The sequence below is a fragment of the Sesamum indicum genome, linkage group LG2 (assembly GCF_026168435.1).
Source record: "Sesamum indicum cultivar Baizhima isolate 11 linkage group LG2, ASM2616843v1, whole genome shotgun sequence".
Taxonomy (NCBI): domain Eukaryota; kingdom Viridiplantae; phylum Streptophyta; class Magnoliopsida; order Lamiales; family Pedaliaceae; genus Sesamum; species Sesamum indicum.
In genome coordinates this window covers 2,471,269-2,543,357 of record NC_142658.1, presented here as the reverse complement: position 1 = coordinate 2,543,357, position 72,089 = coordinate 2,471,269, and the positions used below count along the sequence as shown (strand labels likewise).

The following is a 72,089-nucleotide window of genomic DNA, read 5'->3' as shown; positions in this document are numbered from 1 at the left end:
CGCTAATGGAATGATCTTTAAAAGTAAGAACTATTTGAAAGAAAGTGCACAAGATTATGCAGTCCAATCTGCAAGACGAGAATACCGAGTGGTCGAGAGCAAACAAAAATTGTGGAAAGTTGCTTGCAAATATGATGAAGAGACAAGGTGCAATTGGATGCTGAGAGGGATATTTAAATCAAACATGGGATTATTTAAAATTACCAGGTATGTTGGACCACATACATGCCTAAATGAATGAGATTTCTCTTGACAGAAAGAGTATGATTGCATACATTTGCTTGGTCTGGTTCGTCAAGACCCATCGTGTGATATAAAATATGTCCAGCAGATTGTGAAAGATCGATTTGGTTTTAGAATCCCATATCATAAGGCATGGCAGGCTTTGAAAGCAGCTAGAGAACAAGTATATGGTACCTGGGAGAGTTCTGTTCAGAAGTTACCCCAAATATATGGCAACATTGCAGAAATGGAATCCGGGGACCGTTGTGGAGTGGTTGCATCTGGACACAGACAGACTGGGGCATTACATGTTGAATTTTGTTTTTTGGGCATTCAAACCATGCATTGAGGAATTTCACAATTGTCGAGACGTTATAAGTGTAGACGAAATCCATTTGTATATGAAGCACAAGCATAAACTGCTGGCAACAATAACTTTAGATGCAAATCAACATGTATTACCATTAGCGTTCACACCGGTGGATGAAGAATCACTTGCATCATGGCGTTGGTTCCTAAAAATGCTTTCCAAATATCTACTGCCAGGTGAGGATGATAGAGTTTGTCTAATTTCAGACCGTCACAGTGGTTTGATCGATGCTATCAATCATGTACCGGTTTTCAAATTTCCACGTGGGGTTCATATGGTTCTGTTTATGTCATGTGTGTTCGAATTTTAATAATAAATTCAAGAACATTCAGCTGAAGGATCTGTGTTGGAGAGTTGGGGTAGAAGTCAATTCTCGTAAATTTGATAGAATAATGAAAAAAATCAAAGCATTGAACGAGGAAACATATAATTGGCTGGGGAGAATTAACAAGACCTAATGGACGTTGTCGCATGATGGTGGTTGGAGAACTGGTATCCTAACTACAAACTTGTCAAAGTGTATAAATGGAGTGTTAAAAGGTGTCAAACGCTTACCAATAATGGCTATTGTGCAGATAACGTTATCCCACTCAGTGCAGTATTTCATGCAGCGCTCAACACGATGTAACCGTATGATAAATGCAAATCAACATTGGGCTGATTTTGCTTTTAGGTTATTTGAGGCTCGCCAGCCTGAGGCAGCACATCACATTGTTCAGAAGTTTGACTACAACCAACAATTTGCCTCGTTGCTAACACTGAGCTTGACGGGCAGGGCTCCCATACTTATGTAGTAAAATTGAAGCAACACATGTGTTCTTGTGGCAAGTGGGGGTACACATGGAATTTCATGTTCACATCCATTTAGACATGTCGGCATTTTGGGGTTAATGCGTCAAATTTTATTCCTCAATATTACAATATTCGTGCATACAAGAAGATATATTAAAAGAGGTTTGAGCCTGTATATGGTGAAGAATATTGGGATCCCGTTGATTTTGAACTTGAGCACAATCCGACACTGCGTGCTCGTCGAGGTCCGAGTAGATAAATTTCTACTCGAATACCGAACGAAATGGATAGACCACAAGTACGTGCTTGCCAACAATACCAGGCTCGTCAAGCTCGGGAATAATACAAAAAAATTATTTATGTTAATAGTGTTTATTAATAAAATAATATTATGTATTACAGACCATGTGCATGAAACAGTTTTACAATCATATGCAATATTTTTATGCTTTCCGTAAGTATTACATAACTCTAGTAATGCCCCCAGTACCACAACGTGGACGTTTTCTATTTCGTCGAGGCGGATATCCTCTCTGTGGTCATTGGGCGTGTTCAACTTGGTGCCTTCGTGACAATAGCATTCAATATTTGAAGCATCTTGAGATGTTTGTGACAACTTTTGGCCTATTTCTCTCAAGATAAAGTGATGAAAAAAGATAAAAATATTGTGTACTGTTTGTAGGTTATTTATATATATAAATAGCAAAAACATATTTTTTGGCGCCTTTTTTTTTCCCTCCAAAAATTTGAACACAAGCCTGATCTTCTATTTTTTTCGCTAGCTACCAATTGGCTAACGCACGTGACTTGTCACGTGTCATTTTTGTTAATTGTTAACGGAACAAGACCACTTCTGTTAAAAAAAATAAGATTTTGGGACCAAAAGTGTTGGATACGAAAAGGTCCAAAAGTGAGATTTTGCCTTTAGTAAAATAGCATGAAATCTCTCCGTGTTAATTTTATGGACAAAAATTTTTCTAAATTTTTGTATATTATTTAGCAAGTGTTTGTAAGAACTTGTACTTTTAGAGTGATTTTATAGAAAAAGTGAAAAGTTGTAATAGAAATCAGAAGTGGGTAACATTTGTAAAAAAAAGTAAAAAGCAGATAAAAGTTAAAGTGGATAGTGTTTGAAAAAAATCATTTCTACGACAAAATTAATTCTTTAAAGATCATTTTATTCTCATGTCATAAAAAAATACCATTTTTCATATATTTGCACGTGTTGTTTGTCAATAGAAATTATTTTTTCAAGAAAAAATAATAAATTTTATTTTGATTAGTATGTTTCATATTTAATTTTTTAAAAAATATTAATAAAAAAGGGATGTTTAACTTAATAATGCCCATGCTAAGTAGTATAACTATTATTTCATACACAATAATTAAACTTGTAGAATTAAAAAAGAAATATCTTTTTATTAATTTATATTTTTTAATGTTAATAGGAATAATATAATTAGATATATAGAAAAATAAAATATAAAAAATCTATAATATCAAATGTGAAAGTGAAAATTTGATTATTGTTAAATTATGCAAATTATTTGAAAATTTCAATACCAGCTTTAATATGCGATTTTAAAAATAAATTTAAAACTATGAAGTTAAAATTAAAATTATTATACTGAGGGTAAAGTAGTAAAATATAAAGTTGAATTTATTTATAAAAAATAGAAGCAACTAGAAGCACCATGAGTAATCTAAAATCGCTTTTCTTAATCTTTAGAAGCAAAAGCTGACATTTCAAATACCTTAAAAGTGTTTGTTGGGAGTCAAAAGTTGAAGAGTCTTTCGCAAAACTTTCGCAAATACTCCCTTAAAATACAACAAAAAATCCCCAATCCATTAGAAACTAACAAAAAGTGCTTCAAACCCGTTGTTATGCGAGTCTGTTTCATTTTGCCATTTTTCTTTTACTTAATTTGAATCTACAAATGTCTTTCTTACCCCTTTTGTTTGACATATAAGAGAAAATAATTTTTTAATTCAAATATGTTTTTAATAAAAGATTATAACTAAATTATTATTTAGTTTAAACATATTTAATAAATTATATTTATTTATAAAATATATTAATTTAATACAAAATATCAAAGTTATATTTAAAAATAAAAAATTCAAATTGGGAATTTACTTTCTAAATTTAAATATCCATATTAATAAAAAAGTAAGTTATATAAATTAAATTAAATTATTTTTTAATTTAAATACGTGTTAATAAATTATATTAATTAAATATAAAAATACCAAAATTCTGTATAAAAAAATATTAAATCATATTACCTACTAGAACTAATATTTATATTAAAATTATTATTAAAATAGAAATTTAATATATTACTTTTTTTTTTAAAATTTCAAAAATTAAATTATTCTGCTTAATTCTAAAGAATTATTAAAAAAGAAATAAACATAATCCAATTTTTTTTCTTCCCTACCCATCTGGCGATCAAATTGGCATGACGACAGTTGCCAAGACAAAAATGGACGATAATGAGTCCGGCCAAGCCTACAACGAGGTGGGCCGTTTCTTGTTTAGGCAATCACAGTCACCCATTGGGGGAGACAGAGAGGTCCCCCACTTCTATGGGGGCGACGCCCTGACATTGGCCACCGTCGACCCAGACAAGGCAAAGCCCAGCCACTGCAAATGGCAGCCGGTTTTATCTATATACTATAGATATATATATATAAATAAAAATATATTTTAAAAATAATTTAAAATCTAGATCATTTATTTGTAACTCTTGAAAAACAATGATTGATAAAATAAGGGTATAACAAGCAAATCATGCAAAAATGTAACGCCGTTAAGGGCAATTAATAAAAGGAAAAGTGTGCAACATTTTATAAAATATAAGGGGTTTTAGATAAATTTTTGAAATATGGGGTGTTTTATCCAATTTATCCTTGACTCAAAAACATATTTGAAGTTAAAAATTTTACATTAATTTCAAAGTAGATATCAAAATATTTGTCTATACCATGTATCAAGCGGCTTAAGACACAAGGCTTTAGAAAGACTACTCTTGGTAGACAAGATTTAAATTAAGTACTTATATTTAGTCTTTAATAAATAACCATTTTTAAATTAATTGGTAATATCAATATTATTATTCATGTAAAATTTAAATTTAGTCTATTTTCAGTAATTCATTGTATTTTTTTCTATCATGTTTAATTAAATAAATATAATCGAGTTCGACTGCTAATATTTAAAATAGATCATTATGATTGAAAAATGAAATTCAAACACAATGCTAAAAGAATAAAAAATTCACTATAATTTGAAATTACACAAGCTTTGTGAATCGATTACAAATTCCAAATATTCATTTCCAAATCCTTCAGTTCAGGCAATAGGAAGAAAATACTGTTCTATGGCTGCCATTTATCCTCTTGCAAGCCCTTCTACCATCTGGCATTTTTTCCCAAACCATTATTAACCATAACTTCAACTGTAGAGTCTGCAGACTGTAATCAAATTAATCAAAGCTGTACAACTAAAGAAACTGCAATAAATCTGGAAATGTAGGAGAACAATTACAGTATCTTTCTTCAACCGACGAAAATATGATCAAACTATAAAGAAAATGGTAAGAAAATACGAACAGATAGTTGAGGAGCTGAGGTTCACTCTGAGAATATGATGGCGATTGAGAAATCTAGATACCAAACTTAAAAGGAAAGTACAGTAAAATTAAAACTTTGAATTTAAATCGGAGCACAATTCAGTAGCAATAAAGTGAACTAGAAGAAAACCAAAGTCACCAGGTAAAGGAAACTTAGGAAATATAAAAGTAAGAAAAAGAACATAGAGGGAGAAGTGAGAACTCGGGTGAGTACCCTCACTGTTGTGCCTCTTCAGGTTTGGGAGCTTCTTTGATATCATCAGCTCCATCATCCTGCAGAACAAACCCCAAATATAAGTGAAAATTTGTGGTGGTGAAGAAATTGCAGTTTCAAAGTGAATTGAGAGAAATGAGAGAACTACTTCTAGTGTTTGTAAAACAAATTGAAGTTCAGAGAAAAGCATATAAGTAGATTCGATGTTTGGAGTTGTTTCTGCGGAGGTCTGGGGTGATTTGGGAAGATGGGTTTGGGTTTTTGTGGTTTTGAAAATTATTAGAAATTGTGATGATTGTTTGATATTATACTTGGACGAAATGTGTATGATATTTGTCTTTAGAGGAGAAAAAAGTAACTACAACTATCAAATCATGCCTCCATAGCAAGTACTTTTAATTAATTTTATGTGTTATAATGTGTATCGGTGTAGAGTTTTATTCAGACTTGAATAGGCCAAAAGTCTGACGGAGTTAGATATCATCCAAAACTTTGAGAAACCAAACATCTAGATCGGTCTTGTACTGTCCTAAAAACGGCCCATAAAAGGAAACAAACAATGCATTGAAAGGTTTTACGAGTTTGACAAGTAACACCCTATGTGGAAATGTTTTCGTGAGGAGAAGAAAAGAAAATGTTAAGGTAAATGATTCTGGTTGTTATCGAAAATTTTAGAGAAAAGAAAACTTCAGGAAAATTTGTTATAATTGGGTAGAACACATTTCTTCAGAAGTGAGAAAAGCCTAAAGAAATGATCATTCCTAACTCATCTCTAACGTTGCTTTTTTATTTTTATAAATAATTTTTTGTTTCCTTTGACCTACCATTTTGATTTCCTAGTCAGAATGCTCGAGCTAAATGAAGTGTAACAAAACTTTGATGACAAGCTTAGACGAGGCAATACCTGCATGTCAGAGGTCCATAAAGTAAGATTGTCCCGAAGAAGTTGCATTATCAAGGTGCTATCTTTGTAGGACTCCTCGCCTAGTGTATCCAACTCAGCAATTGCCTCATCAAAAGCCTGGTCAAGGTAATGAATAGAGGAGCATCTTACCATCAGTGATTGTTAAGTTCATAAGAGCAAATGTTATCATATAGTAACAAGTTTTTTACTTCCGAATTAGGGAAGAGTTATTAAGGTAATACAAATCTGGGAATGCTGTGCTCAGAAGTACAACAAGAATTGAGATCAAATATGTTAAAGGATACCTGTTTTGCAAGATTACAAGCACGGTCAGGAGAGTTCAAAATCTCATAGTAGAAAACAGAGAAGTTGAGAGCCAGTCCGAGTCTAATTGGGTGTGTTGGGGCAAGTTCAGCATTAGCTATGTCCTGCACAAGCATGTCATGACAAGAGGCATGAATTCTTTTGTAAGACAGAATATATAATGTAAGTTCTGATATCTCTACAAATGAACTCCAGAAAAACACAAATGCATCTCTTAAAAAGATTTTAAAATAAAATGCTAGAATAGATGACTCTAGGTAACCATCCCAATCTAATGTGACTGATGGCAATAGTCAGTACAAAAGAATGTAATAATCTTCAATATCCTGTCTGGCCCAAATTACCATCAATATCTATGTTTTTTCCCAAGTCATTTATTTATATTAGTAAAAGAGTAACAAAATCAATGCCAAAAAGGTTACAGGCCAGAAGTTTTTATTTAAGTTGATATTCCAAGCACAAGCTGGGGATGTGGGATGGAAAAATATGCCATAAGCTTGCATACAATGACTTTTCACGGTCTCTTCTAAAACATATACTTTCTTCTAAAACATATACTTTACGATTTTGGGATGTTGAGAAACAAACTGGGCCTCTTAAAAGTACTGCCTTTACTTTTTCTATTATGTAGTTCTGCTATGAATTGGAGGGCTTAAAAAGTATGAACACAATATTATGCCATAAACACAAATATCCAATTTGGGATCTTAAAGGGATACTAAGTTTGTGATTTTAAGCAATTATCTTCACAGTTCTTCACTAAGTTCGTGTGGAACTTTTGTATCTTTATAAAGTGACGACCAAAAATCTGCCACCACATGTTGTAAATACCTTAGTGCCTATCAATAAATGCAATGCACCTTAAGGGCAGTAGCCCCAACAATTCCTTAAAACCCAATTGTAACCACCTAATCCAGAAAACCCAATATATGGAATTAGTTTATTGAAGTCATAACTACAGTATCACCTTATTGAAGTCATAACTACTGTAAATGGGAAAGAGTAATCATTTTAGTTACCTTTTATCAGCTTTGAAGTCCCTCCAAATTAAAAATTTGGATTCTAATCTTCAAGCCCCTACAGTAACTTTTACTCTTTCCCATTTATTGGCTTGGAGATTAAAGGTAACTAAAATGTGAATGGTATACATGCTTCTCGGAGTGATTTTCGTACAAATTCATGAATCTGTACGTACACGCATTACCATAATGACAGTAGAATACATGCTTTGGACGAATAGCGTTCAGATGTAAACATATTTATTAAGATAATAAAACCAAGCACAAGGTATGCAATTGAATCTGATCAGGGCAAATATATACAAGACTCCGGAAACAAAAAGAAAATTGGGGAAAACCGAACAAACCTGAGCAGCCTTGTATGCTGTGAGGGTGCTCTCAGCAGCCTCTTTTCTTTCAGCGCCAGTCTTGAACTCGGCCAAGTACCTATGGTAATCACCCTTCATCTTGAGATAGAACACTTTTGAATCTCCACCCGCAGCAGAGGGAATTAGCCGGTCGTCCAGCAGCTTGAGAATTCCATCGCAGATCTTGGACAGCTCGGTCTCAATCTTTGATCTGTACTCCTTGATGGTGTTCACGTGGTCTTCATTCCCCCTGGACTCCTCCTTCTGCTCTATCGAGGAAATAATCCGCCACGACGCCCTCCGGGCGCCGATCACGTTCTTGTAGGCCACCGAGAGCAGATTCCGCTCCTCTACCGTCATCTCTTCTTTCTCCGGTAGCGACGCAGACACTTTCTCCATGTACTCCACCATTTCCTCGTAGCGCTCCGCCTGCTCGGCCAGCTTCGCCATGTACACGTTCTCCTCACGCGGGGCCATGTTGGAATTGTCGATCTGGGTTCTCGGGAATGCGGGAGGCGGGGGGGAATGTGGGATGTGCGTGCGGGTTTGGGAGGAATAAATGGAAAGCGTGGGGGGTCGGGGGTGGGGTGTGAGGGTGATTGAGAGGAGGGGGGAGTGGTTTCCAAATGAGAGGAAGGGAGGGGATTTAGGATAGTTTTAAGCTGGAATTCGGAAGCTATTGCTGCGGATGCGGCGCGTCCACACCTGCCCTGGGGGCCTTCTTAACTGCCACTTGCATTTCTTGTCGCCTCTATTTTTCTACCTTTTCCAAACCAAAGGTTCATCCAAACTACTATTAATATCAAGCTTTAATTTAAAATGTGTGTGTGAGAGTGTTATGTATGTGCATCATTTTAAAATAAAATATTTAATTTTTATAGAGTAAAAAGTATCTGAATATTACGTATATGAGATTATAAGTTATAATAAATATTTTGATTTAAGAAAATATTGATAAAAGATACTACGCAAATTGAAGAGATAAAAAATGACAAATCAAAATAAATACGACACTAAAAATAGCTTTCTACAATAATACGTACTATAGATATATATCTATATTTTATTTATATATTTTTATTTATACTTTTCGTCGAAGTTTATGCTTGTCATTGGCAATCAAATACATCCAAGTAAAGGTATTTACGACACTAAAATGGCTTTCTCCAACAATACATACTATAGATATATATATCTATATTTATTTATACATTTTTTTGATCGGCATTTATGCTTTTCATTATTAGATTGTATAAGCAGCCAAATACATCACAACTGACAAACGCTTATTTTTTAACTGTTAAAAACACTATCTTAGAAGAAAACTAGGAGCAGTAAGATTAGAAGAAAACATGCTAATGTCATGAAAAAGCCCAGTGAAGAAGGAATAATTGTTGAGATGCAGAGTGCTGAGGTTGCAACTGAGCTACAGAAACAGAAACAAACAGAGCACTTGCAGACGGCTTGAAGAAGGAGGATTAACACTGTGCTGAAATTGCTTTTCTTACTTATAGAGTCGTGTTTTTAGTGAATGTTGGATCTCTGCAGCTTAGTTAGTTAGTTAGTTGGTATTTTTCTTTATTTAAGCTGTGTACAGTTCATTTTTCCTGCATCTTCTTTTTCTGTTTTCTGCAACTATAGACATTTTTAACTTCTTCTTGTTCAATGGAAGTTCTTCGTTCTTTCATTTTCTTGTGACTTGTTAACATGAATCAGAGCAGTAGATCCATATTCTACTATTTCCCACTCTTTCTTTTCAATTGATCTGAATCAATTGCAACGACAGAAACACTATTTGTTTTCTCTTCATCAAATAGAGATAAGTCACATCAAAACTTCTCATCTTTTAGAAAATCTCAGATCACAAGGCAACATGTCTATAGCAGTGTACTACACCAAATTGAAAAAGTTATGGGATGAGTTGAATAGCTTAGATCCATTGCCTCTGTGTACCTGTGGAACTAGTAACAAAATGGCTGAAAGAATTGCATCATACCAACTGATACAATTCTTGATAGGTCTGAATGAGATATACGACCACGTAAGAAACCAAGTACTCTTGATGGATCCACTCCCGAATGTTGGAAAGGCATATTCAATGGTCCAGAGAGTCGAGAAATAGAGGGAGATACATTCAGGAATTGTTGCTATTGATAGAGAACGAGTTATGACTGTCCAGGCTGGAGAAGTCAAAAGGAACTCAGCAGGTAGAGGTTTTTCCAGAAAGGGAGGCCTCGTGGATGAAAGATTCTTGCATTTGTGAGTATTGCAAAAAGAATGCACAATCAAAGGAGACATGTTTTGAGTTGAATGGCTACCCAGAGTGGTATAAAAACCTCACATATAAGAAAAGAAAAAGCAGCAGAATGCCTAACTTGGAGGCACTAAATGCTATAATTGAAGAGGATGACAACTCACTAAATACCCTTTCAAGTCTGATAAGGACAGAGATCCAAAGGGCACTCCAGAAACCAGACATTAACCAGGAGTATTCTAATTTTGCAAGACATCGAAGACTTTGCAGGTATGACCTTGTTTTCTATACCTGTTTCAGCTAAATGCACTGACCCCTGGATTATTGACTTTGGAGCATCAGCTCATATATGTACGAATGCTGCAGCTTTTGATTCTTTAGACCCTCTTGAAAATGAAACATCCCTAAGGCTCCCTAATGGATCAATGCAAAAGGTTAAACAAACTGGTAACATACGTATGTCTAAAGACATTACACTTAAAGAGTGTTATATGTTCCATCTTTTAAATACAACCTTTTGCCGGTTTATCATCTTTGTAAAGAAAACCATGTTAATGTGATATTCACACACAAACATTGCATTGTGCAGGACCCTCTGGCTGACAAAGTGATTGCTATGGCTAAACAAGAAGGGAAATTTTATGTAATAAATGAAGATAGACATCTCCAGAACAAGAATAAAGGCACAAACCTAGCCAACACTGCAGGAGAATTTTTTATTCAGAAAACGAAATTGCATGTAAAGAGAAAAACTTGAGAAGTAGTAACCTGTGGCCCTGCAGGTTAAGACATGCTGGGATAGGAGTGATAAAACACTTACATTTTGGTAACAGTGGAGAAACTGATCAGTTGATTTGTGAAATATGCCCTTTGGCAAAAGCAGTCACTGTAAGAACCCTTTTGGCTGTTGCTGTGGAAAAGCTTGGCTCTTACACTACTTTGATGTAAGTAATGCTTTTTTTCATGGAAAACTTGATGAAGATATCTATATGGAAGCACCAGAAGGCTATCATATACGAGAATGGAAGGTATGTAAACTAAACAAGTCTGTGCATGGTTTGAAACAAGCCTCAAGGCAATGGAATGAGTAATCCTCTCAAAAAATGACTGAGTATGGATTCAGACAATCAGCTCATGACTATTGTCTCTTTATTAAGGGAGAAGGTTCACATTTTGTGGCTCTTTTGGTGGAAGTAGATGATATTTAGTTATTGCTGCTAGTGATGAGCTTATTTTTGAAGTCAAGAACTACTTGAATGATTTGTTTACTGTAAAGGACCTAGGGAGCTAGGTACTTTTTTGGACTTGAATTGACACGTTCAGACCTTGGTATTGCTGTAATACAAAACAAGTATACAATTGAAATCATAAGGGATGTGGGACTTGAAAAGGAAAAGGCTACTACTTCACCTTTGCCTGCAGGCTGTAAATTTACACCAGAAGCAGGAGCTCCCATTGACTGATCCTTCAAGGTATAGGAAGTTTATTGGTAAGCTGTTATATTAAGGCTATACTAGACCTGAGATTTGCCATGCCACACAACAGTTTAGTCAACATGTGCAACATCCTTGTCAACAACATTGGGAGGCTGCAATGCATTTAGTAAGATATTTGAAGGGAACACCTTCAACAAGTTTGTTCTACCCCTCTAATACGAATTTTGATCTAAAAGCTTATTGTGATGCAATTTGGGGGACTTGCCAAACCACAAGGAAGTCTTTAACAGGATATTGTGTGTTTTGGGAGATGCCCCAATATCCTGGAAAACGAAGAAGCAAACAACCGTTGCAAGATCTTTAGTAGAAGCTGAATATAGAAGTATAACAACCACCACTTGTGAGATAACTTGGATCATATATCTGCTGCAAGATTTAGGAATTTCAACACAGCGCCTTTCTTCCGTGATAATAAGGCCGCATTACACATAACTGCAAACCCAGTTTTCCATGAGAGGACTAAGCGTTTAGAGATTGATTGCCACGTTGTAAGGAACAAATATAGGGAAGGCATCATTCAGCCAAATTATGTTGTGTCCAAACAGCAGATTGCTGATATTTTCATTAAACCTCTTCGAGGTACAACTTTCCTGCATCTACATTCCAAGTTACGCTTGGTTACTCTATCACCAAGTCGAACTTGCAAGGGGGGTGTTGAGATGTAGAGTGCTGAGGTTGCAGCTGAGCCACAACAACAGAAACAAACAGCGCCCTTGCAGACGACTTGAAGAAGGAGGAGTAGCACTGTGCTGAAATTGCTTTTCTTACTTATAGAGTCGTATTTCTCTTTTTACGTTTTTTAGTGAACGTTGGCTCTCTTCAGCTTAGTTAGTTAGTTAGTTGGTATTTTTCTTTATTTAAGCTGTGTACAGTTCATTCTTCCTGCATCTTCTTTTTCTATTTTCTGTTACTATAAACGTTGTAACTTCTTCTCGATTTTCAATGGAAGTTCTTTGTTCTTTCATTTTCTTGTGACTTGTTAACAATAATGTCCAGGTTATCTCTCTCTCAATCCCCAACCTTTGCCGACCTTGCTGATTTGCAAATTCCAATCCTCCCGAATAGCATGCTATTTTGCTCGCTCCAACCAATGGCCAAACCCTGAGCGTCTTTGCCCACCCCCAACCCCTAATTTCATAGTTGGGGAAAAAAACCAATGCCATCGACATTAAATTGATGGTGTCACTTCAAGAGAATAGACTTTTAGCTATCAAACCATTTACTACAAGAAAAATGGCACAGTAGTTGACCGTTATTAACTACGAAAATATACCTATAGCAAAAAACATAGTGTAAAACACGTCGTTTTATTTTTTAACTACGGATTTTTGCTGTAACCAAAATGCCGTCATTTATAAGTCGTAAAAACATACAAAACAACGTCATTTTGACAAGTTTTTTTAAAATCTTTTGATACGAATTTTACCAAATTGTTGCCAATAAAATTGGCTCCAAAATTATTTTCTTTCCCTCCAATATTTATATCGATTAATTATTATTTTTATATTTATTTTAATTAAAAAATCTAAAATGGGAACACTTTTCAGTTAAAAGCTTTGACTTTTACATTTCCCCCTCTCTCACCATTCATCACCCGCGGTGTTGGGAATTCTCGGATGGAAGATGTCAACATTGCATCCAAGGCAGACATTAGTTGATCACAAAAAACAGAGGGACAAAACAGAGAAGCAGAGTTCCCTTACGAAGACGCGTATTTGTGGAATGGAAACACGATTTCTCCTGTCTTATTAGTTTTACGTTTTTGTTTGATAGTTGGTTAATTGGTTTTGAGTTTGTTATTTTTGTTATCAGTCATCTCTTTCCCCTGTATTTAACAGAGAACACTGTACAACAATTGTGATATGAAAAATTGGCCAAAGTTCTGCTTCTACAATGGCAGTTAAATCAAATTCTCCATTGATTTTCCTTTTCTACATGGTATCAGAGCCTTCCTTGTGAAGGTCTCTCGATATCCATTGTTTCATTTTTTTTCTCATTCTCTCTGCCATGGAGTATAGCACCTCTATTGGACATGATGCCACTTCAAGTGGCGTTTCAGAACCTGAGTTTATGCAACTGCAATCGTCTGACCATCCGGGAATGGTGATGGTATAAGCGTTATTCACCGGGAACAATTACTTCGCTTGGAGCAGGGCTATTAAGAGAGTCCTTACAGCGAAAATGAAGCTCGATTTCATCGAGGGGACTGCTATACGACCTCCAATTAATAGTGATGAGTTCAAACACTGGAATTGCATTGATTCCATGGTCACTACCTGGGTTCTGAATTGCATGACAAAGGAATTGGCAGAGTCTTTCATGTACGTGGGATCTTCACGTGATCTTTGGATTGAGCTAGAAGCGCGGTATGTAGAAAGTAATAGTCCTCTGATTTATCAATTGCAAAGGGATATTGGGCAAGTTACAGAAGAAAATTTATCTATTACTGATATTTTACAAAATTGAAAAGGTTGTGGGATGAGCTCCTTTGCCTATCACCTACACCTCGATGTATTTGTACAGGATGCACCTGTAACGTTAACAAAGCAGTGGACGACCTGAATGCTTCTAATTATTTAATGCAGTTTCTGGTTGGGTTAAATCCAATTTATGAGCAAGCTCGCAGTCAGATTTTACTTCTAGAACCATTACCTACAGTGACTAAAGCATACTCTATGTTGCTCAGAATTGAGAAGCAGATGCAAGTAAACATAAGTAATGTGGACAATGGTGCTGCATTCCAGGCTAGGGGGCAGAATTATAGGAAGAAAACCTTTGTAGATAAGAAAACCATGGTGTGCGATCATTGCCAGAAGGCAGGGCATACAAGAGACTCATGCTTGGAGTACCAGATTGGTACAGAGACATGGCTGAACAGAGAAAGAAAGCTGGAGGTAGGGGGAAAGGTTTCAGTGCGCAAATGTCTGATGAGCCTAGTTCGACGATGGCTGAAAACAAGCACTCTAACCTGGCTGACTTAGTGCGTATGGAGATGAAGAAATATATGAAGATGGAAATACCACTTGATCCTTTAAAGATCAACTATGCACATCTCGACAATTTTGCAGGTAGCAGTGCAATTTCTGCCTCTGGTCTTTCTAGTTCTTGGATAATAGACAATGGTGCAACACATCATATATGTGCAGATTTTAAACTGTTCCATTCTTACACTAAACTCACTAATCCAATGATCATACACCTGCCTAATGGATACTCACAATCAGTTTAACACATTGGCTCACTGCATCTTTGTTCCACAATCAAATTGACCCAAGTCCTTCATATTCCTTCATTCTCAGTAAATTTACTCTATGTCAGACAACTTTGTGCTTCGTTATCTATCCAATTTAATTTTGTAACCTTTACTTGCACTCTGCAGGACCAGAAGACTAATAGAGTTCTCGCTACGGCACACTTGATTAGAAATCTTTACATTTTAGAATCAGTTTTTGTACCTACGAAATCTACGTCTCTTACCTGTACTCCTTACTCTTGCATTGCTGATTTGAATCAATCTGACCTTTGGCATCAGAGACTAGGACATTTGTCCCATAATTCTATAAAATATATTGGTGATCTGTCGTAGCTGAATCACAGTCTAAAACCTTGTGATATATGTCCACTTGCTAAAATGTGTAAACTGCCTTTTGAATCCAGCAAAATACGAAGAAAATCTGTGTTCTCTCTTATTCATCTTGACATTTGGGGGCCATATAGAGAGCCTACTACATCTGGGTGCCAATATTTTTTAACTATCGTCGATGATTTCAGTCGTTCGACTTGGACATTCCTCATGAAATTCAAAACTCAGACTCTGGAAATATTTCAAAACTTTTGCAAGTTAATCACTACACAATTCAATAAGCAAGTGCAGTCCATTCGAACAGATAACGGGAGTGAATTTCTTAGTTCTTCTTTCCAGCATTTCCTTCGAAATTCTGGGATCGTTGATCAACGTAGCTGTGCTTATACTCCACAACAACATGGAGTCGTGGAGCGTAAGCACAGGTTGTTGCTTGAAATAGCCCGTTCCATCATGTTTCAAGCCTCTTTTCCTCGTCATTTCTGGGGTGATGCTATCTTGGGAGCTACATACTTAATAGGTTCCCAACAACAGTTTTAAACTGGAAAACTCCATATGAGGTGTTATATGACAAGCCTCCCACATATTCTCATCTCCGTACTATTGGCTGTTTGTGTTTTGCCATTAAACCTGAACCTCATGTTTCGAAATTTGATAAGAGGGCATCTAGATGTGTATTTTTGGGTTATCCTAGTGGGCAAAAGTCATATAGACTTTACGATCTTGAAACTAAATCTACCTTTGTTTCCAGAAATGTTCAGTTTCGTGAAAATTGTTTCCCTTTTGCTTCGGTCCAGACATCCACTCCACTTATACCACTGGCAGTCATCCCCTTAACTGATGATGATCTTGAGGATAGTACTTCCATTCCTAGGACATCTTCTTCTCCCTTGTTTTCAATCCCTCCTGATCAGCATTCATCTAGTCCTTCCCCTGGAATTCGTAGGTCCATGCGAAGCCACAATAAGCCTGCGTGGCTTAACGACTTCATTTGTCATCTTCCTTCACTTGATCAATCTCCTATCATCACTTCTTATGATCCTGCATATATGGGATTTGTGTCTTCACTTTCTATCTTGCAGGAGCCTCGAACGTACAGGGCAGCAGCTTCCATCCCCCATTGGACTAAGGCCATGCGACAGGAAATTGCAGCCTTGGAACAAAATTATACTTGGGAGGTAGTTCCCTTGCCACCTGATAAATCACCCATTGGATGCAAATGGGTTTATAAGACTAAGCTTCGGGAAGATGGAACTGTTGAACGACATAAGGCGAGGCTTGTGGCAAAGGGATATACGCAGATAGAGGGTGTGGATTGCATAGAGAGATTTTCACCTGTGGCCAAATCTGTAACGGTACGTTTGTTTCTGGCTTTGGTTACAGCTTTTCAATGGCCCCTTCACCAAGTCGATATCAACAGCGCTTTCCTCCACGGGTATCTCGATGAGGAAATCTTCATGACAGCTCCTGAAGGATACTTTGTTCCCCTTGGCCACGCTTGTTTACTCAAGCATTCCTTGTATGGTTTGAAGCAGGCGCTGCGACAATGGAATGCCGAATTTACACGAGGTCTTGAAAAATTTGGATTCTGGCAGTCTGGGCATGATGACTGCCTTTTCTTTAAGGTGTTGCCTTTTGGATTTATTGGTCTTCTCGTTTACGTTGATGACGTTATTCTTATGGCTCCTTCACTTGACCTCATTTCTCAAGTCAAGGTGTATCTTGATGGCCTATTCAGTATCAAGGACTTAGGTTGTGCACGCTGTTTTCTTAGCTTACAAATTGCACGCTCTGCAGCTGGCACATCTATTACACAGTCGAAATATATTCATGACATTATTCGTGACTGTGGTCTCCAATCGGCCAAGCTTGTGGCTACTCCCTTGCCCTCTGGAATTAAACTCCATTCTGCTTTTGGTGCTCCTCTTGCTGATCCAGAACGTTACAGACGTTTAGTTGGGTGTTTGTTGTACTTATGTTTCACTCGACCGGATATATCACATAGTGCACAACAACTCAGTCAGTTCATTCAGACTCCTTGCCAGTCTCATTGGCGTGCTGTGCTGCACTTAGTTCATTACTTAAGCAGCTGTCTAGACCTTGGACTATTTTTCCCTTCCTCAAATTCGCTTCAACTGCAGGCCTTTTGCGATGCTGATTGGGGTGCCTGTCTCGACTCACGTTGCTCTCTCACTGGATTTGCCATCTTCCTTGGGCCGGCCCTGATCTCTTGGAAAACGAAAAAGCAAAGCACCGTCTCACGCTCCTCTACCGAGGCTGAATACCGTAGTATGGCAGCCACCTCTTGTGAACTTTAGTGGATAGTTTATTTGTGGAAGGATTTTGGTGTTTCCGTTACCCTTCCTAAACCATTTCACTGCGACAATCAAGTTGCCATTCACATCATGGCTAATCCGGTGTTTCATGAGCGCACGAAACACCTTGACATTGATTGCCATGTCGTGCGAAATTGCTACAAGTTAGGTTTTATTCTGCCCGTTTTTGTTCGAAGCCGTGATCAAGTTGCTGACTTGTTTACTAAATCTCTTCCCAAGCTCTCCTTTTCTGCTCTTCTAGGCAAGTTGGGCTTGTTTGTTGTCGCCCCAAGTCCCACTTATGGGGGGGGGGGGTGTTGGGAATTCTCGGATGGAAGATGTCAACATTGCATCCAAGGCTGGCATTGGTTGATCACAGAAAACAGAGGGACAAAACAAAGAAGCAGAGCTCCCTTACGAAGACGCGTATTTGTGGAATGGAAACACGATTTCTCCTGTCTTATTAGTTTTACGTCTTTGTTTGATAGTTGGTTAATTGGTTTTGAGTTTGTTATTTTTGTTATCAGTCATCTCTTTTCCCTGTATTTAATAGAGAACACTGTACAACAATTGTGATATGAAAAATTGGCCAAAGTTCTGCCTCTACAATGTCAGTCAAATCAAATTCTCCATTGATTTTCCTTTTTCTACACGCGGCCCCACCATCTCATTTCCTCTCTTGCACTTCTGTTTGAAGGGATTTGTTGTCGCTGCCCCACCGTGCACCACCACCACCTCTGTTGTCTGGCTGTCTTCATTGCTGTGGTTATTGGAGGAGACCAAGGTGGTAATTCCAAAAAATCCAACTTTTTTTTCTCTTTCTTTCTTCAGTTTTTTTGAGGAAGAAAACCGAATAAAATGACTTAGTTTTTTCAAGTAATCTGACTTCTGTTCAAAGATCTGACTTGCTTTGAGTGAAATTTTTTATTTTTGATTATTGGATTTTCTATTTTACCGATGGTTTTTTGGAATGGATTTGAACATCTAACTTGTTGTTTATTGTCATCTGGTGGCGAGGGGTGATGAATGGTGAGAGCCTCCATCTCCTGTTACTGCATGCACACCACTTGATAGGCATAAAAAAATCTCCTAGTTCTTTCCAGGACTTGAAGTGGGGTGGTATTAGATTTCTCCATCACCCTTTTGTTTCTAGCCCACCACAAGAACCAACAAAAGGTCAGACAGAATTTGAAGTCCATCGGCTAAAGAGCAATTTCGAGCAAACGTAGCCAGCCTTCTGAGAAGTCCAAAGAATGTGAGATAACCCCCACAGTTGTCTCAAAGTGATATCCAATTAAGAAAAATATGTTTGAGAGATTCCACACAATTACTAGAAATCTAGCACAATTATGAGATATCAACACCTTTTTTGAGCTAAATTTTCCGTTGTTGGCATAGCCTGCTGAGCCAATCTCTAAGCAAAGGTTCTTATAAATAATCAGCTCTCTGATCTCAGATTTGATGTGGATGGAGCCATGGTAGAGAGTGATCGGGCTAAATAGTGTCCACTCTTCACAGAATAATTCCCATTCGGCATGTAGTGCCAGCGGAGGACGTTCAAGAAGTGTTCCTTTCTCAATGAGACCGACATGATCAAGTCTCGATCCTCTTCCCAGAACAAGTGATCTATGATATCACCATCCCAATGCTTTGTGACAGGATCAACAAGTGCCTCTATTCAGATGTCCTTGCAGCCCTTAGGTAACGGTGTCACCACTTTGAAACCATAGGTCTTGGTAGCCAAGGATCGTCCCAAACTTTAACCTACAGACTTGAACCCACTCTCCATCAAACACAGGCTCGGACAAGAGCTTTACTACTGATGGTGGACCTCCAAACTAGAGAAGGTCGTGATCTTACCTCAGAATCGACAAGAGTCGAATTAGAAAAATATCACACCTTCAGGACACGGGAAGCTGAATAGTCCAATTTCTGCATCAGGCATCATAACTGTTTTCCAAGCATAGCAATGTCAGAGTCTCGCAACAATCGAAAACCCATACCACAAACCTTTTTTCTTTAACAAACTTCTAAGCCAATATCCAGTGAATCTTATGAGAGTCCCAACTATGCGACCAAAACCTAACCATCATGGCCTGAATTTCATCAAGTAGAGATACAAGGAGCCAAAACACACCCATGGAATGTAGGGGTGATAAAAGAGAATTAAAACGGCCCAAAATCTCCCAAATCAAATCGAATCCAACCATTTTTTATGATTTATTTTTTAAACTACATTTTTCAATTTAGAGTAAACTTACATCACACTATTGGTTTTGTTTTAATTCAGAGCTTAAAAAATCGCCAAAAATCGAATTGCACAGCTAAATATATAATAATCTGATAAAATAAGAATATTTTTTAGAATTTCATATTCGAATTATATAACCCAAAAAATTCATATATTATCAAAAATCCACATTACAAATCCCATATTTGTAAAATTTATATTTGAACTTTATACAAAAAAATAAAATATGTTTAGTTCTTTAAGCCCATTCAAATTTTAAACCCATTTGATGATTGACTCAAATTTTCATTCATTCTTTTCTCCTTTTTTTTTTTTTTTTATCTTCCCCTTTTCCTCTTCTTTCTTACCACCTTCTTTGTTCTGTCTTTCTGCCTTTAATCTATATTCACTCTAAAATCGACTTCTGGCCTTTGTTGCATTAAGTGTTTCCTTGTTGGAATTATATATGTTCTTATATTTTAGTCTACTCAAATTTGTGAAGAGTGTTTGGTGGTCTATTATGCATAATATTAGGGGTAAAATTATCCGAAAATCAGCCAGAGGACTAAAAGTAAATAATTTCGTAAGTTGCTGGACCTAAACAAAAATGGTCATAGTAATCGAACTACAATTAAAATTTAGGCATACTTAGCGGATTAAAATTATACTTTTCCCTATATATATATATATATAATATTGCGATACACATTGGGATTGAATTGTCTTGGAAAAATGAAACCGTAGGGATATAGCCGTCGCCTTTGCGACTAAACTTTGAAATGGATTTTGCGACAGTTGGATTTGCGATAGAATTTTAAAGGGCTAATTCAAATAGTTTCCTAATTCAAGCATCATTTATCCCGATTTGTTCAAATTGTTTGAATTCTGTCACAAATTACCGGCATACTCCATTCATTGCAAAATCTGTTGGATGTGGGAGATGAGGTATATTTTGTGATGAAATTAGCTGTGATAGAACACTCAACAGTGCCAATTTTACTCTGGGTTTTTCAGATGGAGTGGCTGTCACAAGCTTTTGTCAATAATTACTAATGGATGTTGTGACAATTTTGTCTATTTGGCTTCAACCATCCAAATATGTCACTAAAGTCATACATTTATGATACAACATAGATATAGAGATTGACTTTTTGCAAGTTTTAAAATCCTAATGTATGTGCTTAACATCTAATAAAATACTAATTTTAAATATTTACACAAACCTAATAATTTATATTTTAGGAGAAAGTTATATTAAGCATTATAAAAAATTAAAAACTTATATAATTTCCAAACTAATCACACTTTTTTAATATATACATAGATAGATTTGTATCGTATGTACAACACTATATCAAAAAACATCCAACACAAGCTTTTATTATCTAAATCTATATATTGACCAAAACTCTGAACCATTTGAACCATGATATATATGTAACAAGCACACAAATAAGAAAGAAAAAAGTGTTGTCAATGTGCATAGATTCATAAATAGACATCTTATGTTGATGACTATTCATTTCCTCCAAGTTATCGAGGACCAAACTCAGAGATGGAGACCTCATTCTTAGAAGTAGGTTCCCTTGTATGACTCCTTGATGATGGGTTGGATTCCAACTCTCTTGAATTGGGTAGATAAAATGGAGGTTGAGAAGGGATACCCAACGTTATGGAAGAGCTATTGAGCATGAGAACAACTGAAGACATTGTTGGTCTGTCGGCTGCATTTTCTTGAACACATAGCAAAGCAATGTGAACGCATCTCAGCATGTCAAGTTGGGAACTAGAAGTAGCCCTCACAACAGGATCTATCACATTTGTTGTTGTTCCCATGCGCCAATTTCTCCAAGCCTGTATAGATTGTGGCTCTCTTTAGACCCAAAATCTGCTGTATGCAGATAATATTTTTGTCTACATCATTTACACTTACATAACTTAGAAGATATTCTGGATTCTCATCATTTAAAAGAAATGTCTTTTCCTTGCCGCTTACTAATTCCAAGACCAGCACACCGAAGCTAAATACGTCTGACTTGATAGAAAATTGGCCATGAGTTGCGTATTCTGGTGCCATATATCCACTGTAATATCCAAGTTAAACATATATAACCAGTTGAAATAAAGAGGAGGCGTGATGACTGGTATTCAATTGAGACTGATCAATCATATCACAAGTACAATATCTATTATTTAATTGAATTTATTAGATCAAAATTGGACAAGTACTTTTTGAGGCAATACTATTTGCAATGATGATGACAACTTGTAGATATTGTATTGATTGATGTGACAGTCAGTGTGTGCAAGAATGGAGTGAGTTCCTCATCTAAAATAAAGCTTGTACTTACTAAGTTCCGACAATCCTGTTGGTTCTATCTTGACTTTGATCAACAACGAGTAATCTTGCCATGCCAAAGTCAGAAATTTTAGGGTTCATCTTCTCATCAAGAAGGACATTGCTTGCTTTGAGATCACGATGAATAATCCGGAGCATAGAATCTTCATGCAAGTAAAGAAGTCCCCTAGAAATACCCTGTATGATTTTGTAACGCTTGTCCCAATCCAAAATCGAAGCTTTGATTGGATCTAAATATCATATTAAGTGTACATTATAACGTTATAGCCAAACTAGCATAATCCCAAAATTTGATCAAAGTAAGAGCAAAATATTACCAAATATGAAATGGTCTAGGCTCCCGTTGCTTACGAACTCATATATAAGAAGCCTCTCATGTCCTTGTGTGGAGAAACCCAAGAGCCTAACCAAATTCTTATGCTGAAGCTTGACCAATAACAACACTTCATTCTTGAACTCAACATCACCTTGACTTGAATTCCTGGACAGTCTTTTCACTGCTATTTCTTGGTTATTTAAAAGTTTTCCCTATGATCAAAGCATAAAACTCTAACATATCAGTGACAAATATTTTTTTATTTTTCATGTACAAAATCCATCCATGTGAGTTCAATTACCCTGTAAACAGCTCCAAATCCACCTTCCCCCAGCTTGTTAGCTTCGGAGAAGTCATTTGTAGCAGCTCTGATTTTCTCAAAATCATATTGTATAGAGTCAATACTGGTAGTATCATCAACAGCTTCACCAAGTAAATTTGGTGACAACATCAGTTGTAAACATTGGTAAAAGCCAATTGACAATATCAAGAAACTACAAATACATCCAAATGATGACAGAAGAAGAAGAAAAATAAATAAAAAGAACTTACTCTCAAGACTTCGTTTTGGCTTTCGCTTTCGTTTGATCTTTCTAATGAAGATGCCGATGCAAACAACTAGTACTGGACATGAAACAACTGAAATAATGATGATGTTTCGAGTTTTATTACCATCTTTCTTCTTCCCTGAAAAATAAAAAAAAAAAAAAAAAAAAAACTAAATTGTTCAATTCCACGCTAAGTGGTAAGAAATTTGAGTTTTGAACTTGTGCTTGTCTGATATGATGGTCTTAATTCATAATCAATTATGACCCTATTGCTTTTAGCCTTTAAGATTGTTGTGGAGGTTCTAAAAAAAGTGCTCATTTTGAATAATTTTAAAAGTTGTAGTAATATCAAAAGTTTGAAATATTTATAAAAACTACTAGGAGGTAAGGTAAAAGCTAACACTTTTTTCAGTATAATTATTTTTACCAAAAATAGTAATTTAATTTTATTTTAATGATTCTATTTCATTCTTGTAATTACTAGCATATGTACTGCCATTTATAGTATTAGGATATTAATTACTAATAAAAAATAATATATAATTAATTTGTATTCTGACTAATATGATTATTCACCAACATACAACAAGTAAATTACATGGTTGGGAAAAATACTTAACTTTCTTGTTAATTAATCACAACCACCCAATTCATATTTTTCTATTGTATAGGAATAATATCAAATAATGTAGCAAAGAGAATATAAATATTCAGAAATATAAAATTATGAAACTATACCACTACAAAAAAAACATATTTTATTGCAATGAGTTAATTGCAACGGCCGCATTTTGTCCTAGTTTCTTGTGGCATTTGGGACGGTCTTGCGATGGATGACATTATGTGGTTTGAGAATCTATAAAGAAAAAAAATGGATTCAAAAACTTTCGACAGACATATCATTGAAACCATCGTTACAAAGTCAACTTTGTCGATGATCGTCAAAAAGTTTCTCACAATTAAGTTACCCTCCATACACCCAATGGTTTCTTGGATGGTAGACGGCGTCACAATTTTCTGACACTTTTTGGGACAAGGGTAACACTTTTCCAACTGGTTATCAAACTTTTTCTTTCACCATCGAAAACTCGTCATAGAAATGGACAGATTTATGACTTCCTATATCTTTCATTGCAAATTCACATGTCCATCGAAATCTAATGGCTATTTTAGAACTAGCTATGACCATCAAAAATTTATTACAAAGCCCATTGAAATATTTCAAGAACAGCTACTTCCCAACGACTATTTTCCCATAGCAATTCTTGTTGTAAACTCCATTGCAAATTTATATATATATATATATATATATAGCTTTCATCTCATTTGTATTAACACTCTTAAATCATTAAAACACAAACATTCTCTCTCTCTGACTTTTGAACATATTATAAATATTACTATTATTGCATTCTGTTGATCTAGGGCTGAGTTTAGAGGAGGTGGATTGTGATTGATCGGGTAACAATTAAAATCTATTTTTGTTCTTTGTAGATTATTGTTTGTAATTTATGTATTTTAAATGTTAATTATTATTAGTGGATATTAATGAATTTATAGCTTGGAATATGTATATAAGTGACCAAATACATACAACTAGTTATATATTGAATGTTGTAGAATAATATGTGAGTTTTAATTGGTTTAAGATATGTTCTTATGTGCATGTAGGTAGTCATGTTAAGATAATTGTGGAGGTAGGTATATGAAAAGAACCAGCTGGGAAATGTAGGATTAGGCAAGAGTTTGAGGATGATGTTCATGTTTTCATAGAATGGTCCAAGTCCCAACATGCATATATGGACAGTGAGGTGCCCCTACAGGAAGTGCAAGAATGAAAAGTTCAAAATAATGGATCAGGTTATGTACCAAATATGTATGAAAGGGTTTTTGTTAAAAAATTATAATTGGAATTCACATGGCGAGGCAAAGATATAGGAATGAAGTAACAATAACCCCACTTCGACTAATCAAGAGTTTCGGCATACCAAAAATTGAACCGAACTAATCAGTCGGTTCAGTTATAATTGAAATTTTTTATCGATTTGGTTTGGTTAATAACCAAATTACCGAACTCATAACAAAAATAATCTGCCAGTTAATTAATTTAACAAATTTTTATTTTTATATTTTAAATTTAAAATAAGTAGAAATTAAATTATATTATTATAATATAATATATATTTATAAATTATAAATATAATTTATATATATTAATATATTTTATAAACTACAATATATTATATAAATATATTTTTTTAATTTCGGTTATTCGATTGGTACAATTAACCGACCTAACCAAACCATACCGACCGATTGTACTAATTTTTTAAAAAAAATATAGTAACCAAAAATGGAATCAAATTTTTGGTTCGATTTTATGTACGGACCGAAAATTTGATTCAGCTGATTTTCGACTGGTTAACCGAATTTTTAAGACCCCTAATAATTTATCAATAAATTCAGAATTATTAAGACCAATTTATAAATAACTCACTTTTCTATAGAATTTTTTTTAAATAATATATTATTTATTATATCATTTACGAAATAATATTATAAAGATATCACACGATAAATAATGTTACGATGTCTTAAATCTTTAGAATTTGTTCGCTTGATGTTAGATCGATTGATAAATAATAATCCAATTGAATAGCAAAGAAAAATAAATAATAATCCAATTTTTAATGAATTTTGATTTAAGTCTGGATTTAATAATATTCATTAAATTTGGGTCTGAATCTTAAAGTTAACTTATTAATCTAAGTCGGGTCATACACTACCCTTTAACACCCCTAGTACCAATGCACCGCCTGACAAAGAGCAGTGGCTTTCGATAACAAGTGGGCACAAGAAGATACGGATGTTTGAGATGGGCTCGGTTCATTGTTCACTAGTCTCTCCTACACCTTAGCTGCAGCTAATGAGCCTCAACTAGGGGTATTCAAAGTTCGGTTAAATGGTCGAACCAAAAATCAGACCCAAAAAATTCGATTTGATATATATATTTTTTTTAAAGTTTGGTTTTTCGGTTCAATTTTTTTGGTCACCAACTGAAAATCAATTTTTTTTATTATTTGTATTATATTAAAATATATTATTATATATTATATATTATATTATATTTATATATTAATATTAATATAATATAAAATAAAGATAAGTAAAAGAGAAAGAAAAGAATGAAAAGTCTCCCCAGCATAGGACCCAACCCCCAACTCAGCAAGGTTGCCTCTTAATGACGATCAAGTCGCAAGATGTTTACAATCTTCCTTCCATACCCACAGCTTCCTCTCTGGATGCCTTTGTTGCATCTCACAGTGAGTCTTTGGATGTTGGATTCTGGTGCTATTACACACCTTACCCATAATTGATCTCATTTGTCCTCTCTATCTACTTCAAATTTTAAATTCTTAAAATTTTATATACTTTTTTATATGTTGATATTTAACTAAATATACTTAAGAAAAGAATTTTTTTTTTTTTGGAAGGAGAAAAATCCCATAAAAAAAAACACTAGAACTAAGGTTAAGACAAATGAACTTCACCATGTTTTATTTTACATACACCATAAAGATATTTTAGACAGTTAAGGACAAAAAGAAGGGTTAAAACACGTCAAAAAACATGTCTAATCGCAGGCAGGACCCGTGACTCCTATTTTATGTCTATATTAACGGAAAGGGATTTCATCAGAATTTTATTAAACGAGAATTTTTTGCCTATTTTTTTAATATAAACGAGCTTTTAGCTTGCTATTTCGTTGAAGAATAGGGGGAAAAATGGAATTTAACCTACAGTAATGATTAGCGTATGAAAATGGGGCAGGACAGACAGGAAATTAACACCCGTGAATCGGAAAGGATGGAATACATAATACATGAGTTGAAATCAGATGAACAAACAGATGACACCTTTTGTTATGTTCAATATATAATAAAAACCACTTTGAACTTATCCAAATTAGTTGAATTTCTACTTTATGTCATTATCATCAACACCATACTAACATCAACTCAAACACTATATGTATGAAACGAAAAAGTGCAAGTAATCCCCTTGTGAAATTGTAAATGAGTAAATTACCTTCTTATATAAAAAAATAGCGATTTATCTTCCTATATTTTATAAAATATAACAATTTATCTTCCTATATTTTTTAAAATGAAACAATTTACCCTTTATACAAGGAGGTAAATTGCTTCATTTTAAAAAATATAGGGGAATAAGTTGCTATAGTTTTTTAGAGAGGGTAATGTGTTCATTTTCAATATCACGGGGAGTAAATTGCTATTCACCCTTTATGAAAAGGGAAATATTATTTTTTGTTGCGAAATTTAGAATCTTTTTATTTTTATCTCATTGAGTATGGAATATTCCGTAACTTTTATAAAGTAGTATCTTTGATCCCATAACAGCTTGTCGTTAGTTATTGTAATGACTAAGTACAAGGCGTTGGGGCCTTAATTTACACCTTTGGTCCAATTGATTATAAAATTATTACTTTTGGTCTCATAACTTTTAAAAAACACTAATTTTGATCTCATATATATACTTAACTACCACGTTACCTTTTCTCGTAATTATATAAAATAAATGTGTTATGAAATCACTAGTACTACTTTTTAAAATTTACGGGATCATCAAAAATTAAAAGGATCTAAGTCACGCTACGAAAATTATTATGTCCCCAATAGAAACTAGAGTACTGATACGTACCTGAAGGCGAGGGTTTCAGTGGTTGATTTCTTGGTTCTTCAAGCCTAGCTATATCGTAAAAGGGTGAAATCTCATAACGAATGATGCAACTGGGCGTGTATACTCGTGCCCCTATCGGATACCATGCCGGACTAAGCTGCGCAGCCTGACTCAAGCAACTATCACAACTCTCATTAGACAAATCCGGCGTGCACTGCAGCATTGCATAAATAGTCTGACCATCAGGCCCACTCCTATTGCCGGCTGCGGCCTTAAGGCTAGAGCCACCGTAAGCTGCCTCGCCTCGGAGATCATCCATCAGCCCTCCGAGCACCTCCTTGAATCTGTCGGGGCTGGTGACGTTAAGCTCACTCCACACAGTTGTATTAGGCGTAGTTGCCATGGTTCCCAGCATAGGCTCGTCCGAGTACCGGAGCATGCAGTTAATGTGCCATCTAATAGCCCGCAACTGATTGCCACAAAGCTGCACGATCTCACTGGCAACAACGTCGACACAACTTCGACACTCATTCAGCTGGAGATCGCCTCTGCATAGCACAATTGCGTTGGCTGGACCCTCGGAGGCGGCGTAGAATCCATCGTCGCCGATGTTTGAGGAGAGAGACGGGAGGAGGGTGTCGAGATAATTGCTCCTAAATAATCTGTCACTTCTGTAATTGAGATAGCAATTATGAAACTCCATTTCGCAGCTTACCAAGGCAAATAGGGTTGTGAGAATGAGGAGTGTTATGGCAGCCATCTTCTGGGACTCAAAACTATGTGGGTAGTAGTCGTTTCTACGGGAGAACTGGGAAACTGATGACGGGGTTCAAGGGTTTGGTCGGATTCAAACATTCGATTTTTAATTACAATACTTTGGTTTTTTTAATGTTGTTTTGTTGACAGAATGGCTGTCAATTTTAATCACATAGATTCAACACTTGTTGTTTAGAAAGTATTGCAGCCATCATATTTAATGTGTGTCTAAATTACAAATTCCACCGAGGTCATATCCAAAATATGAAAGCTTCAAATACTCTTAAATTATATTTGGACTGCATAGATTTGTAATTATGAAATTCAAATGAATAATGAAAATTTTTTAATTTGATTTGTTTGTGATGGAGAAAAGAATATCAGTTAAACGATGATTCAAAAGGAAGGTCAATTTTTTTTCAATAAAGCGACAAGATATTATAAGATCGTACAATTTGAATTATCATGTGATTATTGGATTACCCCTAGATAGTTAATCGTATCAACAAATTAGTGGTCGGTGAGGGAGTAGAATTAATTTTACACACTCCGGCATTTACGGCTAACATAGTATAAATACCCCATAGTTTTATTGTAAAGGGAGGCTTTTGGAAGGGCAATGGAAAGACGAAGGATTTTTTAGTTCGTGAAGTGTGAAATGTGAAGTGTGTTTAAATTGCAAATTTTTTATTTATTCCGCATCAGTTTGAATAACTTTAAATTCAAACATTTGTGAGCTATATTTTGTTGAACATTAATGAATTTTAAATTCATCTAAATTTGAAACTCTTTTTTCAAATCTTTTACTCAAATTCAAATTCATCATTCAAACATAATTTAAGATAACATTAACATATTGAATATGTAACCTACAAGGCCAAAAATAAAAACTATATTTGGGAAGGGGTTGGTTATAGATTTTCGATCTAAGTCCAAGGTAGTAATGAAATAATTGTGAAGGTCGTAATAGTTATAAAAAGTTGTGTGTAAGTATGGATGACTAGCTTCTATATGTTTTTTAAGTTGGACGATTTTAAATGAACCATAAATTCAAATAATCGAATGATCATCGATCATAAATTTATATATACATACCCAAATTTAAGTCGGGCCGAGACCGGATGTGGTACGACCAAAATTGAAAAGCCACAGATTTTTATCTATTTTCACTACAAGAAATAATGTCATTAGCATCAATACGAATTCCTTGCAGAATAATGAAATTCGTTGCTAATTTACTTTATCAATGAATTTATTATTTAGTTGTTAATAATTAGATCGTCTTTAAATTTAGCATCGAAGTTTTTGATTGCTAATGTTACTATAAGTTTTATTAATTTTTGGGGCAATTTATTAATTTTTTTGCCAATATCTGCCGTAATATTTAGCAATATTAAAATTTCTTTCTAATTATAAAAAGAAAATATTTTATTTTCTAATGCTAATTCTGAAATCAGAACAACTTAAAATTGTTATCCATTATTTAATTTATTGCTAATTATCAATAAATTTAGGTTCCATGCATTCTAATTTTCTTAGCCATCAAGATAATTTCTTTCTTATAATGCATGCTTGTAATTTAGAAAAAAGCTAGGGGCATTTGTGGGCTTTTAACACAGGTCATCATCCACATTCTTATTCCACAAAGTTCAAAACATTCCAACTTTATTAGTCACAAATTCCAACAGCATTTGGACTGCAACATTTCTAGCTTTGAAAGAGTAGTTACCATTCCACTAAAAGAAGACAAAAGTCGTGGAAACGTGGTTTCAATTTCTGAATATTGAACAAGTCAGGAGACGTCCTCCGCTAAAACAAAGACTGCCATTGACGACGATTCTAACCCAAAGCTTCATTGCTAGCTCATCATTTACTCGTTTCATTCAATAATTCAGTCCTTTATATCTATACTTTATATATATATATATATAAATATATATATGTATAAATATTTTTCATTTGTAACTGACGCTTTGTGACGTCGCAGCACCAATTTTTATGATATTAATGATAGCCATAAATATTTGTACTGATATAATTATTATTTATTTATTTCAAATTATTTAGTAATTTATTAATCGCCAATATATTGTGGTATTTATCATTTACTTTCACCTATATCAATCACTCGATCCGTTTTTAAATGTATATTGATTTTTATTTTTAAAATTTGTGTTGTGCCTATCTGATTATATGGGCAAAAGTACTGTATGCCAGAGTGTTAGTCTATTTATATTAGTAAAAAGAAAATCCTATTTTTACTCAAAAAGAGTGATTATTTACATGGCAACAGTAATTTTTTAAATCATCAAAAATACTCCTTATGTGTTTTTCAACCACTCCTACTCAAATTCTTATTCTTATCTATATATTTATATTATCTACTTTTATTAATATATATAAAAAAATTCACTCACAAACAACGTTGTTTGTGACACCACAGAACGTACCAAATTTTCTTATCTTGATAATATCTCTAGGTTAATTTTTTATTTACTTATTTATTTTCTTTTAAAGGTGACATGTCGGTTTATTATATTTTATTTTTATGTCTAATATATTTAAAAATATAAAAATAATATTTATTATATACACGTACGGACAGTGTGTCATGACAACTAGTATATATAAAATAAATAAATAAATCTCTCGTTCATACACAAAAGGCAGTTTATAACACAGAAAATACTAAATTTTGGAATACAAGTTACACTCTTATATATATCTTCAATAATATAATTATATTTTTCTCTCAGGTATATATAATTATATGTCCCACATTATTACGCATATTTATCACTTTGTCAGTTTAACTATATGCGCTATGTATTGCGTGTAACAGTAACTAGTATTATAAAATACAAAGGGATGTTTGCGAGAGTATTTTTCATTTTCTTTGTTAAAAGTTCAAAATATATTTTTATCTATTACTCATACTTACGAACTTCGTGAGTAAATTAAATTGATTTTAGTCAAAAGTTATAAGTAGCTCTTTATCATCTTTTGCAATTTATTGATAAAATTATAAATTTTTGCCGACATTTAGCTTCTGGAAAGTCTCCTGCAAAACAAACAAAATTGTTAGTACTTTACCCCAACTTTTTTTCTAAAAAAAAAAAAATTACTAAGGTACTTACCGCCACCTCAACCGCCCTCTGTTCGCTCCATCCGCTGACCGCCTTCTTCTTGTAGCATCTAGCAAATAGTTCTATCTGCTTGGGAGGCCGACCGAACTCTGTCTCCTATAAAAGAATAAAATAGTAAGTATAATATGTATAAAATAATGATAAACCTTTAAAAATACTGTAATGTACTTACCATCTTCAGGATTCCCCGCAGTACATATTAGAGGACACGCGCAGAGTTTGCAGCCCAGTTCGCCTTACTCTTCGCAAGGAGTCCGCGCTGGCCCAGTATGCCTGGAGTTGGAGCCATACCTTGTTGGCCAGCCAAAATGGCTTGACCAGGCTCAACCAGGCGACGATGAACTTCTTCCGGATGTATTTGTCGATCCACATGTGGATGACCCAAAACATGGACTCATCGTCACAGTCCGACCAGTTGGTCATTAAGAAAATTAAAGAAAACATTAGTAAAATTCATTAAATAATTTAGATTATAAGATAATGCCAAATTAATTTAAAGTACATTACCTTCATAGACTCGAACCAGAAATATTGGTGCTCTAGCGGCACTTGCCTCAAACATGCCCACGGGTGGGGATAGTATCCTCGCACCACCGCATTGATGCTCTCGTGGAAGCGGCTGTCAGACTTGAAAGGACATGTTAATTAGTGATTTTTCAGATAAAATAATATTAAAAAATATTCATAGACAAATTTACCTCGTGTCATCGAGGCTGATATACTAGCTCGCTCATAGTGGGGGAATTGCCAATGGTGCTGGTGGAGCAGCCCACGAAAGGACAGGATCAGCCGCTAGTCTGGCATACGGTTGTCCAGCCTCCTTAGTTGTTGGTGCTGCACCAGATGGTCTAACATCATTTGGAGTTTGCGGGACGGCTGACGGTCCCCCCGTGTCAGGTAGTGGGGATGATCGAAAGACTGCTTGCACAACCTGGGAAGCATTAGAAGACACAGATGAAAGTGGCGAGCCACGACCAAGACCACATGGTGTAGGAGGTGTACCACTAGACATAATCTATACAAATTATAGTAGGTATTAGTTTTTGTAATTGTTGAAAAAAATTACCCTAATTCAATGATTATTAAAAAGAATATACAAATTCTTATACATTGAAAATATTATTATAAATTTATGATTATTGTACTAATTAATTATTTAAAAATGTATAGTCCCTTTGTGCATATATACAAGAGGGTCAAGCATTGCTTTCTTTAACCTATCACCTGAACTTTTTGTTATAGCACTACTCAAGTTTATCCTCTTTTTTCTGTCAATATTGTCTTTTGTTATGAAATTGGATAAACCTGACTAGTTTTACTAGTAAAAATTCACTTGATGGGCCAAAAAAACTTAACGTAATGCGTGATTCATTTGTATGTGGGCACAAAAGAAATATACATTTTTTAATTAATTAACGATTATTGAAAATATTATCCTTATTTTGAGGTCATTGTAATGATTATGTAAATGTATTTTAATTTAAAATATTACCCTAATTTTGTTATTGTAGACATTATTATGTAAATAATAATATAATTAAAAATATTAGCATTATAATATAGTTATTACGTAAATAATAATATTATTGAAAATATTTATTACTATAAGGTTATGATTATTGATATTGTTATGTAAATAATATTGTTATTAGAAATATTAATTAGTCTACGATTGTGATTATTGATATTGTTATGTAAATAATATTATTATTGAAAATATTAATTATTGATATTATTATGTGAATAATATTATTATAGGGATTATTAGCCTCATTTTATGATTATTGACATCATTACATAAATAATTTTATTATTTATAATATTTTTTTAATTTTATCGTTATTGATATTATTATATAAATTCATTAATTTCTTAAATAATTACACAAATTTCACAAAAAATTAAAGAAATTACACAATAGTTGCAGAAATTACACAATGACACAATAATTACCAAAATTATACAATATTTTTAGAAATTACACAATAATTACAAAAATTACAGACTATGATCTAAATTACACAATAATTGCAGAAATTACACATTAATACAATAATTACATAACAATATTTTCAATAAGTCTAAATTACATAATTATACCCTAATCACACAAAAATTACACAATATACCCTAAATTACACAATAATATGACATTCAATTCCTTAAAAAATGTCTTAATTTTGTTTTTGAATATTTGAATTTCAGAATAATATTTTAATTTCTGAAAATTATTTTCATAAATTGTGGCGGCCCAAAAATTATAATACATAATTATAGAATTAATTGGTAAATTTTAATAAAATCTAATGATTAGTAAATAAATCATAAGTCATAATTGAAGTATAATAAAATTTGAACGGATTAAATTGGAGTTCGTTATAATATTTGGGAGTAACTTATATTAATTAAGAAATTTAAAAAGGACGTAATGAGTATTTTGAAATAAGCCAAATTAAATAAATAAAATAATAATAATATTATATATTATAAAGGATAAATTATAAGTATTTTTATGAAGCCTAAAATGTCTGTTTTAGATCTATTTACATCGCGTGGCCTTTTTCAGGCTCATGACTAGGCATAGAATTTCTTAAGGTTTTGGATGTTCCAAGTCCGAGGTAGATCACGTCCTTGCATATCTTGAAGCTTGTAGGTTCCTTTTCTTTTGATTTCGACCACCTTGTAACCTTACCATCCGGGGTCGAGTTTGCCCACGTGCTTGGATACTTCCATCTTCTTTGGCGTCATTTACCATGGTGGGCCAAAAGAAACCTTGCCTTGTGATCTTCTGAGCTAGTGACCTTCCTCCAAAATTATTTTCGCAACTACCTTCGTGAATTTCTCTGATAGGATTGCATTTTGTGCTTATTTCATATAATATTTTAGCCGATTTTGTGATCAAATACTCCTAATTAAATATTATTTTGTAGCATTAGGACAAAAGAAATGGAAAATGAAGAAAAGCACCAAAATGGAAATTCAAACAAGACTCAAACTCAATTTTTGGCAAGAGTTTGGAGTTATTTGGACTACCTCTGATGAAGGAAGAGTTTAGCTAGGATTATAATTTTATCTCTATAAGTCTTTTAGTTCAATTAGGAATCTACTTATAAACCTAGTAGAACTAGGTACCTAGCTATCATAAATAGGTGATGTAATTGACTTTAAGAGACAACTTTTGAACTCCTTTATTTCTCTACGTTTTTATGATATTTTCTTTCTTTGCTTTTCATGCGTTCTTCCATGAGCATGTCTAGCTAGCTCTCTCATTTTGGTTGAAGACTTGGTGATCGCTTAAATCCAACGAGTTGTGAGATCTAATTTATGCTTTGTATTTTTATTCATATTGGTATTTGTGTTGTTCTCTGTACTTTTAATACAAATAATCTGATTTATTTTCAAGAATATATGCTTGGCCAATTGAACTTTCAAATCCGTAATTGTTTGTTTAGTTCGATTATGTTTGGGGAATGCACAATCTAATTTAAATAAATCTTCGTAGGAATTTATTGGTTAGAATTGGGCCTTTCAATGGGTAAGGGTCCTTTGAGCAAGCCTTTTTTTTGTTGTACCGGTCATACGGTCGGGTCAACGTTCAATCGACGCACTATCATCTCAAGGCTTATCCCTTTAAAGTCCGACTTGCTCCAAGCAAACATATAGGATCTTTTTAGCAGTGCGAAGGTTTCAAGATGCTCGCCCATCCGCGACTCTATCCTAGTCGTTTTGGTTGGGCAGTAATTCCACCACTTTATATTCTTCAATAGGTTCGATCCTATCATGTCTACTCACCTCCAGCTTCACTCTGATGTTCCAACTTGCGTTTTTTCTCGTTGTGATCACTCTTCTTCAACGACAAGTTAAAACACTTTCGTGCTTCTTTTTTATCGCAAACCACCTCTCCCACTCCATTTCTGGTCCAGAACTTCATCTTTAGGTGGTATGTTGAGAAAACCGCCTTGAAAGAGTTAAGCCCAGGTCTCCCCAATATAACATTGTATGCAAATAGAGTATCAACAACCAGAAACTTTACCATAAAATGTTTTGCGCTTCGGTTATTCCCCGAGTGATACTGGTAACTATTCCCAGCGATTCGACTTCATTACCTCCAAACCCCACTAATGGCGTTCGCACCGGCTCTAACTTAGCGTTATCCAACCCCATCTTAACTAGCATGTGTTTGAAAATGACGTCTGCCGAGCCCCATTATCTACAAGCACTTTGTGGACCGTGAAATTTGTGATATCCATCTTGATTACCATTGAGACATTCTGCGACCCGGCCCTAGTGCTGACATATTTATTTTCGAACACAATCTCCGCTTCAGGTTCCACGTTCATCACAAACTGGCCCCTTTGATTTGTCCTTCGCCTTTCATGCCTCTTTCTGGTTCTTCTTGAATCTCTTCTTTCTGGGCTGCCCGCGATTGTATAGATTACATCTTTCACAATCGCATTCTCTCTTGTTCCTGGTTCCCTTGTTTCATCTCTTTCCCGATTCTATCTTCCTTCTCTACTTCTTGACCTGCTCCGACGAGCATCCCTATCCATCTCACGAACCCATAAAATCTGGTCCTTGAAATACCCTTGGTTACCAATCTTTCAATTGAAAGTAGTCTTCTGTATCATGACCTCTTTCCTGATGGAACCGAAAATATTTATTAGAGTACTTCTGCGCGGGAGTATACCTTGTGTATCGAGGCCATTTCAAAACATTAGTTTTTTCTACCATCAGCAACGCTTTAGCTCGCGTCATGTTCAGTGGAGTCTATTTGTGGTACTTCGGTTGATAGGGAGGTTCCCTCCCTTTGCGATCTCGATCTCTAATCCGATCTGAGTTTCCCCTCCATTCTCCATCTTTAATCGGATTCATCTCCTCCTCATCTATGTATTTCTGTGCCAACCCTATCAAATGTTCCACATCAGTTGGCGGAACTCTTGCCAATGCTGATGCAAACGACCATTTCTTAAAACTGTGAATCAGAATGCTAACCATTATATCTATCTTCAAATCTTGCACTTCCAAAGTTTTGTTGTTAAACCTTCCTATAACAATTTTCAACGTCTCATTTTCTTTCTATCTAATAAACAAATATGTGGCTGACCTCTTTTGTTTCCTTTTGCTTGCGAAATGGAATGTAAATTTCTGTACCAGCTGCTCATGTGACTCTATAATGCTGGAGGACAAACTCGTGAACCACTCCTGAGCCTTTCCTGTCAGAGTAGTGACAAACAACTTCGAATTAATGGTACCAGATTGTCCATAAAAATTCATTACCAAGTCAAAGGCTACAACATGCTCCTGTGGATCCTTGGTCCCATCATACTTTTGGGAGGTTGGGCATTCTAAAGTTTAGGTTCACCACCTCCATCAATATTCTTCAGCTCATCAATCCACTTACTCAGCATCTGAATCTGCTGCCCTACATTGTCGACCTAGACTAGTGAGATGACTGGTTCTCTTGGTTGGCTCCTATCTCGATTGCTCGACCCAACCTCGGACGAAGCTGCCTCTCGACCTTTTCCAGGTTCCCTCTTTCTTATCCCTTTCGATACTCTTTCAACATCATTTTCCTTGAATAGCCTTCTCTTGGTAGTTTCTTTCTCAATGGATGTAGCAGTTCTTCGCTCATAGGCTATAATAACATTCTTTCCTGCTTCCTCTATCATTTGTTGTAACTCCATTTTTGTTAATTGAATCATCCGTTCTCCAGTTCCTGGTGTACCCTCAAATTCTGACATATTTTCCATCGAATTTCCTTCCATATTATGCGTTATATCCACAGAGCTTTCCACAAACGTCGCCAATTGATCCGGCTCAAATGTGTGACCTCGATCAACGAGTTTAATCTGACCACGTCACCTCCCTAGATTTTTGATAGGGCCTGAGGATAAAACGAGTACGTTAGGCTAGTCGGGTTCGTCCCTGAAAAAGACCCTCCAACGCCCAATTTAGTTGATGGTTGAGATGAAAATATGCGATCTGACGTCAAAGATTCAATGCAATAAATGCCAGTTACTTTGATTTGGTCATATCTAAAGTATATATAGGGTCCAAATTGACACTGTAGATCACATGTCATGATTCGCGTCTCCCTTACTCCAATCATACGGTGACGAATTATTTTTCGTGTCCGGGTCAAACCGCGGTTCGGGTCTAGCGACCTGGACCCGCGACCTCATGCGCGGATCTTGGTGAAATGACTTGTCTTTTAATAATTAAATCCTCATCACATTTCGTTCCAAACGAGTGCTTTTGTTTACCATTCTTGGCCCAAATTTCAGGAATATGGCTCAGCAGCTGATCCAAGAATGATTAATACTCACATTAGAGTCAGTTTGAGATGCTTTGATGAAGCAGGCAAGGAAAACTTATGCAGTCGGGACTGTTAAGTACCATTCCAACGCGGCCAATATCCGCTTCTCTGTAACCAAGACCTGCTCGTTAGTGTATGTTTAGTCTGAGACGCACACTAACTCATTCACCTCAGGGGCCCAAATTTCTTCATACTTGGAAAGGGGTAAATAGCAATTTATCCCTCTGTGATATTGCAAATGAGCACATTAATCCCCTATGAAAAGAATATCGCAATTTACGCCCTGTACTTTTTAAAGTAGAGCAATTTACCTCCTTATACAAGGAGGTAAATTATTGTATTTTTAAAAATACAAGGAGGTAAATCACTATTTATTTTTTCATAAGTGGGTAATTTGCTCAGTTACAATAGCACAAGGGGTTGCTTGCATTTTTCCCTACTTGGAAGCTATAAGCATTGCTCCCAACCCCACCAACTGCAGCTCCCTTCTTGATGTAGTCTTGGCTGCAAGATACCGATCAACGATGTTAACAGTGAGGTAAAAGGTCTCGGGCGAACTTGTGGTGAACTTGAATCAACCAATCAATCAGAATTGCACTCATTTTCTCATTTATCTTAGGTTGTGAATCTACATAATCTTGAATACGGCCCTCATTGTAGTAGCCTCTAACGCTACTAGGGCTATATCTTTCACAAACGTTATACTTAAAATAACTCCTGTGCCTATATACAGAAATATGCACATGACTATCTAATCAGTCATCATAAGTAATCCCCCAGCTTTTACTTTCTCTTTATACAAATAAAATGTGATTTGTATTCTAACCGACAATTAGGAGAAAATTGCGTACTGGCCCGACCTGACTAAATATAGCTTTTGGATCTAACCTTCGACAGGCAGACACCTCAAAGTCTACTTCTAAAAAAAAACGTCAGCAGAGGAATGACCTATAACTGAGTAAGTAAATAGCCAGCCCTATCTACGATGCGGACGCTTGTGTGAAATCATCCGTGGCTAACAATATTAGGGTTATTTATTTTTTATTAGAAAAAATAAATTATATTAATATAATTTTTTTAAATATATTAATAATAATATAGCTAGTCGCTATTTGACTCGATTAAAAGAGTAATTTTTTTAAAGTAATTGCGACTTGGTGCCAAGTCGCGACTACATATCAAGACTTGGCAATTTTTTTTCTTTTAATTAAATTTTGTATAAATTAATTATATAATTTTATTTAATTATATATAATTAACATATTAAAGTCCAAAAAATTATAATATTAAAATTGTATTAATTTAAAAATTACAATTAAGTGTACAAATGTATAGTAGATTTGAGTTGGTCCACGACACCACTATTCGCATCTATTCGCGCCTTGATCGAAATCAAACATCACGTATTCAAAACGAGATGGATTGGGCGCAAATGCGTACAAGGCAACAATCCCAACAAATAAATTCTTCTATATAATCAGATGTTCCGGTACCGGGTGGTCAAGAATAATTGTATACTTAATTGTATTTTTTACAATTATACAAAAAAATATACACTATACATTTGTACACTTAATTATAATTTTTTAAATTAATACAATTTTAATATCATAATTTTTTGAACTTTAATATGTTAATTATATATAATTAAATAAAATTATATAATTAATTTATAAAAAATTTAATTAAATGAAAAAAGAAAAGAAAATTGGCAAGTCGTGATATGTAATCACGACTTGGCACCAAGTATGCCTCTAACCTTACTCTTGCCAGGAAGTATGCCTCTGATTGCAATGTAAGCACCTGCACCATTCTCTAACCTTCTAACCCATATAAAAGATGTTTGATCTGGTTAGAATGTTATATGTGAAGACTCTAACTCGAAGTTGAAATGGCAGTTTATGCTTGCTGGTCCAGATGACGACGCATTGCTGTAAAGACTGACGACGGTCTTAGTTTCCAGCTAATGATAATAGTACTGAATTTTCAAGAGTTTTCAAGTGTGAAGTCTTTGGTTCTTGTTTGTGTGTGTGGAGATGATACAATACAATGATATATATGCCTTTGTAATCCCCTAATCTTGGCATTCATTTCTAGTTGTTGTCTGTTTCAGGGATTGATTTTTGATTTGCGCGTCTAAATCATTTGTCGTTATAACATTTCTGCTCCTAATTTTTCACCCTTCATTGTATGTCATTGGTATAGCAAACTTCAACCCTCTATTTTAATTTGCTATTTTTATTCTGTCTTTCATCTAATATTTAGATGTCTGTGTACAAAATTTTGGAAATCTGTATATTAAATCCCATACAAAATCCAATATCAATTTTTCAGAGTGGATCATGACTGAGTCCAGAATATTATACGGTATTTTATCGCATTTTATTTGTTATTTTCGTTCCACAAGTTCAAAAATACTCAGTGCAAGCCATAAAAATAAAAAAATAGGTCTAAAACTGCGCTGCATTTAAGACTTAGAACATTATGAAATTTCAAAAAAAAAAAAAATTATAGTTGTGCTTGTATTTTAATTTCTTAATATTGAAAAATTATATTGGTAGATATACATACTTCAATTAAATGAACTACATAAATAAAAAAAACTTTTGAAATTTATTTATTTATTACAGTAAAAGTTAATAATTTGATATTTTGGAATGAAAATTGATGGATTCTTTTATTATTTTTGTTTTTGGGTAATTGAGAAGCACTTTTATTTATTTTTAGATCAAAAAGTGTATTTTTAAAGTGGTTTTAGTAAATTTTGTTAATTAACTTGTGAGTGAAATACTAGTGAATCATTTCCACGTCTCACTTAGACTTCTGAACGCACACGAGAACTACGGTGCAGCCGCTTGTATGAAATCATCCGTGGCTAAGAATATTAGGGTTATTTATTTTTTTATTACAAAAAAAATTAAATTATATTAATATAATATTTTTTTAAATATATTAATAATATAACGAGTCGCAATTTGACTCGATTAAAAAAGTAATTTTTTTAAAGAAAAACACTAAGTCGCGATTACATATCACGACTTGGCAATTTTTTTTTCGTTTAATTAAATTTTGTATAAATTAATTATATAATTTTATTTAATTATATATAATTAACATATTAAAGTCCAAAAAATTATAATATTAAAATTATATTAATTTCAAAAATTACAATTAAGTGTACAAATGTATAGTAGATTTGAGTTGGTCCACGACACTACTATTCGCATCACTTCGTGCCCTAATCGAAATCAAACATCACTTATTCACAACGAAATGGATTGGACGCAAACGCGTACAAGGCAATAATCCTAATAAATAAATTCTTTTATACAATCAGATGTGCCGGTATCGAGTTGTCAAGAATAATTGTATACTTCATTGTATTTTTTATAATTATACAAAAAAATATATACACTATACATTTGTACACTTAATTGTAATTTTTAAATTAATATAATTTTAATATTATAAATTTTTAGACTTTAATATGTTAATTATATATTATTAAATAAAATTATATAATTAATTCATAAAAAAATTAATTAAATGGAAAAAAAAAAGAAAATTGTCAATTATAAATTGCGACTTCGTGTTTTTCTAAAAATTAATTTTTTAATCGAATCGCGATTTAAAATCACTCGTTATATTATTATTAATATATTTAAAAAAATTATCTTAATATAATTTATTTTTGTTTTATAATAAAAAAACCCAACAATATTAACCGAGAGTTGTAACACAACGGTAAGTTTTTCCAGAGTCACAACGGCTAAAAAGCGGCAATTGTACAGCGCATTAGGCTTATTAAGAAACAGAAAATCAATACCGTCGGATCGACTTTCATCGAATGGCTACAAATTAAAAAAAATAAGACCGTTGGGCTGAAGCGCCGTTCTCTTCAACTTCAAAAGGGCATCTCTTCTCACATTCCCATCCCCTGTGATTTTCGTTGAGCCCTCACAGAGAGAGAGAGAGAGGAAAAGAAAAGAGGGTCGGTGCTTTTCAAGGTGTTTCAGCAATGGCTTCGAGAGTTGATCAGCAGCAGAACAGAGGTATCTGAAACTTTCTTTCATCTATTGATATGTATTTTTGCTCAATGATTGTGTTGAATGCTTATGGCTTTCTCAATAATTTAGATAATGGGCCATTGCATTCAAATGGTTCTTAAAGCTTTCTTGGATCTTACTATCATGATTTTTAAGTTCTCTTGATCTTTGATGTGTATGATGTTGGTGCTCTCCTTGAAACTTTCTATTGTTATTTATTCCACCCATTTTGTTGAATAGACCTGCTTTCAAGAATCCGATCAAAGAGACAATTATATACATAATATGATATGTAATCTTATTTAGCGAGTGTATGTTAAGCCATGGTTCCTTTACTTTGATCAGGTTCTATATGGTTCTTGATTTTTCTTTTGTTTGCTTATTGTTTCTGGTTGAAACTTCCACAATTCTGTCTTGTCATTCTGTCTTAGATTTATCATAACCTCGATAACCTTTATAATGTTGATTGGGTTGAGGCTCTAGTGGATTTTCATTTATATGCAAATCCCATTTGAGTTTCATTACTGCAATGACCATTGACGAAGTTCTTTTCCAAAGATTGTTTCTTGGCAATCATGAACTTTCTGTTTTCTTTCAATTGTTCAACGACTTTTTTGATTGTTTCGCATTCTCATCAAGATGATCTTTTTTCCCATACATTTCTTGCTTTTGCTCTTTGATGAAATTCCCCCCATCTCATTTGTACTTCTGTTGTTAATCTGATCTACAGGAGAGGTAGTCCCGGGGAATATTAAGCAGAAGAATGTGGGAGCAGAAAGGAAGAATCGTCATGCACTAGGTGACATAGGAAATGTGGTTACCGTTCGTGGGGTCGAGGGGAAGCAGCTTCCTCAGGTTTCTTGACCGGTTACGAGGTATTGAACAAATTCTTTCATCCAAAAAGTGAATGAACAGATTGAACTCTGAATATGACCTATTGCGTGCTAATTATGTGTTCTGTTCTTATTTTATTCAGGAGTTTTTGTGCTCAGTTACTGGCTAATGCACAGGCTGCAGTAGCTGAAAACAACAAGGTCCGGTTCTTGAATTTGCAATCTTGTTTGTTTCAGTCATTCTTGTTGACTTCTCTTGTGCTTCTATTATTACCACGCCCTTGTTGATGTTTTGTTGTTTGATGAAATACAGGCTGCAAATGCCAATGGAGCCATTGTGGTGGATGGAGCTCTGCCGTGCGGAAGCTAACTCAGAAAAAAGCTGCAGCAACCTCGCCAAACCTAAGCCAGAGGAGATAACTGAAATTAGTCCCGATACTACAGAAGTTGCAGAGAAGGATAAGCCGGAGAGAAGTTGTTGAAGAAGAAAGCTCCAACTCTTACTTCAACTCTCACTGCTAGAAGCAAGGTCAATACAATTAACCTTCCAAGCCTTATGTACTATCCAGGTGTAGTTTTCCCCTTCTTATTTGATCTTTCATTTGCAGGCTGCATCCGGGCTAAGCAATAAACCAAAGGTGCAAATAGATGCTGCTGACGTGAATAATGACTTGGCTGTTGTTGAATATGTTGATGAGATCTACAAGTTCTACAAGTTAGTTGAGGTATAAACTCTTGAAGCTCCTCATTTTAGTGCAAATCTAATAAGTTCTTTTGTTTTATAATGTTGTTTGCAAAGCAGAATTTTGTATTTCTTGATCATAATTGTAGGATTAATTGATAAATTTTAGTTAATTAGTAAATAAATAGGTCATAATTGAAATATAATAAATTGGAGTTCATTATAATATTTGGGGATAACTTATATTTTCTTAAATTAAGATAATTTAAAAAAGACGTAATATACAACAAACACAAATACACACACAAGTGAAAATTTGTAATTTCTCTCTCGTCCGAAAACAGAGGTATGAAATGCTAATTTTAATTTTTATTAATTTATATAATTATATTATTTAATTAGTTTGTTTATTAAATATTGATTATATTGAATGATGTAATTTAATAGGAATATTTTATGAGTTTGGCTATTTAAAATAATATTGAATTGAATATCAAATTGGATATAAAAATGATATCGTTGGTTAATTAGATTATTAAATTTATTAGATTTGAATATTATAGCTAATCCATTGGAATTATTAACTAAATACGCAATTCTACGCATTGTTGTTTAATTAATTTATAAAATAGGGAGAAATTGATAGAAAATTTAGAAAAATGAGGTTTTATATAAAAGAAATATCCAAGAGGAAAAATGAGGTTTTAAGAAATATTATGTTATTAAAGAGGAAAAATGAGGTTTTTAATGATAACATAATTTAGGAATGTTATTAAAAATGATAAATTATAAGTATTTTTATGAAGCCTAAAGTGTCTGTTTTAGATCTATTTACGTCGAGTGGCCTTTTTCAGGCTCATGACTAGGCATAGAATTCCTTAAGGTTTTGGATGTTCCAAGGCCGAGGTAGATCTCGTCCTTGCATATCCTGAAGCTTGTAGGTTCCTTTTCTTTTGATTTCGACCACCTTGTAACCTTACCATTCGGGGTCGAGTTTGCCCACGTGCTTGGATACTTCAATCTTCTTTGGCATCATTTACCATAGTGGACCAAAAGAAACCTTGCCTTGTGCTAGTGACCTTCCTCCAAAATTATTTTCGCAACTACCTTCGTGAATTTCTCTGATAGGATCGCATTTTGTGCTTATTTCATATAATATTTTAGCCTATTTTGTGACCAAATGCTCCTAATTAAATATTATTTTGTGGCATTAGGACAAAAGAAATAAAAAATAAAAAGCACCAAAATGAAAATTCAAACAGGACTCAAACTCAATTTTTGGCAAGAGTTTGGAGTTGCTTGGACTAACTAAAAGAGACAACTTTTGAACTCCTTTATTTCTCTACGTTTTTATGATATTTTCTTACTTTGCTTTTCATGCGTTCTTCCATGAGCATGTCTTGCTAGCTCTCTCATTCTGGTTGAAGACTTGCTGATCGCTTAAATCCAACGAGTTGTGGGATCTAATTTATGCTTTCTATTTTTATTCATATATTGATATTTGTGTTGTTCTCTGTGCTTTTAATACAAATAATCTGATTTATTGTCAAGAATATTTGCCTAGCTAATTGAACTTTCAAATCCGTAATTATTTGTTTAGTTCGATAACTAGTGGTAACACAACATAATTGATTATGTAGAAGTTTTCGATTATGTTGTGGGGAATGCACAATCTAATTTAAATAAATTTTCGTAGGAATTTATCGGTTAGAATTGGGCTTTCTTGTTCTTAATACTGTCGGTAAATTAAATCTTGAGGATGTTTCCAAGGTTGTTTACTGATTAGAGATTTAGTCAACGGACGTTCTTTGACTATCCACAAGGTAAGGAAATGTGAGGTCGTTAGGTCGTACCAATGGCCATAACCAATTTATCTATCATTAATAATTATTATCTTTGCATCTATGATCAATCGTGGAATTAAGCGTGATCCTGTCTTTAATTGGAATATTCTTCTCTTATATTTATCGCTTCTAATTTTATTAGCTTTTTATTTTATTCTTCTTCACAATCAAAATCCTAATTATTTTCATTTTTTAAGGAATTATTTTCACACATCTACAAAAGTGTTCGTAGGAATTATTTTTTGTGGATTCGACACCCATCATTCTCTCACGACATATTTGGCTCTCTCAGCATCCAAGCATTTCAGCAAAGGCCCACCTACAATTCTTTTATATAACTATGTACCAATTAGAGTAAATCGAGCAGCTTTAAATTGAAGTCTTCTGCCATGCACTGGGTCGCTAGGTAGAATTCCATCCTTCAGGTAGCTTACTATTTCATCTCTTCATGAACACGGTTCCTCTATCATGCTCACTCCCACATCCTCCACGATCGCTGATCGAACTTTGATCATCACGGTAATTTTTCGATCTACGATTCCTGAAAGAATAGCTCCAAATTTTGACAATGAATTCGCCCTATCATTTTCACATCTAGGGATCTGATGGATCGAAAATCAGATCGAACTCCTGTCAAACCGTGCCATAAAAAACTTGGTTTTCTTGTGATATAACACCATGGTTCTTTCCTTAGTCTATTGCATCGCCACGAGCTGAGAATCCGTATACGCTTCGAAGTCTTATGCACCTACCTCGGAAGCTAGTTCTAATCCCAGGATCAATGACTCGTACTCAGCCTCATTATTAGTTGTAGGAAATGACAACCTTGTTGCTACCTCTATTTCTATTCCTCCTGGTCCCTGTATCAGAATTCCCGCTCACCATTATTAGTATTCGAGGAGCCGTCCACATGTAACATCCATTTCTCCTATTCCTGGCTAGGCTCACCTGCGAGCTCCATCATAAAATCTGCCAATACTTGTGCTTTGTCAACTGTTCTAGCCTGATACTTAATGTCGTATTCTCCTAACTCGACAGCCCATTTTACTAACCTCCCTGATGCTTTTGGTCGGGCTAATATACTCTTCAAAGGGTGATTCATTAGTACACTATCCTATACGACTGAAAGTAAGGTCGTAATTTTCGAGCAGTGACTACTAAGGCGAGAGCTAATTTTTCGATCTCGGCATACCTCTTCTCGGTCCCTTATAACATCTTGCTCACTTAATACACTAGATTTTGAGCACCCTCACTCTCTCTTACTAAGACCGAACTCACCGCAGCATCGGAAATAACTAAGTATAGAAATAGCATCTCATTTCGTTCGGGTTCACCAATAAAGGGGGCGACCTCAAATAAATTTTCAAATCTTAGAAAGCCTATTCATACTCTTCCGTCCATTTAAATTCTTTGGCTTTTCTTAATAACTTAAACAAAGGTAAATTTTTGACCTGCCGACCTAAAAATAAAGTGATTGAGAGATGCGGTCTTACTCGTGAGTTTTTGGACCTCCTCGATTGTTGTCGGCGATTTTAGCTTCATGATCATCACCTCTATCTTCTCAGGGTTTGCTTCTAACCCTTTTTCACTAACCATGTAGCCTAAGAATTTTCCACCACCTATGCACAATGGTTGGATTCAGCTTCATCCTATAGGCCCTCATTATAGCGAACGCTTGCTCCAGGTGCATCAGGTGATCGCTCGACCTCAAAGTCTTTATGAGCATCCACATAAACTTTCATTGACTTCCCGATCTGTTCTTTAAACATCCTGTTCACCAATCTTTGATAGGTGGCACCTGCATTTCGTAAGCCAAAAACATTACAACAATAAATTCCACCCTCAATTATGAAATATGTATTGTCTCGATCTTCCTTCGCCATGAAGATCTGATGGTATCCTTGATAAGCATCCATCATAGAAAATAACTCGTATCCTGTTGTGGAATCGACCAACATATCGATCCGTGGCAATGGGTAAGGGTCCTTTGAGCAAGCCTTTTTTTTTGTTGTACCGGCCGTACGGTCAGGTCAATGTTCAATCGATACACTATCATCTCAAGGCTTATCCCTTTAAAGTCCGACTTGCTCCAAGCAAACATATAGGCACTATCTTTTTAGCAGTGTGAAGGTTTCAAGATGCTCGCCCATCCGCAACCCTATCCTAGTCGTTTTGGTTGGGCACTAATTCCACCACTTTATATTCTTCAATAGGTTCAATCCTATCATGTCTACTCACCTCTAGCTTCACTCTGATGTTCCAACTTGTGTTTTTTCTCGTTGTGATCACTCTTCTTCAATGATAAGTTATAACACTTTCGTGCTTCTTTTTTATCGCAAACCACCTCTCCCACTCCATTTCTGGTCCAGAACTTCATCTATAGGTAGTATGTTGAAACAACCGCCTTGAAAGAGTTAAGCCCAGGTCTCCCCAATATAACATTGTATGCAAATGGAGTATCAACAACTAGAAACTTTACCATAAATGTTTTGCGCTTGGGTTATTCCCCGAGTGATACTGGTAACTATTCCCAGCGATTCGACTTCATTACCTCCAAACCCTACTAATGGCGTTCGCAGCGGCTCTAACTTAGCGTTATCCAACCCCATCTTAACTAGCATGTGTTTGAAAATGACGTCTGCCGAGCCCCATTATTTACAAGCACTTTGTGGACCGTGAAATTTGTGATATCCATCTTGATTACCATTGAGTCATTCTGCAACCCGGCCCTAGTGCTGACATCTTTATTTTCGAACACAATCTCCGCTTCAGGTTCCACGTTCATCACAAACTGACCCCTTTGATCTGTCCTTCCCCTTACATGCCTCTTTCTGGTTCTTCTCGAATCTCCTCTTTCTGGGCTGCCCGCGATTGTATAGATTACACCTTTCACAATCGCATTCTCTCTTGTCCTGGTTCCCTTGTTTCATCTCTTTCCCGATTCTATCTTCCTTCTCTACTTCTTGACCTGCTCCGACGAGCATCCCTATCCATCTCACGAACCTATAAAACCTGGTCCTTGAAATACCCTTGGTTACCAATCTTTCAATTGAAAGTAGTCTTCTGTACCATGACTTCTTTCCTGATGGAATCGAGAATATTTATTAGAGTACTTCTGCGCGGGAGTATACCTTGTGTATCGAGGCCATTTCAAAACATTAGTTTTTTCTACCATCAGCAACGCTTCAACTTGCGTCATGTTCAGTGGAGTCTATTTGTGGTACTTCGGTTGATAGGGAGGTTCTCTCCCTTTGCGATCTCGATCTATAACCCGATCTGAGTTTCCCCTCCATTCTCCATCTTTAATCGCATTCATCTCCTCCTCATCTATGTATTTCTATGCCAGCCCCATCAAATGTTCCACATCAGTTGGCGGAACTCTTGCTAATGCCGATGCAAACGACCATTTCTTAAAACTGTGAATCAGAATGCTAACCATTATATCTATTTTCAAATATTGAACTTCCAAAGTTTTGTTGTTAAATCTTCCCATAACAATTTTCAACGTCTCATTTTCTTTCTATCTAATAAATAAATATGTGGCTGACCTCTTTTGTTTCCTTTTGCTTGCGAAATGGAATGTAAATTTCTGTACCAGCTGCACATTGACTCTATAATGCTGGAGGACAAACTCGTGAACCACTCCTGAGTCTTTCCTGTCAGAGTAGTGACAAACAACTTCGAATTAATGGTACCAGATTGTCCATAAAAATTCGTTACCAAGTCAAAGGCTACAACATGCTCCTGTGGATCCTTGGTCCCATTATACTTTTGGGAGGTCGGGCATTCTTAAGTTTGGGTTCACCACCTCCATCAATATTCTTCAGCTCATCAACCGCTTACTCAGCATCTGAATCTGCTGCCCTACATATTGTCGACCTCGACTAGTGAGATGATTGGTTCTCTTGGTTGGCTCCTATCTCGATTGCTCGACCCAACCTCGTGCGAAGCTGCCTCTCGACCTTTTCCAGGTTCCCTCTTTCTTATCCCTTTCGATACTCTTTCAACATCATTTTCCTTGAATATTATTGCCTTCTCTTTGTAGTTTCTTTCTCAATGGGTGTAGCAGTTCTTCGCTCATAGGCTATAATAAAATTCTTTCCTGCTTCCTCTATCATTTGTTGTAACTCCGTTTTTGTTAACTGAATCATCCGTTCTCCAGTTCCTGGTGTACCCTCAAATTCTGACATATTTTCCGTCAAATTTCCTTCCATATTATGCGTTATATCCACAGAGTTTTCCACAAACGACGCCAATTGATCCGGCTCAAATGTGCGACCTCGATCAACGAGTTTAATCTGGCCATGTCACCTCCCCAAATCTGTGATAGGGCCTGAGGATAAAACGAGTAAGTTAGGCTAGTCGGGTTCGTCCCTGAAAAAGACCCTCCAACGCCCAATTTAGTTGATGGTTGAGATGAAAATATGCGATTTGACGTCAAAGATGCAATGCAATAAATGCCAGTTACTTTGATTTGGTCATATCTAAAGTATTTATCGGGTCCAAATTGACACAGTAGATCACGTGTCATGATTCGCGTCTCCTTTACTCCAATTGTACGGTGCCGAATTATTTTTCGTGTCCGGGTCAAACCGTGAGGCGGGTCTAGCGACTTGGACCCACGACCTCATGCGCGGATCCTGGTGAACAAAATCATTCGTTCTCCAGTTCCTGGTGTACCCTCAAATTCTGATATATTTTCCGTCAAATTTCCTTCCATATTATGCGTTATATCCACAGACTGTTCCACAAACGACGCCAATTGATCCGGCTCAAATGTGCGACCTCGATCAATGAGTTTAATCTGGCCACATCACCTCCCTAGATCTATGATAGGGCCTGAGGATAAAACGAGTACGTTAGGCTAGTCGGGTTCGTCCCTGAAAAAGACCCTCCGACGCCCAATTTAGTTGATGGTTGAGATGAAAATATGCGATCTGACGTCAAAGATTCAATGCAATAAATGCCAGTTACTTTGATTTGGTCATATCTAAAGTATTATTAGGGTCCAAATTGACACTGTAGATCACGTGTCATGATTCGTGTCTCCCTTACTCCAATCATACGGTGCCGAATTGTTTTTCGTGTCCCGGTCAAATCGCGGGGCGGGTCTAGCAACCTGGACCCGCGACCTCATGCGCGGATCGTGGTGAAATGACTTGTCTTTTGATAATTAAATCCTCATCATATTTCGTTCCAAATGGGTGCCTTTGTTTACCATTCTTGGCATAAATTTCAGGAATATGGCTCAGCAGCTGATCCAAGAATGATTAATACTCACATCAGAGTCAGTTTGAGATGCTTTGATGAAGCAGGCAAGGAAAACTTATGGAGTTGGGACTGTTAAGTACCATTCCAACGCGGCCAATATCCGCTTCTCCGTAACCAAGAACTGCTCGTTAGTGTATGTTTAGTCTGAAATGCACACTAACTCATTCACCTCAGGGGCCCAAATTTCTTCATACTTGGAAAGGGGTAAAATAGCAATTTATCCCTCTGTGATATTGCAAATGCGCACATTAATCCCCTATGAAAAGAATATCGCAATTTATGCCCTGTACTTTTTAAAGTAGAGCAATTTACCTCCTTATAGAAGCAGGTAAATTATTGTATTTTTAAAAATACAAGGAGGTAAATCACTATTTATTTTTTCAAAAGTGGGTAATTTGCTCAGTTGCAATAGCACAAGGGGTTGCTTGCATTTTTCCCTACTTGGAAGCTATAAGCATTGCTCCTAACCCCACCAACTGCAGCTCCCTTCTTGATGTAGTCTTGGCTGCAAGATACCGATCAACGATGTTGACAGTGAGGTAAAAGGTCTCGGGCGAACTTGTGGTGAACTTGAATCAACCAATCAATCAGAATTGCACTCATTTTCTCATTTATCTCAGGTTGTGAATCTACATAATCGTGAATACGGCCCTCATTGTAGTAGCCTCGAACGCTACTAGGGCTATATCTTCCACAAACGTTATACTTAAAATAACTCCTGTGTCTATATATATACATGACTATCCAATCAGTCATCATAAGTAATCCCCTAGCTTTTACTTTCTCTTAATACAAATAAAATGTGATTTGTATTCTAATCGACAATGAGGAGAAAATTGCGTACTGGCCCGACCTGACTAAATATAGCTTTTGGATCTACTTCTAAAAAAAAAACGTCAGCAGAGGAATGACCTGCAACTGAGTAAGTAAATAACCAGCCCTATCTACGATGCGGACGCTTGTGTGAAATCATCCATGGCTAACAATATTAGGGTTATTTATTTTTTATTAGAAAAAATAAATTATATTAATATAATTTTTTTAAATATTTTAATAATAATATAACTAGTCGCTATTTGACTCGATTGAAAAAGTTATTTTTTTAAAGTAATCACGACTTGGTAATTTTTTTCTTTTAATTAAATTTTGTATAAATTAATTATATAATTTTATTTAATTATATATAATTAACATATTAAAGTCCAAAAAATTATAATATTAAAATTGTATTAATTTAAAAATTACAATTAAGTGTACAAATGTATAGTAGATTTGAGTTGGTCCACGACACTACTATTCGCATCTATTCGCGTCCTGGTCGAAATCAAACATCACGTATTCACAACGAGATGGATTGGGCGCAAACGCGTACAAGGCAAAAATCCCAACAAATAAATTCGTCTACATAATCAGATGTTCCGGTACCGGTTGGTCAAGAATAATTGTATACTTAATTGTATTTTTTACAATTATACAAAAAAATATACACTATACATTTGTACACTTAATCATAATTTTTTAAATTAATACAATTTTAATATCATAATTTTTTGAACTTTAATATGTTAATTATATATAATTAAATAAAATTATATAATTAATTTATAAAAAAATTAATTAAATGAAAAAAAAAAAAGAAAATCGGCAAGTCGTGATATGTAATCACGACTTGGCACCAAGTATGCCTCTAACCTTACTCTTGCCAGGAAGTATGCCTCTGATTGCAATGTAAGCACCTTCACCATTCTCTAACCTCCTAACCCATATAAAAGATGTTTGATCCGGTTAGAATGTTATATGTTAAGACTCTAACTCGAAGTTAAAATGGCAGTTTATGCTTGCTGGTCCAGACGACGACGCATTGCTGTAAAGACTGACGATGGTCTTAGTTTCCAACTAATGATAATAGTACTGAGTTTTCAAGAGTTTTCAAGTGTGAAGTCTTTGGTTCTTGTTTGTGTGTGTGGAGATGATACACTACAATGATATATATGCCTTTGTAATCCCCTAATCTTGGCATTCATTTCTAGTTGTTGTCTGTTTCAGGCATTGGTTTTTGATTTGCCTGTCTAAATCATTTGTCGTTATAACATTTCTGCTCCTAATCTTTCACCCTTCATTGTACCTCATTGGTATAGCAAACTACAAACCCTCTATTTTAATTTGCTATTTTTATTCTCTCTTTCATCTAATATTTAGATGTTTGTGTACAAAATTTTTGAAATCTGTATATTAAATCCCATACAAAATCCAATATCAATTTGTCAGACTGGATCATGACTGAGTCCAGAATATTATACGATATTTTATCGTGTTTTATTTGTTATTTTCGTTCCACAAGTTCAAAAATACTCAGAGCAAGCCATAAAACTAAAAAAACAGGTCTAAAACTGTGCTGCATTTAAGACTTAGAACATTATGAAATTTCAAAAAAAAAAATTATAGTTGTGCTTGTATTTTAATTTCTTAATATTGAAAAATTATATTGGTAGATATACATATTTCAATTAATTGAACTACATAAATAAAAAAAACTTTTGAAATTTATTTATTTTTTACAATAAAAGTTAATAATTTGATATTTTGGAATGAAAATTGATGGATTCTTTTATTATTTTTGTTTTTGGGTAATTGAGAAGCACTTTTAATTTTTTTTTAGATCAAAAAGTGTATTTTTAAAGTGGTTTTAGTAAATTTTGTTAATTAACTTGTGAGTGAAATACTAGTGAATCATTTCCACGTGTCACTTAGACTTCTGAACGCACACGAGAACTACAGTGCAGACGCTTGTATGAAATCATCCGCGACTAAGAGTATTAGGGTTATTTATTTTTTTATTACAAAAAAATTAAATTATATTAATATAATTTTTTTAATATATTAATAATAATATAACGAGTCGCAATTTGACTCGATTAAAAAAGTATTTTTTTTATGGAAAATCACTAAGTCGCGATTGCATATCACGACTTGGCAATTTTTTTTACGTGATGTTTGATTTCGATTAGCGCACAAAGTGATGCGAATAGTAGTGTCGTGGACCAACTCAAATTCACTATACATTTGTACACTTAATTGTATTTTTTGAAATTAATATAATTTTAATATTATAATTTTTTGGACTTTAATATGTTAATTATATATAATTAAATAAAATTATATAATTAATTTATACAAAATTTAATTATACGAAAAAAAATTGCCAAGTCGTGATATGTAATCGCGACTTAGTGTTTTTCTTTAAAAAATTACTTTTTTAATCGAGTCAAATTGCGACTCGTTATATTATTATTAATATATTAAAAAAATTATATTAATATAATTTAATTTTTTTTGTAATAAAAAAATAAATAACCCTAATACTCTTAGCCGCGAATGATTTCATACAAGCGTCTGCACTGTAGTTCTCGTGTGCGTTCAGAAGTCTAAGTGACACGTGGAAATGATTCACTAGTATTTCACTCACAAGTTAATTAACAAAATTTACTAAAACCACTTTAAAAATACACTTTTTGATCTAAAAAAAAATTAAAAGTGCTTCTCAATTACCCAAAAACAAAAATAATAAAAGAATCCATCAATTTTCATTCCAAAATATCAAATTATTAACTTTTATTGTAAAAAATAAATAAATTTCAAAAGTTTTTTTTATTTATGTAGTTCAATTAATTGAAATATGTATATCTACCAATATAATTTTTCAATATTAAGAAATTAAAATACAAGCACAACTATAATTTTTTTTTTTTTAAATTTCATAATGTTCTAAGTCTTAAATGCAGCACAGTTTTAGACCTGTTTTTTTAGTTTTATGGCTTGCTCTGAGTATTTTTGAACTTGTGGAACGAAAATAACAAATAAAACACGATAAAATATCGTATAATATTCTGGACTCAGTCATGATCCAGTCTGACAAATTGATATTGGATTTTGTATGGGATTTAATATACAGATTTCAAAAATTTTGTACACAGACATCTAAATATTAGATGAAAGAGAGAATAAAAATAGCAAATTAAAATAGAGGGTTTGTAGTTTGCTATACCAATGAGGTACAATGAAGGGTGAAAGATTAGGAGCAGAAATGTTATAACGACAAATGACTTAGACAGGCAAACCAAAAACCAATGCCTGAAACAGACAACAACTAGAAATGAATGCCAAGATTAGGGGATTACAAAGGCATATATATCATTGTATTGTATCATCTCCACACACACAAACAAGAACCAAAGACTTCACACTTGAAAACTCTTGAAAACTCAGTACTATTCTCATTAGTTGGAAACTAAGACCATCGTCAGTCTTTACAGCAATGCGTCGTCGTCTGGACCAGCAAGCATAAACTGCCATTTGAACTTCGAGTTAGAGTTTTCACATATAACATTCTAACCGGATCAAACATCTTTTATATGGGTTAGGAGGTTAGAGAATGGTGAAGGTGCTTACATTGCAACCAGAGGCATACTTCCTAGCAAGAGTTGGTTAGAGGCATACTTGGTGCCAAGTTGTGATTACATATCACGACTTGCCGATTTTCTTTTTTATTTTCATTTAATTAATTTTTTTATAAATTAATTATATAATTTTATTTAATTATATATAATTAACATATTAAAGTTCAAAAAATTATGATATTAAAATTATATTAATTTAAAAAATTATAATTAAGTGTACAAATGTATAATGTATATTTTTTTTGTATAATTGTAAAAAAAACAATTAAGTATACGATTATTCTTGACCACCCGGTACCGGAACATCTGATTATGTAGACGAATTTATTTGTTGGGATTTTTGCCTTGTACGCGTTTGCGCCCAATCCATCTCGTTGTGAATACGTGATGTTTGATTTCGACCAGGACGCGAATAGATGCGAATAGTAGTGTCGTGGACCAACTCAAATCTTCTATACATTTGTACACTTAATTGTAATTTTTAAATTAATACAATTTTAATATTATAATTTTTTGAACTTTAATATATTAATTATATATAATTAAATAAAATTATATAATTAATTTATACCCAAGATTTGCATGGTTCTGATACCATTTGTACCAGGATATCACAAACCAAGAACAATTGGAATATAACAACCATATTTAAAACTATGTAAGGAAATATAAAGATCTAAAAGAAAGAATATGATCAATAAATTATATAAAATTTATTATAACAAGGATATAAAGCAAAAATTAAAGACAGTTATGAGTAGAAGAAAACTTACTTGGATTTCCGAGAATTTGTGTACAAATATTTTATAGGAAATTTTGATGTACAAAGATACTAATTATCCAAGACATCATATTTTTATAAGAAGAAGTGAATGAAAAGGAAATATATGAAGTACAAGAGAAAGAACTTGAAAGAAGAGATGAAGAACAAGAGAAAGATCTTGAATGAAGCAAATGCTAGAGAATATGAGAATGGTTCTCAAGAATAAGTTGTTCTTTTTCTTCCCACAAATGCCTCCATTTATAGAAATGCTTGGCCTTCATCATGTAGTTGAATTATTTGTTGTTTGTGGCTGTCCATCAAACCTCCATAATGCAGCAAGTTGTCTGGAAAAGCTGATAAGAATTTTTGGATTTTTTATTTTTGATTTTTTTTACATCATGATTACATCATTGTCAATATGAAATTTGTTACATTAATAAAATTTATTACAACAATGATAATTAAACTGTACTTTTACGGGATTGGACTAAAAATGCCGAAACAATCATCCTCATTTTCATCTCCAAGATGAATTGGTGGTGGTGAATCTTCCTTGTCACTTTGAATTTCCTCAAGAATTTTCTGCATTTCTTCAATGGTTGTTGCTTTTGCAATTCTTGCGGACAAATTGTTTTTCTTCAATAAAAATTGTTCCTGCTCTGAATTGAATTCTTTGCCAAGAATTGTTGACGTTTTGCACATCGTAGGATTTTGCTTGAACCACTCCAATATTGTTGTTTGTTCAAATGTTTCTGTATCCATTTTGTCCCACCATTTTACACAATATTTTTTCCCTAAGGAAAATATGATTGTATCTTCATCAATTTGGATGGGCTTGAATTGGGGCTCAATTTTCAAGATCCAAGTTAGGTTAAATTGGATATAGAATTTGAGTAAATTGGGGAGATGTTTTCCTGGAAACATACTGGTTTTGAGATTTTCTTTGAAGAATTTGAATGCATCTTGGACTGGTTTAGGAAGAATTTGTGATTTTGGACCAAAATAGTACCACCATCTGACAAACCAGTTTGGAATTTTTTCAGGAGAAATTTTGGTACCAAAAAGAAAATAAAAGGACATGGTATTTTTTTCATTTTGTTTAAGAAGGAAATGTTGGAAGGCTTTGATATAGTCCCAATAGGATATCAAAGGATATTTTTTATTTGGTATGTTTTTGAGTTCATAGGGACTTTTTCCCCAATCGGTCAAAGAAAGGATGGAGTTTATGAAAATTTTTCGGTAGCCAATTTGTGAAGAGTTGGTTGGGGCTCCTTTGGGAGGCATATTTTGAACAAAGATGGATCTGGTAGAGACAAGAATGTCTTCATAGAATTGTTGGGTTTTTTGAGGATCTTCATAAATCCTGTTGTGATCTTCATCAAGAATCATTGTTGCCATCAAAACAGGATTATCTTGAGTTTGATCATTTATCCACTCATCCTCAATTACGCAATCGAGGTGGAAATCTGTTTTCTCAAAATATGGGGAAATTGGTGAATATGATTGGGAACTGGTAGGCCTAGCAGTAGAAGTACCTGCTATGTCTTTATAGGTTTGAGTAAGTTTGGAAGGTGCCAGAAGAATTGATTTTCCCAACGGGGTAAATCTGTTGACAATTTGAATGGGAGTTTGTGATAATGATGATGTTTTTTGGGTTGTTTGGCAAGGCTTTGTGTTTTTTGTTGGAGAGATGGGGGTAAAACCCGTAATGATTTTGGATTTTGTGGAACTTGTGGCTTTGAAATTTGAAGATTTTGGGGTCTCAATTGGGTCTTCTCTGGCGTTAGAGAAGGGTATTCTAATTTGAGAATTTGGGTGTTGGTTTTTGCTAAAGGACTTACCTTTAGCTTTGAATCTTCTCCTGATTTCGACATCCCTGCAAAAATTCTCTTGTCAAGTAGTCAGGAATGTGATTGTGAACTCCTTTAATATATTCAATATCAAAATCAAATACAGATAGTAAAGCTTGCCATCTTGCAAAAATTTGTTTTGAAACTAAATTTTTAACATCTTTTGTAAGTACATCTTTTGCAGCTCGACAATCAATTTTTAGAAGAAATTTTTGATTTAACAAATCATCTTGGAATTTAGAAATGCACAATACAATAGATAATATTTCTTTTTTTATTGTAGGATAATTTTTCTGAGCTGTAGTTTTCCAAACTCCGGAATAATATCTTATTATTGTTTCTTTATTGTTAATAATTTGACTAAGAATACCTCCATATCCTAGTCCGGATGCATCTGTTTGTATAATTTTTGGTGCATTTGGATGGCATATACTTAGATAAGGAATTTCTTTAATTTCTATTTTTAATTTTTTCACTAAATCTGTGTGAATTTGGGTCTAAGGAGGTGGTGGAGTTTTTAATCTCTCATATAATGGTTTACATATTTGTCTAAGATTTGGATAAAAATCTGAAACATAATTTAGACTTCCTAAGAATCTTTGTAATTGAGTTTTGTCTAAAAGTTGGTCTGGGAAATTTTCTCCAAAAGATAGAGATTTTTGAATTGGGACAATGGTTCCCTGATGAATTTGATGTCCTAAAAATCTGATATTAGTTTGGAAGAGTTTTATTTTAGGAGCTGATACAACTAAGCCATTGTCTTTAATAAGTTTAAGAAATATTTGTAAATGTTTCTAGTGTTTTTCTATATTTTCACTGAAGACTAAAACATCATCAATATAAACAATGGTAAATGAAGTATATGGAGTGAAAATATCATTCATAATTTTTTTTGGAATTCTGAAGGAGCATTTTTTAACCCAAATGGCATAACATTCCATTCAAATTGACCAAAAGGGAGAGTGAAAGCTGTTTTACATCTATCTTTTTCATCAATTTGAATTTGCCAGAATCCAGATTTCATATCAAATTTAGAAAATATTTTTGCATCATAAAGACTTTTAAGAAGATCTGTTTTATTAGGTATAGGGTACCTAATCCATCTTAATGTTTATTCAAAGATTTATAATTTATAACCAGCCTAGGTGTCCCTCTTTCCAATTCTGCATTTTTCTGAACATAAAAAGCTGGACAAGACCAAGGAGACTTTGAGGGGCGAATCAATTTTTTATTAAGAAGATCTTGAATTTCTTTTTTGAAATATTCTAATAATTCTTGGTTCATTTGTATTGGCCTAGCTTTTTAGTAGGAATTTGTCTTTCATCAAAATCTGTTTCATAAGGGAGAGTAATAACATGTTTTTTTCTTTCCCAAAATGCATTTGGCAATTCTGAACAAATTTGTTTTTGGATTTGATTTTGAAATTCAAGAATTTTCTTTTGAATGAAAGGTGCAGAAATTTGTTCTTCGATTTTTTTATGAGAAATTTCATCTTTTAAGAAGAGAATTTGTTTTTCTTTATTACTGATTTCTTGAAATATAAAAGTATCTTGTACTACTTTAATATCTCTTTGGATTACAGGGAATTGGAATTGAAATAAAATATCTTTTCCCATGGTTTTAATTCTAATCCCTTCAGAACTTACATTAATTGGATAGAGCATTTGGAGAAAAGGATTTCCTAAAATTATTGGAGTATTAAGATCTTTTACTAACACAAAACTAGTTTTGAAACAAATTCCATCATTGCACACATGGGCTTTTGAAAGCTTGAAGTTAATTTTGAGACTAGCTAAGGTAGCAGCTGAGAGTTTTTCTTTAGTTTTTTCAAAATATTTAGTGGGGATTAATCCTTCTTGAATACAATTCATGTCTGCTCCTGAATCCATTAAGGCTATAGCATTTAATTTAAAATCTTCAATAACTAAATTAATTTTTACATACCATTTCTGATAAGCAATCCTGGATATGGTATTAATGAACGTTTCTTCTTCTTCAGAAACTTTAGATGGAGATATTTTATTAGAATTTTCTTTGGAAATTTGATTTTGGAGTTTTATGATTAAAATTTCCTGTTGTAATTGATCATGGTTTTCTTTTAAAGTTTTTACTTCCTTTTTTAATTGTCTAACTTCATGTTTAAGGTCAGATATTGAAACTTTAGAATTAGAAGAGTCACACATATTCATAATTTCTGAGAAATCTATTTTTGGAGGGGGCTTTATTTTCTGAGGATTTTCATTTGAAATTAATTTTTGAAGTTTATGGAGGTAAATTTCTTTATCTTCAGGATTTTGGATTTTATCAATAAGATCTAAGATTAAAGAAAATTGGTTAGTTAAGGTAGCTATTTGTTTATTACAAAGACATAATTCTGGTGAACAACTGGTACATTTATTAATGTTTTCCGAATTAGAGTTTTGGGATTCTTCTGAGGAGGAGGAATATCCTTCATATGTTTGAATTTGATCTAGTTGTTCTTCTAGGCTAGAATTATCAATTTCAAATATTTTTAGGTCTTCTTCATCTAGAATTCTTAGTAATTGATTTGTCAATTTCTCTCCTAAACTCAATTCATAAATTTTCTTTCTCATTCTGCAACTACTGGCATAATGACCTGGTTTTTGGCACTTATGACATATGATTGAGTTAGGGACACTAGAATATTTTTTCTTTTGGAAATTCTTCCTTTGGAAATTTGGTTTAGAAAAGGGTTTATTAGAAGATTTAAAAGGAGTTTTCTTTGTTGATCTATGTTTATGATTGTTATAATGTCTTGGCTTTGATGAGGATGATGGTGACCTTATTTTTTGAAATCCAATTGTTCACACCAACTTCCTAATTCTTTTCTAGTAGTGAGATTTTGTTTCTTCAATTGGGCTTTTAGAGTAAAATCATTGCATAATTGTAATCCTACTAAATTAACATGATTTATAATTTCCCCATAAGAAAGAGATGCAATATTTTCGTATTTTTTTCTTTAATTTTTTCACGGACTTTTTCTGCAAATGATTTTGGTAATCCTGAAATAAATTTTTCTTTCCAAAAATAACTATCTGCATCATTTCTTTCATACATTTTGGACAAGAAGACATCTTTATACCATCTAAAATCATGGAGTTTTCTACATTTTAAATTTTGTAAAAATTATGTATTCCTTTCTTGATATATTTGAGGATTTCCTATAAAATGAATAATAATTGTATATAATAGAGAAGATATTGCATTAGAAATGGGTCTCCCTTCATCATTATTAATGATATTTCCTTCTTGATCTTTTTTAACACTTGAAAGAATTTGATTTTTTGGCTTCAGCGGTTATAGTATTATCCCACCAACCTTTTAATTGTCCATTGAATCCTAATATAAAATTTTTAGCAGCATCTTCATCTGTTAATCCTACTCTTTCTGTGTAAATATTTGATATTTGTTAATGCTCAGTAGCTCGTCCCTAACGTTGGGTATCCCTTCTCAACCTGCATTTCATCTGCCCAATTCAAGAGAGTGGGAGTCCACCACATCATCAAGGAGTAATACAATGCAACCTCATTCTGACAATGACGTCTCTATCTCCGAGTTTGGCCCTCGAGGAAAAGAATAGTCATCAGCATAACAAGATCTCTATTTATGAGTTTATGCCCTTTTTGGACATTTTTGTGTTTTTTTTTTATGTGTTTGTTACTTCTATAAGACTTTAAATTTGATTATTTATTATATTACTATTTACAGTCTTTACTCTCAATGTTTCTTTCTTTTTCTTTATTATTAAAATAAAATCTATTAGTTAGAAATCACTCTGTATGAATTTTTCAACAGTACTTCTAATTTCATAAAATTGATAATTTTTATTCACAAAATTTGGATATTTATTCGTTATTATATATATTGATAGATAGATCTAATTAAATTTAATTAGACTAGTATTTTATATTTTTATATTAAATCAAACTCAATTTTCTCTGAATTGAATATTATAAGTCGATTATTGTCATTGTGTAATAAATCAGTATAAAGTGATAGAGATCAGTTTCTCTATGATATGGCTCTCAAATACATGCACCCAATCATCGAGTTATTTATTTTTTTATTATTAAAAAAATTATATTAATATAATTATTTTTATTATAGTAATATTAATATATCGAGTCGTGATTTAAAATCACGACTCGACATTAAAAGTAATTTTTCTTAATAAAATTCCCCGAGTTGCGATCTTAGATCTCAAATCACGACACCAAGTCGTGATTTAAGAGCACGACTTGGCCTGTTTTCCCTTTTTTTTTATTTAATTAAACTTTGTATAAATTAATTATATAATTTTGTTTAATTATATAAAATTAATTTTTAACAATATATTAAAATTCAAAAAATCATAATATTAAAATGTATTAATTAAAAAAATTACAATTAAGTGTACAAATAGAATAGTGTATATTTTTTGTACAATTGTAAAAAATACAATGAAGTATACAATTACAAATGTCAAAAAATGTCCACCCATTCCACAATTGCGTCTGTGCCGTCGACGCCAAGGTCTTCTTATTTCCTCGCCCATATTTTGCACTGGCTCATTTTGTGCCTCATTTTCATCACCACCGAACCGACTTGATGTTGTGATGGAATTAGACTCCATATTGTCACAATATGCACTAAACGATGGAAATGGAATTAGTGAAATATTGTATACTTGTGCATATGGTGGATTAATACCAAGACCAAGGTAAAGATGTACTTGTGATGAATAATCTTGTGTTTGGTTTGGCATATATGGAGTCGAGTGAAACCAATCATCTTGAGGCAGCTGAGGCATGTAATAATCTTGAGGCGGTTGAGGCACGTATAAATCTTGAGGTGTATATACTGTAGAAAGACCAGCTATATCCACCCCAATATCATGACGTTCAACTGAACTAGTAGACATTCGGCTAGAACTTCTTCTTTGCCTGTGGGATGTTGTGGGAGCATCGTCAGATGGAGAAGCAATTTGTTGTAGCTGTTGGGTTATGGCTTCTTTGATAATATATAACCCGTGTTCAAATCTATCCACCAATTGACTATATCCTTCAATATTTAGTGGTCTAGATCGACATAAAGTTTCAAGGGCATTCACCTCATTTGTCTGAAAATTGTAGAAAAATAATGAGCCTTGTGTTGTAAAAAAAAATCTAATATAAAATATGTGATATTATATACCAACGTACCACAACTTACAACATAGGTGCTTCTCTAGGTTGGTACCCACTTTCCACACGTCTATCAATAGACGACGACACGAAATTTTTTGTTATGTTGTAGTATCATTCCCAATAACCTCGTTCTGTTTCTCTTCTATTGGAAATGGGTGGCCTCTGTACAACCGTGTCATATCGTCTTTGTCATCTAGTGATGTATTATATGTGTTGCAGGTGCCGATCTGTACCCATGTGATTTTTACGGGAGATCTGATGGAGGCTCATATCTCGGGTATCCATCGCTTCTGATGACAAATATATCGGAATGCATAAATGGAGTATTGAAAGGGGCTTGTCGCCTACCGTTAACAGCAATTGCTGAGATGACGTTTCAGCGAAGTGTCCATTATTTTCGTGAGAGGTTAACGAAAAGTTCTGTAATGTTGGCTAACAACCTACTATGGACGGATTTTGCACATAAAATGTTCACACGTTGGCATCAAAATTCTGTTGAGCATACCATCACCAAATACCATCAGTTCCAACAGTTCACTTTGGTTGGTACAAGACGTCATAGTGGACATGGAGTCAATATCCATGTTGTCAAAATTGCGCACCGAGAAAGTTCTTGCGGCAAGTGAACTCAATTTGGTATTCATTGCAGTCACGCTCAAAAGGTATGTGCTGCATACATGATTAATGGTGCATAAATGGTGAAGGATTATAACGATATAATGATTTATAAAAATACATATTCCAAGTCATTTGAACCTCTACTTGGGATGTACCGGGATTTGAGTTGGTCCACGATACTACTATTCGCATCTCTTCGCGCCTTGGTCGAAAGCAAACAACACATATTTACAACAAACGCGTGCTAGGCAACAAGCTCAACAAAAAAATTCTTCTACACAATCAAATGTGTCGGTACTGGGTTGCCAAAAATAATTATATACTTCATTGTATTTTTTACAATTCACAAAAAAAAATACACTATTACACGTGTACCCTTAATTGTAATTATTTTAATTAATACAATTTTAATATTATGCTTTTTTGGACTTTAATATGTTGTTAAAAATTAATTTTATATAATTAATTTATAAAAAAATATTAATTAAACAAAATTTAAAAAAAATGAAAAAAGATTGAAGTCGTGGTTATAAATCACGACTACAAGTCGCGATTACAAATCACGACATGGTTAATTGCGAACTTGGCCATTATCTTTAAAAAAAAATTATTTTAATATCGAGTCGTGATTTTAAATCATGACTTGATATATTAATATTAGTATAATAAAAAAAATTATATTAATATAATTTTTTTTAATAATAAATTAATAAATAACCCCCCAAACATCTATATCTTTTGCATATCTATACTACATATTAATTGAGAGCAACTTTTTTGTGTCTCACGTATTTTTAATATGTCAATTTTTATTTTTTTAATATTTAATTCTTTTTTCTTAACTTTTCACTTTCGTCAATTCTTTTCTCAATTTCTACATTTCTTTTTTCCTCTTATTTTTCTATTATTTCTCATTTTTTATATTTTATAATATTTTATGAATTTAATTAATATATTTTTAAATAATAATATGTTTTTTGGAATTTTAAATTAATTGTGCCCACGAATGTGAATGCTCACAGATACTCGTTCTCAACATAAAAGAAAAACAAACATGAAAAAATGAAGAGAAAATATGTAGAAGAAAAAAAAAAAAAACCACATCTCTCCAATACCACCAACATGTTTCCCGAACTCCACCAAACTCATAACAGCAAATTCCGGCATCCTTCTCTGCCGCAGCCCACCGCCGCCCACCGCCTTCCCACCTCCCAAGAAGTGGACAGCGACCACCGCAGCCCCAACCATCGAAGTAATGTCGTTAAGGATCAAGAAGCTCATCCGTTCCCCCCACCGCCACCGGCCCACGACGGCGCAACCATCGAAGTCCTCCGCCGCCGCCGCGGGCGGCCCCCTGGTTCCAAGAATAAGCCCAAGCCTCCAGTCATCATCACCCGAGATTCTCCACAGCCCACAATGAACCCCTACGTTCTCGAGCTACCCGCCGGAGTTGATGTCGTCGAATCCACAACTCACTTCTGCCGGAAGCGCAACACTGGCCTCTGCGTACTCAACGGCAACGGAATAGTCGCTAACGTCACCCTCAAGCAGCCTTCCACCACCCCCGGCACCTCCGTCGCGTTTCACGGTCGTTTCGATATTTTATCAATCTCCGCCACTATTATGCCGGGGGACGGCGGTTTGGCTTCAGGAAACGGGCAGTTCAGTGTATCGGTGGCGGGCCCGCAGGGGCAGGTGGTGGGTGGGGTTGTGGTTGGGCCTTTGCTATCAGCTGGGACTGTTTATCTCATCGCTGCCACCTTTAATAATCCCTCATTTCACAGACTGCAGCAAGTGGATTACGATCAGGATACGGCTGCCGGAGACGGCGGGCATAGCTCTCGGAAGGCAGCCTCCGGCGAAAGTGATAGCGCTGCCGCCCCGGAATCTGGTGCGATTTCCATGTATAGCTATCAGCCTTCGGATGTGATATGGGCACCCAATGCCAGACAGCTGCCGCCACCTCCGCCGCCGCCACCACCGCCTTACTAATTCTATTTTTGTCCGTATGTTTCTTCCTTTTCCTAAATTCGTTTTGTAATTTGATTTAACTTTACATAATATTGTAGGGAGACATATATGTCTTTTTTATATATTTATATATATGTATGTGTATATATATGTATTTATGCTAAAACAGTTTAAAACACCTAAATAAGTTGTTTCCGAATGATAGCAAATATTAGATATATTTTGACTCATTTCAAAAATAACTTAAAAATGAAAACAAACATACATACATTTTAAAAGGGTAAATTACAATTTATCCTTATGTGTTAGCTAAAATGACAAATTATCCCATATAAAAAATAAATTATCAATTTATTCCCTTAACTTGTAAAAACTAAGCAAAATACCGCTCATGCGAGTGGTGAAATGGACGCGCCGTTTTCTTTTCTTTTTTTCTCAATTTTTTTATTTGTATATTTGTTATCAATTGTTGGATTTTTATTTTATAAATAAACGGTTCAAATTTAGTTTTACATATATAATTATATACATCAACTAAAAATTATATATATATGCATACACATATTATAATATTTATACAGATATATATTCATAATATATATACATATAATATATTTACAAGGTGAATAGCAATTTACTCTCATGTGATATTGAAAATAAGCACATAACCCCTATGAAAAAAAGTATCGCAATTAAATTATTTTATTTTAAGAAATACAAGAATGTAAATCACTATTTATTTTTTCATAAGGGATAATTTGTTCATTTGCGATATCATAAGGGATTGCTTGTATTTTCCCTATATTTATACGTAGTAATTTCTCTCCCCTTCCTCACCCAATCGGTCGGCCACTCCCCTTGTTGCCGGCGCCGTTCGGCTGCCGCCTACCCCCTCCTCCAGCACCGCCTGCGATTTCCCTTCTCCTCTTCTTCCCATGTCACTGGTTTTTCTCTCCCCCAATGTGCCTCGCCCCATGCTGTTCCGCTTCTCTCCCCTCTCCCTTGTTACTGTGCCCCTCCAACTCGTTGCCACCTCCTCCGTCCATTCCTTCAATCGGCGTCCGGCCGGTATTTTTTATTCTTCTTACTGATTATATATGTATGTATATATATTATATAATTTATTTACTATAAAATTTTATTTTTATATCTGGCATAAATGTGAGCCATTGATCTAATTTAAATAGATCTCAGTCATTTATTTATACATTGATATAGACCATTGATCTAAATTATAAGGAAAGATGAGGTCAGTGATTTGATTATCAAATTCCAGCCATTGATATATACATAAAATAAGATATGATGGTTCATATTTAGGCATAAAACTCATTTTATAAGAAAAACTTAAGCAAAATCGCAGATGTAGCTCATGTTGCATACCACATAACCTAAGGGGTATTTTGCTCTAGTTTTGCTCTTTGAGAGGGTTAAATTACTAATTTATTTTTACATGGGGTAGCCATTTTTGGCTAACACGAGAGGGTAAATTGCAATTCGCCTCCTTTCAAAATTGTAAAAAAAAAAAAAATCATAATAACCTCCTAGTATGTATCAAACAAGCTTAACGTATCTTTTGTTCTCTTTGATTGTTGGAACGTGCAAATGCCATGTCCAGCATATATTAAAGGCGTGTTGGTGTTGCATCATTGTTCAACACGTGTCCGACGACATTATTCATAATGATCGGATAAAATATATTTTTTGTTCCGTAGGTTGACATATTTTTAATTTTGATTCCACATTGTATACAATGCCTACATTACATTCAATAAGTCCCTTTTCTACCTTCCAAATTGAGGATAAAAGAAGTAATCCGATAAATAGTTAATGAAAAAAGGTCGAAGCCTCCATCGTATAGGTGATGGATGGATTTAACAAAAACAGGTACAACACCAAAATTGAAGTCTATGTGACAGTGCTCATGAGAACTTCTAATCTGGACTCGAATCGATTAAATTTGAATTACTCGTGTAACTGATGTACAGTTCAAAAAAAATGATCAATTATATAACAAGTGTGATATATTTATTACAAAATGTGATGGTGGCTAGAATTTTGCGTGTGTTCATAGCAAGGGGACGGATAGGGTGAATGGATAAAAGTGAAGGAGGGTGGATTGGATTGCAGAGGAGAACATGGGTGTAATAAGCTGCAGCATATCATCATGGATCAGATGAGATATCCATCTATATTTATGAGAGAGAGAGAGAGAGAGTGATGCGTTTTGTGCTCTATCCAATGTGAAAACTTCCCAGACGTTATCTCTTCCACTTTCCTTCTTAACCTGTACTTTGGCTCTTGTCTTTTCCGACCACTCTTCACTATTTTCATTTCATTTGTTTGTTTTGATGACTACAATGTAAGAGATATTCATTTATTACAAACATTCCACTTTATAAACTCTCATTTTGGATGAGGATTAATGATATTAACAAAATATCAAGATTTAAATGCAATTTATCTCTATAAGATATTGTAAACGAACAAATTATCTTTTTATAAAAAAAATAATAGTAATTTATTCTTTTATATATTTTGAAATTGAACAATTTACATCTGTATCTAATGAGATAAATTATTTTGAAAATTAAAGGGGGTAAATAACTGTACCTTTAAAAACACAAGGAGGTGAATTGTTACTCTTTCTTATAAAGAGGTAATTTGCTTATTTGTAATATCACAAGAGGGTTTGTTGCATTTTTCTCAAAAAATATTTGAAGCTCTTTTGCAATAAATTTTAATGGTTAATTATACTTAACTAACTTTTAAGAATATAAAAAAATTACACCATTTATTTAAAAACAAATAGAAATTACACTTACAAGCTTTAAAAAATGCTCCATTTTCAGTTACATCGTGAAAATTGTATTTTTAGTCTCACAAGATGGGATCTTTTTCAAAACAACTTTAATTATTGCGGATTTCTCAAATTGCATTTTATAATTTTAAAAATATTCTCAATGTTAGTAAGTCCACATATATAACTTTTTCATCCAATAATTAACAGAAAAGAATTGTGTGACTATTAAGAAGCTGGTTTTCGGGAAAAATTCTACCGCGTGAGAAGCTTGTTGATCTTTTTGAAAAGAAAGAAATAGCCATATTGGGTGAGGATAAAAGTTAGGGTTCATGAGACAAGTTTCTTAAAAGCTTATTTTCTTGTTGGCTCCTTAGAGAGGGGCATATTTAAACCGTTTAGCTCCCTGAGCCCATTAACTCCCGAAAGAGAGTTCCGGCATCTCCATACATGGTTTTACGACTTTGCAGAAACTTGTGTTTTTGATAAACAGTCGTTCGGGCCTGAATTTTTTTTTTTTTTTTTTTTTGCAAGAGCGGCGAAGAAATTATGTTGGTGGAAGCTTGGAGAATTAAGAATGCAATGTTATTATAGGAAGAGGGCCTATTCACTCAGACAAGTGAAGAACTTAGGAAAAAAGGAGCAGGGGCATGTCATTAAACGATTCCTCTCGTAAAGACATTTTTATGGTTGCCTCTCACTCCTTCACACTTACTTTGCATTTTTCACTTGATTTCTTTGATTTGTGGTGGGCCGATTGTGTGAAATTAGTGTGGCAGATTAGGACTGCATGGTCCTCAAGTCAATGCCTATATATATGTGCTTCTCACCTACTGGATTTCCCTCCAAAATCTAGCCCCCTAAGTCCACGCGTACGACACATGGCTTTTTCTTTAATTATTAGACGAAAAAATTACGTGGAATTAATATTGAGAATGTAACAATTAATTGGGATTTAATTGAAACGGTCCCAATTGATGGGGCTAGTAATACATTTTTTTTTTTCAGAGACACCCATATTATTAGGGTTTTAGATAAAAAATATTGATACGAGCAAAATATTAAGTGCACTGAGCAGCAGGTCCTACCGACGCAAAGGAGGGATGGGCACAGCAGGAGGTAATTGTATTCTTTTTCATTGGTTACGATAGACCTTGATTTGTAATGGGAGTAAGTACTCATTGTTTACTGATTTTACAATAGGTTAGGAGTTTGACTTGTAACGCGAGTAAGTACTCCTTATTTACTGATTTCTAATTGTCTATATTATAATTTTTTGGGTAGTAAACAGGTAAAAGTCCGCCACCCCACCTAGACACAGGCAGTTTTTCCCAAAAAAAATAAATGCAAAATGTTAAGTGAACTTTTAATTTTTTGCCATTATCGTCCAAAAGTCTTTATTTTTATAAATTCAGATGAGGTCATTGCTATTCTTTCGTCTACATATGGGATAAAAATGTTTTTATAACGGAGAAAATGTAATTTTAATTTGGTGATTTGTGGAGGTGGTATTTTTTGTCCTACTTGAATTGATTTTCACAATTTAATTTTATAACTTTAAAAATTTGATAATTTTCATCGTTTCGTTGAAAAATTACATGTGATTTGTATATGACTCAATTAAACTGAAATTTTAATCTTGTAACTTAAAGGATATTGGCATTTTTTTCCTAATACTTGAGATAGTTGACATTTTTGGTCCTATATATTTTCAGCTAAATTGATAAAAAAAAAAAGACTAAAATTATTAAAATTATAAAATTACAGGACTAAATTACAAAAATTAATTTTTGTGACTCGTAAAGTTGTAAGACTAACTTTTCCCATCTGTAACAGTAAAATATGAAAAATAAATGAAGTGTAATGATTTTAGTATCATAACAAATCTCAAATCCAAATTTCAGAAAGTTGTTTTATATTTAAATATGAAAAATAAATGAAGTTGTAATGATTTTACATTTTCTTGATTCCAAACTATTCTTTTTTTACTAAAGTTTATTTAAAATGTGATTATTTATTCTTACTAAGGAATAAGAATATTTTGTCCATTTTGGTTCAAGTTTCAAAATTAGAGTTCGTCTCAGCAATGGCAGAGATGTTAACCATTGCTGAAACCAGACAGACCATACCTAAGAAACTGCAACTCCATGGATTCGATCATGCTGGAATGGTATTGCTAAGTGCTACTCTCATTGGTAATAACTATCTAAACTAGAGCTTTGGAATCAAACGTGCATTGCCTATAAAACTGAAATTAGGTTTCATCGATGGAATCTCTGTAAAATATAACGCAAACAATCTATATTTTAAGCAGTGGATTAGAATTGACCGTATGGTGACCACATGGATTTTAAACTCCATTTCTAAAGACATTGTAGAGACTTTCATATACACGAAATCCTCTAAAAATCTTTGGTTGGATCTTGAACAACACTATGGCGAGTGCAACGGTCCACAACTACCAATTACAAAGAGAAATATGTTCAACGACACAAAGCAATGCATCTATATCTTCATATTTTACCAATATGAAGAAACTTTGGGCGAAACGTTAGAATTGAAGCCCACACCACAGTATACTTGTAATGGATGCACTTGTGGTACATCAAAGGCAGTGGATTATTTAGTTACATTCACACAACTGATGCAGTTTTTGATGGGGCTTAGTGATGGTTTTGATAATTTTTTAGATACTAGCAATTGGTAATGGATCATGTTCCCTTAATCAACAAGGCGTATGATGGTACAGAGTGTTGAGAAACAGAGGCAGGTACACATGGAACTGTCTGATTCCACTAAAAACGTAGCACTACATGTGAGGGGAAGTGCCAAATATAAGAAGAAATATAATATAGACAAAAGGACTCCATATTGTGGACATTGCGACAGAACGTGCTATAAAAAGGACACTTGCTTCAAGCTTCATAAATTCTCAGTCTCCTTTGTGGTCCCATTTTAGTTCGTTGAGGAGGGGGTATCGGGACATACACCACGCAACCAAACACCTTTAAATGAGAAATATTTGGTTCTCTTTTGGAGACCAATTGCAATAAAGAAAATTTATGATAAGCGATAGGTTTTAGACGAATTAGAGTTGTTGCATGCAAAATTGCATGCCCCAATGCCGATGAAGGCAATTTTGATCTCATCAATAAAGGTCTAGCTATTAATTGTAAGCGCTTAATTAACGACTCTGTTAGGCCGTTTTGAGTATGTACATGAGCAACTGGATGCTCCACAACTATCCCAATTGATTGATAATAGTCATTGAAGGACTTAGAAGTAAATTCTCCCACATTGACCTTCTTCTTTTAATAGGATAATCAGGAAAATGAGTTCTCAATTTAATGATTTAGGCTAACAGCCTTGCAAAAGCAACATTTCGTGTTGACAACAAGCTTATATGTGACCAACGTTTGGATGCGTCAATCAAAACCATAAAGTATTTAAATGCGCCACATGACGGTATTATTGGCCCGCGTATGTCTCCTTGAATTCATTCAAGAAACATAGGAGATTCTAATATTCACTTTTGTCATAGATGGCTTTATAACTAATTTTTCAAGAGAAAAAGTGGAACATATAAAATCACCTTTAACAAGGAATTCAGGTCCTTTAGTGGGTGTCTATGTGAATTTTCAATGATCCTATACATCGTTGTTTTACCTGGGTAGCGAAGTCTATTATGCCACAAAGTAAAAATACTTTGATCAACTAATTCAGGTTAGTGATACTATGTATTTCAACGGAGCTTATCATTGTGACATATAAACCAGAAGTATATGTTCTCATTCTTTCTAAAATTTGCTTCTGGCTAGTTTTATATGTTGGAAGGTACATATATTCGATACCATTTTCATTTATGGTTTCAATATAAAGACCATTTTATCGAATAACCTTAAAACTCAATAAGTTCCTTTG

The 72,089-nt window shown here is 34.1% G+C and overlaps 2 protein-coding genes and 2 pseudogenes across 5 annotated transcripts; 2 read left to right on the top strand and 2 right to left on the bottom strand.

Annotated features, from left to right (window-relative positions):
- Positions 1-4,648: 4,648 nt before the first annotated feature.
- Positions 4,649-8,438, bottom strand: LOC105177290 (14-3-3-like protein C). 3 transcript variants are annotated; one of them, XM_011100393.3, is made up of 5 exons: positions 7,828-8,438; positions 6,443-6,565; positions 6,138-6,254; positions 5,234-5,292; positions 4,649-4,861 (listed from the first exon to the last, which is right to left on the bottom strand). In XM_011100393.3, the coding sequence occupies exons 1-4, from the start codon at positions 8,302-8,304 to the stop codon at positions 5,236-5,238; spliced, it is 774 nt and encodes a 257-aa protein (XP_011098695.1). In that variant the 5' UTR covers positions 8,305-8,438; the 3' UTR covers positions 4,649-4,861; positions 5,234-5,235. The 3 variants fall into 3 exon arrangements, with proteins under 3 accessions (XP_011098695.1, XP_011098686.1, XP_011098703.1); XM_011100384.3 differs by having other exon boundaries at positions 4,649-4,854; XM_011100401.3 differs by having other exon boundaries at positions 4,649-4,805.
- A 12,619-nt stretch (positions 8,439-21,057) lies between these two features.
- LOC105177277 (cysteine-rich receptor-like protein kinase 26) lies at positions 21,058-28,663 on the bottom strand. The gene is made up of 7 exons (XM_011100363.3): positions 27,651-28,663; positions 22,933-23,067; positions 22,682-22,803; positions 22,382-22,592; positions 22,057-22,294; positions 21,639-21,789; positions 21,058-21,559 (listed from the first exon to the last, which is right to left on the bottom strand). The coding sequence occupies exons 1-7, from the start codon at positions 28,387-28,389 to the stop codon at positions 21,239-21,241; spliced, it is 1,917 nt and encodes a 638-aa protein (XP_011098665.3). The 5' UTR covers positions 28,390-28,663; the 3' UTR covers positions 21,058-21,238.
- Positions 28,664-41,796: 13,133 nt separating this feature from the next.
- Positions 41,797-51,137, top strand: LOC110011615 (G2/mitotic-specific cyclin-2-like; annotated as a pseudogene). Its single transcript, XR_016063670.1, has 6 exons — positions 41,797-41,899; positions 42,624-42,768; positions 42,870-42,927; positions 43,040-43,255; positions 43,335-43,451; positions 50,492-51,137. The product of XR_016063670.1 is annotated as a G2/mitotic-specific cyclin-2-like (transcript).
- A 13,290-nt stretch (positions 51,138-64,427) lies between these two features.
- Positions 64,428-65,488, top strand: LOC105177267 (AT-hook motif nuclear-localized protein 28 pseudogene; annotated as a pseudogene).
- Positions 65,489-72,089: the final 6,601 nt, after the last annotated feature.

Bases quoted from the DNA above. Each gene is read 5' to 3' on its own strand.
- LOC105177290 (XM_011100393.3), bottom strand. From the start codon at position 8,304: ATGGCCCCGCGTGAGGAGAACGTGTACATGGCGAAGCTGGCCGAGCAG. The intron at 6,566-7,827 runs GTTTGTTCGGTT...ATGCTTGTGCAG, and splicing joins CAGCATACAAGGCTGCTCAG to GACATAGCTAATGCTGAACT. The intron at 6,255-6,442 runs GTATCCTTTAAC...TACCTTGACCAG, and splicing joins CTTGTAATCTTGCAAAACAG to GCTTTTGATGAGGCAATTGC.
- LOC105177277 (XM_011100363.3), bottom strand. From the start codon at position 28,389: ATGGCTGCCATAACACTCCTCATTCTCACAACCCTATTTGCCTTGGTA. The intron at 22,593-22,681 runs GTAATTGAACTC...CTTTGATCATAG, and splicing joins GATTTGGAGCTGTTTACAGG to GGAAAACTTTTAAATAACCA. The intron at 21,560-21,638 runs GTAAGTGTAAAT...CAATCTATACAG, and splicing joins CAGAATATCTTCTAAGTTAT to GCTTGGAGAAATTGGCGCAT.